The 72,089-nt window shown below is 33.0% G+C and overlaps 4 protein-coding genes and 2 long non-coding RNA genes across 14 annotated transcripts; 5 read left to right on the plus strand and 1 right to left on the minus strand.

The window, feature by feature from the left end:
- Positions 1-4,113: 4,113 nt before the first annotated feature.
- On the plus strand, positions 4,114-4,805 carry LOC108475049 (uncharacterized). Its single transcript, XR_008280180.1, has 2 exons — positions 4,114-4,334; positions 4,510-4,805. It is a non-coding gene; the product is annotated as an uncharacterized LOC108475049 (long non-coding RNA).
- Positions 4,806-8,962: 4,157 nt separating this feature from the next.
- LOC108475516 (probable anion transporter 5) lies at positions 8,963-12,175 on the plus strand. The gene is made up of 2 exons (XM_017777486.2): positions 8,963-9,266; positions 10,322-12,175. Exon 2 carries the CDS (start codon positions 10,477-10,479, stop codon positions 11,803-11,805), a length of 1,329 nt encoding a protein of 442 aa, XP_017632975.1. The 5' UTR covers positions 8,963-9,266; positions 10,322-10,476; the 3' UTR covers positions 11,806-12,175.
- A 489-nt stretch (positions 12,176-12,664) lies between these two features.
- On the plus strand, positions 12,665-14,209 carry LOC108476016 (homoserine kinase). The gene has a single exon (XM_053025443.1). It carries the CDS (start codon positions 12,909-12,911, stop codon positions 13,998-14,000), a length of 1,092 nt encoding a protein of 363 aa, XP_052881403.1. The 5' UTR covers positions 12,665-12,908; the 3' UTR covers positions 14,001-14,209.
- A 535-nt stretch (positions 14,210-14,744) lies between these two features.
- On the minus strand, positions 14,745-22,091 carry LOC108476014 (monosaccharide-sensing protein 2-like). Of its 9 annotated transcripts, none has more exons than XM_017778057.2 (10): positions 21,843-22,091; positions 20,183-20,250; positions 18,765-18,948; positions 18,606-18,635; positions 18,461-18,492; positions 18,219-18,355; positions 17,421-17,987; positions 16,302-17,221; positions 15,963-16,150; positions 14,745-15,341 (listed from the first exon to the last, which is right to left on the minus strand). In XM_017778057.2, the coding sequence occupies exons 6-10, from the start codon at positions 18,295-18,297 to the stop codon at positions 14,882-14,884; spliced, it is 2,214 nt and encodes a 737-aa protein (XP_017633546.1). In that variant the 5' UTR covers positions 18,298-18,355; positions 18,461-18,492; positions 18,606-18,635; positions 18,765-18,948; positions 20,183-20,250; positions 21,843-22,091; the 3' UTR covers positions 14,745-14,881. The 9 variants fall into 9 exon arrangements, with proteins under 9 accessions (XP_017633546.1, XP_052881398.1, XP_017633548.1 ...); XM_053025438.1 differs by having other exon boundaries at positions 18,219-18,376; XM_017778059.2 differs by having other exon boundaries at positions 18,574-18,635.
- Positions 14,911-16,587, plus strand: LOC128290235 (uncharacterized). Its single transcript, XR_008279898.1, has 3 exons — positions 14,911-15,422; positions 15,894-16,269; positions 16,391-16,587. It is a non-coding gene; the product is annotated as an uncharacterized LOC128290235 (long non-coding RNA).
- Positions 22,092-41,625: 19,534 nt separating the features above from the next.
- LOC108476026 (calcium-dependent protein kinase 26) lies at positions 41,626-45,967 on the plus strand. Its single transcript, XM_017778077.2, has 9 exons — positions 41,626-41,959; positions 42,273-43,113; positions 43,433-43,576; positions 43,658-43,810; positions 43,960-44,075; positions 44,331-44,498; positions 44,813-45,037; positions 45,246-45,396; positions 45,709-45,967. The coding sequence occupies exons 2-8, from the start codon at positions 42,336-42,338 to the stop codon at positions 45,366-45,368; spliced, it is 1,707 nt and encodes a 568-aa protein (XP_017633566.1). The 5' UTR covers positions 41,626-41,959; positions 42,273-42,335; the 3' UTR covers positions 45,369-45,396; positions 45,709-45,967.
- Positions 45,968-72,089: the final 26,122 nt, after the last annotated feature.

The following is a 72,089-nucleotide window of genomic DNA, read 5'->3' on the forward strand; positions in this document are numbered from 1 at the left end:
CCTGGGATGAGCTATCACCGAAGTGGCCAAAAGCATATCCTTCATGGTTCCGTAAATTGCCATCTAATTTATGCATTGCACCAATGCAAATTTATGTAGTTTCATCAATGAATTTGCCTTGATAGAATCTCACTTACTGGGACGACTGGTTGAGATTAGAAGAGAATCACAAAGGTAGACAACTTCTCCGTCCTAAAGTGTGCATAACATATAATTTTGGTCAGAATGTATGTTTCACCTTGTCATTGATAAGATTTCTTGTTTAAAATAACTCGGATGACATTTTATGAATGCTTGCTTTGAAGAGATATTGCATAGTGGATCAGCCATTATCCAGCTGTATGCGTGTCTTGTACAGCACAGGAACTAGGTAGAACAGTGAATGAGGCTCACATCACATACTTGCAGTTATTCTGCTACATTGCTTCTGGAAGAATGTAATGGCCTAAATTCTAAGTTATCGGAAAAGTGGTTTCGTAACCACAAAACTGATTTAAAGAGAAATTTATTTCAATATTTTTGCATGAAAATTGATATGATAGGAAAATCGTATGAAAATATTGATAGAAAAATTTTACCGATTTAGTGGTTAGTTAGAAAAAGAAATTATTGAAGAAATTGGGTAAAAACAAGGTATCGGGACTTATATCTCATAAAACCTAGTCGAAAATAATTTTATAAATATTTATGAAATGTTAGTAATGTGGTATTAAAATTTCGTTAGGAAATTTTAATGTTTGGGTAGTCAATTAAATGAAAAGGACTAAATTATAATAGGTGTAAAAGTTACTAGGATGATTAAACAGCTTAAGAGTCTAATGAGAAAGGATGTAAAAGGCAATTAGACCCAAAATTTATTATGGCTGGACGGCAAGGGCATGAAATCAGCAGGAAAATTGATAAATTAAGGGTAAAATTGGAATATTGCAAAATTAACTAAATAAAGCTAGGATTAAATAGGAAATATCTAGATTTTTCTTCATTTCTCTTCAATTCCAGCAGCTAAAAATGCCATAGGAGGGTTCTCTAAGCTGGTATTTCATAATTTTTGCACCAAGTGAGTTAATCCTTGCCTTTTTCTTGTAATTTTTGTGTTTCTAAGACTTTTACAACTAGGTCCTACTATTAAATTCATTAGTTTTTGATTTCATGGATGAAATTGAAAGTCACCATGGTTGAGTGCTGTAAGTTCATGATGAAATAGAATGAAATTAAAGCTTTAATTTGTTTATGAGATGATTTTATTAGGTAATTTCAATAGAAATTGATTTTTAGGACCTAATTGTGAAAATGCTTGGAATTAAAGTCTATTGCTGAAATTCTGATTCCTAAAGGTTGTAAACTAGTTTAAGGTGATAGAATAAAATGTTAATTGAGAAAAATCAGCTCAATTGAGAGGCTAATTGAGTAGGGACGAAATTATCATTTATTAAAAGCTTAGGGGAAAAATGGTAATAAACAGCTTGCACAAAAACAGTTTGGACAGCAGCAGTAGACTAACTTTGAAAAATCACCATAAACTGTAGAAATCGAATTAGAAGATGAACAAAAAATGGAATTAAATCTTATTGAGTCTAGTTTCTCATAGAATAAATAGTGTAAGCAATGGATTTGTAAATTTTGAGATATAATGAATTTTGTGAGACAAGGTCAGAATGAATTCGGGTTCCCCTGTTCTGACTTTTAAAAATCATAAAAAATTGAATAAAAATAATTATGAGCTTAAATTTATATGTATAGAATCCTGAATGAGTCTATTTTTAATAAAAACAAACAAGAACATCATTTGAATCTTGTATGAAGAGATAATTAATTTTTAGTGAAGAAGGGTCTGAACTGTCAGACAGCAGAATAGGGGTGACTTTAAAGAATAAACTGTACTTATTGGCTAAACCAAAAATTCTGAAAATTTTATGGTAAGAAGATATATGAGTATAGTTTTAGGTAAAATTAAAGGATCTTAATTTGGAGTTCCGTAGTTCGAGTTATAAATAATTTAGTGACTATGACTCAAATAGACAGCTTTGAATAAACTATAAATAATAATAGTTGAATTATAGAGAATGTTGCATATGAACATGAAATGTATTAAATTGATAATTAAATTTATTTATTTAGATCCAGAAGATTCAAATACGAAGCTAGATCGAGGAAAGGAAAAAGTTCGGGATTAGTAGATTTTTTTTGTTTACAAACAAGTATCAATGTAAGTTCGTGTAACTTGAATTATATTCTTAAATACTTGAGATTGTATGTTATTGATGTGAATATGATTTGAATGTTCATTGTATGAAAATTAATGAAACATTGATATGTTTGATAAAATGGGAAGAAATCCCGGTTGAATGAAAGAAAAATTCGATGGATCTCTGAAAAGGAATTGACGGTAAAAAGGATCTAGCCCGGACGGGTGATCCTATCTTGATATAGCCCTACCGAAGAATATGTGTAAAATGGATTTAGCCCGGACGGCTAATCCGAATTAGGGTTTGAATTTAGCCTGGACTGGTAATTCAGATCCAAGCTCATTAGAGTAATTGTCGTTTGGGATTTAGCTTTGGTGGTAATCCGTTGCAAGGTTGAGGTTTTTGAGTGTGCTCTCGAAATGGAAATGTCGACATGAATATGAATTGATGGACCTGAATTGTACACTAAAAGTGTACCTCTGAAAATCCATCGAAATTCCGATAAATTCAACGAGATAAATATGGAAAAATAACAAGGAAATGAAAATTATGATATTGATGAGCTCATCAATCATGGTATATATTATTGGTACATGGAAATTATTGTACTAACTTGAATGTTGAGTTTGTGCATATTAGGGTAATAATGCATTGAATGGATATATGAATGTTTATTGTATTGTATTGAAAATATTAGGTAAGTATAATTCTTGTTACATGAGCTTACTAAGCACAAAGTGCTTACCCCGTTTCATTTTTCCCTATTTTGTAGTGTTAAGTGCTCGGAGGTCGGATTTGGTCGGAGACACATTACACTATCAACCTCAGGATTTCGGTATATAAAGAAACTTTATTTTGGAAATCAACGGCGTGTATAAGCTAATAAAGTAAATGATTCTGTGAAATGAATGTAGAGTTAGCCATTGGTATGGTTAACAAACCTGGTTTTAGGTATGTGATGACGTTATTTTATAAATATGAATGAATTTATCTTGAAAATACTATGAATTGGATTGGTTGATGTGGATTGTTTTTGATTTAAAATTTCAGGGAAGATTAGATATCTATAAAGGGGTTATATTGAGGTTAAAAAAAATTTAATTCGTAAACTCTGGTAGTATTTCGTATCCTATTCCGGCAATGAATACGGGTAGAGGTATTACAAAGAATATATAGTAAACTTGGACAAATGAAATCCCTCTTAAGGCTTCAGCTGTTGTTCCTATATATATGTATTATATTAGAGTTTTCATGCTTAAATAAAACTAAAGTTCCCTCAGTTTAAGTAGGTGCTCACTCCTAGGTAGCTTCATAATTCCTCAAGAAAGGGAATAAGATTTTGTTTCTTTCAGCTGGATCTTTACATCTCCTTATACAAAATGAGGGCTTATGTTCTGTTTTCCGGTCTTGCTATATCAATCAGGGTTCAAGTATGGGACAGTTTTTCCAACAATATGTCGAGCCTATAAAGATGAATGACGCTGAGGTTGGCATAATAAATTTCTATAATTCTCTTTAGAATTTAAAATTCTATACATAGTGGTGTTGCATTTTTGTCTGACAGGTGAACTGGAAGTCCCAGGATTTGAGCTACTTAATGGAGGAAAGATCAGTGAGACTGGGAACTTTGCCCTATTTTCCACCTTTTTGCATTGTCATGTATGATCGTGTTTTCTCCTTTCTAGGACAAATATAAGAAATACTTTGCCGACATTTTGAAAAAGGCAAAACCTATCCATGAAACAGATGATGTTCCTAGAATACATTGCGCAACACTTTGGAATTTTTGAAGAATGGAAAGTAACTTATTTCATATATTTTTCATTGTTCTTTATTTGCTGTGAAAATGCTTAAAGAGTTTTTGATGATAATAAGCAGCAAAATGCCTGCATTATATCATATTTGGTTTCCATTACTGCTTCTGTTGTAGCAATACAAATAAAAAACACTACAAATTTTCTCATATCTAAGATTTGAGCAGTCCCATTCTTCTGAAAAACTTTGTATTGCTTCATTACTAGGATGGTGTACCAAGGACAGCATATAAAGGAGTAGTGGTTTTCCGATACCCGCCACCTAGACGTGAATTTCTTGTTGGTCCCGACTCTCTTCAGCAGCTAGGGATCGAAGGTGCTTGAAGACTTAAAGGTTAACAACATTTTCTGGTTTGGTTTTCTCCTTTTAGCACTAAAGTTGGTATATAGCACAACTGTAGGAGGAACTAATTGATGAAATTCAGTTTCAAATTTCAGTGTGTTTTGGTTTTAAAGTTTGAAAATTTTAACAATAATGATATTGTAACCTGTGGTTTTTGTGTGTTCAGTGATCGGGATAACATATTTCCAAATTGACGGCAGAGGGGTTCCGGCGAATGAATTTATTTTTGAAGCATAAGAAGGGATGAAATTAGGGAGGAGATAAATTCTGGTTTAAATAAAAAAGGAGACGGTCAGGTAGGCCGAGGCTTCTTATCGTCCAACATTTCTAGACTAGGGAATTTGACATGAATACATCTTTGAACTTAGGCAGGGATGATCGCATATGGTAGGACACAAAAAAGGCCTTCAATTTTGTAGGTTTAAGGTTACTTTCTTTTTTATATGATAGATAGTTCTTCCATTCCATTTACAAGTACGATGAATATGAAAAATAAAAATAAAAGAGCGAAACAAATATGACATATGACACGAGAAAGAAACATAAACATGACTTATTAGTTTGTTAAAAAGTTGTTTATAAAACTTGAAAATACATGATCATATGTATTTATTTATTTATTCAGGCTTGATCTGAAAGGCATTAAAATCCTATATGGTATTCAAATATTGCAAAATATGTTAATATTTATGTATTTTCAATTTAAATAAAATATTTTATTGTATAAAGTTGGTTAGAGATTGTAAAATTTTATTTTAAATTTAACTCAATTTAGTTAAAGTTTATTAAGTTGGTAATCTAGTCATGGATAGGATCAGAAATTCTTTTCCGACTGAAATTAAATAAAAAATAACAGAAAGAAAAAAAGATAAAAGCTCTTTTCTTCCACTGAAAATGGTTAATTGAGTATTTTTTATTTAAAAATGTGACATCAACAAAATGATAAAACAAAAATTAACAAGGTTAACAATTGGATTTGATTTTAAAATCTAAAAAGTAGAGGGCTAAATTCTTGAAAATAAAAATACAGGGACTAAATTCTAATTTTTTGAAGAGTATATGAACTTATAGCGTATTTTAACCTTTATACTACAAAAATTTATTGTTAATATATTTATAATTGTAATAAAAAGTATTATTAAAATATTAATACTGAATATTTTCAAAGAATATTATTTAAAATTATTATTAAAATAAAATTAAAATATTAAATAATTTATTAAAACAATTAGTTATATTAATAATTTATTATACGGTTAAATATAAATAATTAAATATGTATGTTTAATAATATTAAAATTATAATATTTTATATTAATATTTATTTATTTTAAAAATAAAAATATTTTTAATATTATAATATTATTCTTGATTTAAGTTAATTTTATATAAAAATAAAATTATTATGAGTTTTTTTGAGTAAATCATTTTACAAAAATAATTTATTTTCTGTTGACCTGTAGATATTTTTTATTGATGAAATTATTTTCTCTGAAACAAATATAGATGAAATATTTCCTATAAATGATTTTGAGTGAAACAAAGAGCCTAATACGAAATGGTAATTCCCAAGTGTGAGCTCCTTAATCCTCATTAGAAAAGGAATGGGCAAAGGCCTCAACAGCTGATTGTCATAGTCTCAATCCCTCGGCCCTTATTTCATTGGGCTAAAACCCAACAGCTTACTAAGAAACTGCGTTATTTCTTTTCACACGTTCCCTCCAACTTTTAACTGGCTCGCTGCCTCTCTAATCTTCTTTCAAACTCTCGACAATGGCGGCACGTTGAAATCACTGCTTTAGCTGCAATCATCTCCAGCGAAACGGGGAGTCTCGAAGATTGGGCGAACAAGGATCCTGCTTTTTATTTTAAAAAAATTTTCGTTTTCGATTCAAGTTTTGCTTTCATCGGATACTGAAGAAGCTTCGACAGTAACAATTTCTTTTTTCTTTTCTCAAAAATTGAAAGTAACACTTGAATTGCCTTTTCTTTTTAAGGAATTGTGCTGTAGATTCCTTCATTCAATTCGTGAAGCCAGGGAACCGCTATTTACCAAAAGTCACTAATCAAAGTATTTTAAACAAAAACAAATGTTGCCGGTATGATACCAACTTTATAAACAGTTTCAGGTTCACTAATCAAAGTATTTTAAATGTATTGTTGCCGGTATAACTTGTAATTGTGTTTTTAAGTTCATTTTGCTTTGATTTTAGGTTTTGGATGCCATTTATACCCATATTTTGCTGATCACATAGATATGTTTACAGGTTATTGTTTATTGACGAAGAAGATGGAAAAAACTAAGAGAAATGTTAGATTTGAGCCAGCATATTGTCAACTTGGTAAATACTCTCTTTTATATACTGTTTTATAATGTGATCTGCAAATTATATTTAATTGATAATCTATGTGTACTGAATGATGAACTTCATCGCGAATTCAATTGCAGTGAGTTACTTACTTCTCCTCTTTCTTTGATTGATGCTTTTCACCAGTTACTGTTAATTTCACAAATCACCTTAAGATTTATTCTTCAATCAAATTATAAAATCTTTTCCCCTTATTATTAGGCTGAGAAACGAAAAGGTGACTTTAGCTGTCACTTATTTTCATTGCTATCATTTGCATATAGATTTCGTTGCACGTTAGTAGACAGCTTCCATTTTTTTTGTTTATCTATTTTCAATGTACAATTTGCAACAATATGTCGGTACTTCTGTACTTGGCAATTTTGTGGGGTAGGTGGATATGAAAATGAAGCCTTACTAAAGAGTGAATTTCATTTCTTAGACTACCAATAATACCATATTAAGTGCTTCTCCTAGGCCTTAGTATTGTTGTAAAGAGTAGTAAATGTTTAGATCAAGGACCACTCAAACATTTGAGTTATGGTTGATTATACTTTAGAGAGGAGGTTATATTAAATCATCTTTAGGGTCTTTGAATTTCGATTAAATTTATTGCTGAGTTGAGTTAGATTCTTAAAACTAGAGCAAAACTTTTTTTACATTGTTTTCTCCATTCAAAATACTTAAATTCAAAATTTTATTATTAACCTAGTTTAAGGGATAATGAACCCTTTACCACTCTCCTCAACGAGCATTATTCCCTTCCTTTTATTTGTTATTTAAACATGCTACCTGCACATTCAAAAGTTTTTCAATCTAGGATTCGTTTATATATATATATATTTGGACAGGCTGCCAGATTGTTGACTTTTTCTAATTATTGTTTATATTATATTAAGTAAAATTGTTCTGGTAGGCATCACCATTGATTCTTTTTTTCTCTTTTTTTCTTTTTGATCTTTTATTGCTTATGATTGAATTAAAGAGTGAAGGTTGGGCAAAAGCAGGTGCCTTTGGCGTTTTACTGGAAGTTCAATTGTTCAAATCAATTACTAATTAAGCAAAGGAAAACGACACTGTATTGCCCAATCCATTGCAAAAAAAATACACCTGAAGAAGTACCTTCTATACAGCGACAGCGGATTGAATGCCCATGCTCTTCAATTCCTACGTCACCCTCATTCTTTAATTTTCCTTAAATGCTCTTGCACCGCTCTTTAATAAATCTAAGAAACTCTAGTAACAACCAAAGAATTAAGATCTACATTGAGAAGCTCCCTTAATAAGATTTGGGATTCTTCATATATCTACATCTCATCATAGTTCTTACTCTCCGGTTTAGCTATCCAATTCGCTTTTCTGCTATGTTTCTTAATGATGTATCGAAAATGAACCTTCTAATTTCGGTGTTGACTAATCAAATACAACTCCAATAACATACTAGTACTCGCATAACCAACTAAAATAGTTTCTACAACTAAAGTATTCTCACACTCCAACTCGAATTGCCTAAAACCAAACGTCCATGCTAAATTGAGGCATATAGCTCTTACCTCAGAATTGACAACTAATCTTTCTTAATTCACATAGCAAAACCTCACATTCAATTGGCATCATGGCCTCTAAACACGCCACCAATTGCAACAATATTATTGCTTTTCGACAATGCACCATCTATATTCAACTTAACCCACCTTTTCTTCAGCTGCTTCCAATAATCACCTAACACCTTCTGAATGCGATAGAGCTCACATGACTTTGAGTTTACAAAGCTTGCAACCTAAGTTAAACATTTACCTACAACAACATCAACATTACTATGGCTATTATATATTGAAAATGAAATTATTTCGGCTTTTCCATAATAGCCAACACAATATTGCAAACAAAGTCGGCTAATTTTTCTTTTTCATTGTCAATTCCTTTTGAGATAACGAGTTCTTGATTAACTACATATTCAAATTCGATGAAAAGAATATATTCACGATTGAATTAGGATTCATGTCTTCCAAATCAATTTTAAGAACTCACAATCTCATATGGCATGTGGGCTAGTGTCAATCGGAAATCCACAGCGAACACAATAGCCTTCATTGTATATATGCCGTTGAGCCCGCTCCCCATTATTCAGAATTTCTTGCCACAACCACCATATAAATACACGAACTCTTACACTTTTAACATAAATTTACATGGTTTAGTGGCTATATTATAACAAATCCATAATGTTAGTGTTTATATAGTAATTTTTTTTAAGTTCAGAATTTACCCCTTATTAAATGTTAATGTTGACACAGTAAAGGAGAGAGGACCAGGAAGGGTTTGGCTTTATAGGGAAGAAAGCAGAAGGCTTCTCATCTCATGTGTGACATTGAAGGAAAGAGAGAGAAGATAACCAAAAACCCCACGTTTGACTTCCTCTCTCTCTTTCTTTCTTTCTTTCTATCTTCTTTGTTTTTTGTTCATATGTTTTTCTTTATATCAATGTCCTTACATGTTTGATATTCACATGAAACATTAACCCCTCTCATTCTCGCTCTTTTCTTTCTTGGATGCATTTCCAAATAATCCCAAGGTGTGTTCTCTTCTTCTTGTTTCTTCTTTCTGCTTCTTTTTCTTCTTATTGCTTCAATTGAGTCACTTTTTTTTTTGGTTCAATTTTCCCTATTAATTCCATTTCTTGCTTCGTCTTTTAATGAGAAATGTTGGATTTTAGTTACTGAGATTTTTTGGGTTTTTTTTTTTTCCTAATTTCGTCTAGTTCGTTAAAGTTGACCAGTGGGTGAGTTTCTGGGGGAAAGAAAAACCGAATACGTTTAACTAAAACTCAGTTCTCTTATCCCCTTTTATATATCATGAGATCGGAATTTGATCATTTCTTCTTGTATTTCGATTCTGCTTGAATTTTTTCTTTTTTGCCTTTGTTTACTTTCTTGCCAATGTCTTGTTCTGTTTCTTTGAATTTGTTAGTACGTGGATCAGTTCATTCATCTTGTATATAACTGATAAAAAAAATGGTTTAACGTAATGAAAACCTTTCATTTTCCCAGATCTTGGTTAAAATGCCAATCCCATTTTCATGCTTTGCAAATGCTGTCTGCAATTTTCTTGATCACTTCAATTCCAAATTTGGGAAAATGTCATCTTTACCTCTGGTAATGATTTCTTGGGAAAATATCATGGTTTCATCTTCTGATTTTTCCATTTTTTTTCTACTTATAAACTTCTTTATATTCTTGGGAACAAATATGAGTTACTAAATTTGTATCTCCCAATTTTTAACTCAAGAAGTGTCATGTTCATATTAGTTTTTATTTTTACATTACTTAAGCAGTATTTAGTTTCAAACTTCTGTTAATCAGATTACATGCTACTCTATTAATCCTAGTTATTGGTTATCGTCTGGATGCAGTTCATGCTCAAGTTCACTTCATTTCCTTACCAGCAATCTCCCCTCTATAAATATTTTGTTTTGATGCAGCCAATGTTTTCACTTAAGATTTCACTAATATAGCAAATTAAGCATGAGTTCTTTCTTAATTGATGTCTAGTTAACATTTAGCTTTTGCAAGTTGATTTAATGGTGCTTTACACTGTATTTGTAACATTTGAATAAATTTTTTAATTCAGGCTTGGCTAGTATCTTGAAGGCTTGGAACACTATTGAAGAAACTACTGTCTTGTTGTAAAGTGGTTGCTACCGAGGATTGAAACACAAAGCTGCTGGATGGTCTATTTGTTTGAAGACAGTTAGCAAAACTAAGATTCCTATAGGAAAGTGAATTATGACTTGGATGAATCTCCCAAATCGATACTTAATTGTCATTTTAACCTTTGTTAGCACTTGCGTTTGTTACATAGAACGCGTCGGCTTCTCTATAGCATACACAGTTGCAGCAGATGCTGCTGGGATTAACCAGTCAAGCAAAGGCACGATACTTTCCACATTCTACTATGGTTATGCTTGTTCTCAAGTGCCTGGAGGATGGGCTGCTCAAAAGATTGGGGGAAGGAAGGTTCTTCTTCTCTCGTTTGTATTATGGTCATTGACTTGTTTCTTGGTTCCGCTAGATCCTAATAGAGTCACAATCTTAGTCGTTGCTCGGTTGCTTGTTGGTGTAGCACAAGGTTTCATCTTCCCTTCAATCCACACAGTCTTAGCACAGTGGGTCCCGCCACATGAGAGATCGAGATCTGTTTCACTTACAACTTCTGGGATGTACCTAGGTGCAGCTATGGGGATGCTTTTCCTTCCAAGCCTGGTGAAGTTAAAAGGTCCCGAATCTGTATTTCTTGCAGAAGCAGCATTAGGTGTCCTGTGGTCTGTGCTTTGGTTTAAATATGCAACTGATCCCCCTCGATCCGAGCATCCGAAAGCCGCCGCTGCTGGATTTGGAGAGTCTTTGTTACCTACCGATGCAAGTCCAAGGACAAAAATGGAGAATGGAGGAAGTACTGTCAAAGCAACCAAAATTCCATGGAAGAAGATTTTAATTAGCAGGCCAGTTTGGGCAATTGTGGTAAACAATTTCACATTCCACTATGCTCTTTACGTATTGATGAACTGGCTGCCTACATACTTCGAGCAGGGCCTCCAGCTGAGTCTTCAGGAAATGGGTTCTTCTAAGATGATGCCCTACTTAAACATGTTCTTATTCTCAAATGTAGGTGGGATTGTCGCTGACCACTTGATCACCAAAAGAGTAATGTCAGTGACTAAAACTAGGAAGTTCTTGAACACTGTAGGATTTATAGTTGCTTCGATCGCACTGTTAGCACTTCCGATCTTCAGAACATCTGGTGGAGCTATTTTATGTTCTTCAGTAGCACTCGGGTTCTTGGCACTTGGGAGAGCTGGTTTTGCAGTGAACCATATGGATATTGCACCTAGATATGCAGGAATTGTAATGGGTGTCTCAAACACAGCGGGTACTCTAGCTGGGATTATCGGGGTTGATATGACCGGCCGGCTTCTTGAAGCGGCTAAAATCGAATATTCAGGTCTATCCAGTCCTGAAAGCTGGAGAGCAGTGTTTTTCATTCCTGGATGGCTGTGCATATTCAGTTCTTTCATATTCTTGGTGTTCTCAACAGGGGAAAGGATTTTTGACTGAAACCAAGTCAATGTAAAACTTGTACTTTTTTTAACTGGTGAGGTTCAAGGGTTTCAACTGCAAATATATCATTGTGATATTAATGAATGTAAACCCCTGATGGGAAGGGTATACTGAAATTCAGAAGACTATATAGAAGGTTCAAAGAAATTAACACAGAACAGTGGCTATTAGGAATCATTCTTTTATTGTTGTATGTGTTATTTTGGTTTATACAGTGAGTTTGATTTTTTGCAAATGGAATGATTATACATATTGAGATTGATTTGCAATGTGGCAGTTGTTTTGTAACCCCGAAATTCTTCTTGGTATCATGTAAACCAAACAAGTTTTCCCCCATGAAATTCAATATTTTCTTTTTCACTTTAAATTTCATTATTATTGATGCTGCTGTCTGTCATAGGTTGTGCCTAACTTCAACGCCTGTGAGAATATTTAGATAAAAAATATGAGTTCAATATACGAGTTTGTATAAAAACAAGACTGAATTTATAAATGGGTCAAGCCTTGAGTAAAGGCAAATGGTCGAGTTGGGCTTAGGTAAAAATTTACTTACTCGAAGTCTAGTTTATTTATAAATAGGATCTCTTTTTTTTTTCCAAACTTATATTTTAAATCTATATTTTTGTCTCAACTCTCTCACATTACAGACAGGCCTTTGAGTCGTGCCACCCATATACATGTCTACTTATATTAATATAAAATTAAAGTAATTTTACTCTCTTTTATATATCATTATATAATTAATATTTTAAAGATTTAATTATCATATTTTATATTTATATAATATTTTAAATTGATATAATAAAAATATCGAATTCGTTGTTGTTAATAAATTTAAAATTTAATGGTTGAATGTTGTGAGAAATAGCAAGCAATGTAAGTTTATCCTCAATATCGACTAGTTGCTAAAATAAATTCTAATTAACTCGTGTGGTTAAGCAGATGGTAATTAAGCAAGCCTTGTGGTTAGCTTAGCAGTCGATTGCGGTGAGCATCTCTTTCAATCCAAAAGAATCTCCACAAATCCCATCACTGCCACTTTCCGTTTCTTTTCCTTTTAATTAAAACCCTAATTTCCCCAAAAGTTTCAACTTTCTGTAATGGCGATCTGCTTCCAATTTCAATCCCCACTAAAACCCATTAACTTTCCTTCATCCACCACCAAAAAGGTCCCCATTTTCAAATGCAAAGCCTCGTTTTCCACCACCACTACTACAGAGCTCGAGCCTGTCTTCACCTCCGTTAAGTCCTTCGCTCCCGCCACGGTAGCCAATCTCGGCCCAGGTTTTGACTTCCTCGGCGCTGCCGTTGATGGTCTAGGCGACTTTGTTTCCCTCAGCATCGACCCTTCTGTCAGCCCTGGTCATGTCACCATCTCAGAGATCTCTGGGTCCTCTAAACTCTCTCCCAATCCTCTCTTCAACTGTGCCGGCATCGCTGCCATTGCCACTATGAAAATGTTGAATGTTCGCTCTTTCGGCCTTTCACTCAAACTCGAAAAGGGCTTACCTTTGGGCAGTGGACTCGGTTCCAGCGCCGCATCCGCCGCCGCCGCTGCAGTGGCGGTCAACGAGCTCTTCGGTGCTAAACTCGGAGTTGATCAGCTGGTTCTCGCTGGATTAGAATCCGAAGCTAAAGTTTCCGGCTATCACGCCGATAATATCGCTCCTGCAGTTATGGGTGGTTTCGTCCTAATCAAAAGCTACGATCCTCTAGAGTTAAAGCCCCTTATTTTCCCCCAGAATCAAGAACTGTTTTTCATCTTGGTCAGCCCAGAATTCGAGGCCCCCACCAAGAAAATGCGTGCGGCTTTGCCCGCCGAAATTGGGATGCCGCACCACGTCTGGAATTGCAGCCAAGCGGGTGCACTGGTAGCATCAGTGTTGGAGGGCGACGTCGTGGGGTTAGGGAAAGCATTGTCGTCGGACAAGATCGTGGAGCCTAAACGAGCACCCCTTATTCCGGGGATGGAAGCTGTGAAGAAGGCGGCTATCAAGGCCGGAGCTTTCGGGTGTACTATTAGTGGTGCTGGGCCGACGGCGGTGGCTGTGATAGACAATGAAGAGGAAGGGAAGAAGATTGGGCAAAAAATGGTGGAAGCGTTTTTAGAAGAAGGGCATTTGAGATCGGTGGCAATGGTTAAAAAGCTGGATAGAGTTGGGGCTAGGCTTATTGAAGGTGTCCCCAGATGATAGTGATGATCAATAGCAGAATCACAGGTCTCTCTTTTCCTTTTTTTTTTTTTTTTGTTTTTGTTTTGAACTGAGGAAAGCTTTGAATCATAATTATGGGATCTTAATATTTGCCTTTTGATTTCGAGAATTGTTAATTTAGTTGTTTGCCTATACGTTGAGCTTTGATGAATTAAAAGAAATAAACCCAGAGATCTTTATGGTGTTTACATTATTATCTTTTGCAAACATATATACTATGGTGATCAAACATATACTGGAATTGAAAAGGAATATGAACTATGAACAAAGATCAAAACTTTCAGTTTCTCAACATATGCCTGCTTTGAGCCGATGGAACTTTGATGAAGACAGGCAAAATCCCAAAGGCAAAAAAAAGGAAGAAAGGCTGTTTGTAGCAGCCATCTTCAAGCTCATACTGTGTTATTTAGGTGCAAAAGCATTTCCAATGTGTTAAGGCAGGGGCTTTCGGCTGTACGACTGGCTGTGGCTGACAATGAAGAAAAGGTAAAGGAGATTGGTCAAAGGATGGTGGAAGCTTTTCTTAAAGAAGGGTGGCAATGGTTAAAAGGCTCGACAGAGTTGGCTCTAGAGGCTTATTGACAGTCCCAGATGATCAATAGCAGAATATGGGGTCTTTCTTTTCATATTTTTATTTTTGTTGTGAGGAAAGCTATGAATAATGATTATGGGATCTTAATATTTTTGCCTTTGATTTAAAAAATGGTAGCCTGTACGATGAGCTTTGATGAATAACAAAATAAACTCAGAGATCATTATGGTCTTCACATTATGTCTTAAATGTATACACAATGCTTAAAAAAGAAAAAGAAAAAACACAATAAACTTTCCAACAGATAATTCACCAAACTCGGTTGTTTTTAGCAGTTAGAATAACCCGTGTTTTTAGCAGTTATAGCCTGCTTTGATCCAACGGAAAAGAATTCCGTGATGACTTCAAGAGGCATGCCTTTGGTTTCTGGAACTTTTAAAAACACAAACACAAATGATGCAAGGCACACGGTTCCAAACATCCCAAAGACACCGGCAAGACCTACGGTTTTGAGCAACACCGGTAGTGAATATGCGACAATGATGTTAGAAATCCAGTAAACAAGGGAAACTATGGCAATGCAGGTGCCACGAACTCGTGTTGGGAAGATCTCCGCACAGAGAATGCTGGGAATAGGCCCGAACCCCATGGCGTATACACAGCAGGAGAGCACGACGCTAACAGTTGAGATTGCTGAACGAACAACACTCCCCATTTTCACAATGCTTCCTATGACTAAGATGAAAAGACATAATGCCAGGAGCGGGACTGTGATGAGTAGTAACCTCCTGCAGAAAGAGGGAACAAGGAACCATAGTAAAAATATGAGAAGAGATCAAACAACAGAGGGAAACATTCTGAGCCAGCAGGTCAATGTCAAACTCCTTTGCAACTTTACATTAAAGTAGCTTCTAGAATGTGTGCATGCATGTCCAGGGACCTGACTGGCATCAATATATATATTTCAAATAGAAGCTAAGACCTGCATAGCCTTAGATTTCGTATTATTAACTCTATTCCTGCAGTAAAACCTGAACAATTTTCGGCATTTCTCAGTTCTTTTTCATTAAGTTATGGACTAGATTACTTTGGTAAGTTACTTAGGGAAACCATATTGTCCATGAGCCATCCAGTCAAACCTGACTCAACAGTGATGCTTATGTATGGCATAATCCAATGGAATCACATTAGCAGTCAAACTTCATTTCCTATACCATCAAATAGACACTAATAATCATCAAATCCACCATCATATTATCGGCACATTTGTGACAGTAACTTCAATTTTGCCAGTAGAAAAGTGTGCTGATATCTTGTGTTTTAAATTCCTTATTGCACAGATATCTCGTGTTTTAGGGTAAGGCTTTGTTGTCATTCAAACGGAAGCAAAAAGAAAAATAAAAAACTACCTTCTACCAGCAACATCCACAAACCGCATGGCAACGGTTATACTAGGAAGCATAAAAAAAGTCGTAATGCAGCTGATAAGCAGTGATGCAGAAGATGAACTGAGGCCAGTGTTTGAAAGAAGGCCTCTAACTCCTGCCAGCTCAAGAATTTCGGGAATGTAGTACAAAATGCTGCTCATACCAGAGAACTGCATATTAAAAAGAAAAGAGGAGGAGGATCTTCAATGAGCAAGTGGTTCCAAAGAAGGAAAATATTTTTGCTACAATACGTATACGTTGACAGTAATGCATCAAACTCCACTTCAAGGTATAAGTTTGGAAAAGATTATGCCACATTACCTGCTGGAGCATTTCAATTCCCACACCTACTACCAAAGCATGCTTGACTCCTGGTTCAAGAAGATCATTCCAACTTGGTCCCTTTGCAGCTTCAGCTGGATGAACTATAGCGGGTCCAACCGGATGCTGCTTCATAAGCTCCTTGGAATAAAGAGCTGGATGACTCACCAAAGCAGCAGCTGGGACATAGTCATAGCCTGCAAGGACATCGGCACGAGACGGAGAAACTATTGACCTCTGCCTCAATCCAGGTACACTCTCTTCATGCATATAGATTCTTTGAAATCCCCCTTCTCTTTCAGACCATTTCCATGCTAGCTGCCAACCGCCACCAATCCCCATGCTACCAAGAGATTCTCCAGCATTTGTAAGAAATGGACCCTGAAGTCTCGCGCTTGTGACACTTTCCTGGGCAGTTGGAACCATGTCCTTCTCCGCACTGGCCTGCCAAGAGATCAAAGGAGTACGCAAATTGTCATCAGAGTCATCAGATTGCTCGTCATCGCTCTCTCTGGTAACACTCTCCTCATCTGACTCTTCAGCTCTAACTTGATGACCTCCCAAACCAGAGAAGCTGCTAACGAATGGAAAAAGTGTATTTCGCGGCACACTTCCTGCTTCAGAAAGCTTCTCATGGGCACTTCCCAGGAGTGTGACAAGAGGATCCACAAGCCCAAGAGGACTCTGAGCTACGCTTGGTTGCTGAGACAAAAGCTGCTGAGACAAAAGACCAAAACTTTTCTGTCCAGTGACAGGTTTGGCCGTCCAGGAAAGACCTTCTTCAGGTCCATATAACTTGATTCTATCTTTTCCGGCAGTATCAGGATATTTAGAATCCCGACTGATGGGACTAATGAGGTACTCCTCTATTGATGTTTCACCTCCAACTCCAAGCCCCTCAACTAGCAAAGCCATCTCACCTGTTCATCTAAATAATATCAACAAGATGTATCGTATTCATCATATGCAGAGACTAATAGCCTTTGAGAAGCACCTATTTTGTGTGCACACATGAACTCATAAATGGAAACACGACACAAACTCAGTGGCAAGTACAATGTGCATAAAGGTAGTAAAGGAACAATGGAACATAAAAGGAGTGAATGCAATCCAACTAACCAGAAACATCTTCCCTGCCACGTATCCTTTGCAAAACCTTCCTTGCCTCGCTCATTCGACCTTTACTTACTAGCCATCTTGGTGATTCAGGCAAGAAGAATACAGTTAATGCTAAGTATACGAGGGAAGGAATAGAAAGAACTCCAAGCATCAATCTCCAATTTGGTAATGTCGTTAACGACATTCCAAAAACCATGCAATATGAAAGAAACATCCCAAGGCAACCAGAAAACAGCGGAAGGGTATTCAAGAATCCCCTTATTTCTGGTGGTGCTGTCTCGGATATATAAATCGGGATCAGAGTTACAGCCAATCCAATCCCTAATCCATCCAAAAGTCTTGCCAAAAGTAAGGTGGGAACATTAGGAGCCCATAACATTACAATACCACTAAGACAATAAAGGAGGGATGAAATAATTAGGATGGGACGGCGGCCTAGCCAGTCTGACATGCTTCCTGAGCATGTAGTAATGCAGGTAGCTCCAATGAGAGACATTGCTACAATCAGGCCTTCTATTGCTGGTTCACTCTCCAATTTAAACTCTTTCTTTATGTACATAACAGCACCTACAGCATGAAATTCAAAGAGGATAACTAATTAATGAATCTGAAGTGATAGCCAAATCACACATGCTTCACATTGAAACTGCAAGTCAATTATGTTTACCATAGATCAGTGACATGTGAAACTGATCCTTTTAGTCTGAAAGAGTGAAGTTCACATATATTGCACTATATATATATATATATATATGGTAATTCATGAAACTAATTAAGAACTATAAAGGAGTAAATTACCAGCAATGGTGGCACTATCCCATCCTTGCAATAAGTTACCAATAGTTGCTGTAAGAGCTACAAGCACAGCTCCACTCATTTTCACAGAAAACAAAAATCCCCAATCCTCTCAAAAGTTAGTAGTAAACAATGTAACCCTGAAAGTTAAACAAAACAATCTACATCGTGGATCAAAATAATAAACCCAATGTACCCATATCCAATTTGAAACACAAAAAAAAAAAAAAAAAAAAAAAATTTACCTAGGGAAGCAAAGGCAGTATTACAAACACCCCTGCAAGTTACCATCACAGCATTGAGCGTCAAACAAAATATAAAATGATATACCAAATGAAATTAAAAAACAAAAAAATACCCATCAACAATAAGAGCAAAATTAGTTCTTACAGCCCCCCTTTGACAAGTTTCTTGCTGTGCCTAAAGAGAAAGCAGTTTGCAGATACTATGAAAACATGTGGGGGAACTTTGATTGGCAAGATTTTATTACGAAAACAGTTTATCCTAGGAAAAACATAAAGGGGATTGTCTAATCAATGAAAAAGTGACCTTGACGAATCATGGGTACGATTGCCAGGCTCCAATAAACGCCATTATTGATCTTTTTGCAGATCCGAAGCTTCAGGGTCTTCTTCTTCGCCTTATTATAACGTGTCCACGTAAAGATCTTTTAAGGTATATCATTCAATCCCATGTGTGAATCCATTAAATATAAGTTGTATGTAATTGTTTTCTTGTTGAAGTCGGAAAAGAAAAAATAATAATTAAGTGCTAAAAACTAAAAACTACTTTATTAGAATTGAATTTATTTATTTATAATTTATTATTAATATTTAATAAAATTTGTATTCGTATTAAATTATATTTATTATTTTAAAATAATTAATTTTTCTTAATTTTATGATCGTATTAAATAGACAATAATAATAATAATCAAACAAACTTATATATTGTAGTTTAATTTAAAAAGGAATCTTTTAAATAAAATCATAGTAATATTGAGATTAAATTTTATATTCATATTAAAATATTTTTACTTTTTATAATTAACTTTCAAGTTAGAATTACATACAAACTAAAATTAAGATTTAAAGTTATAAATAAATTCATCTAAGTTATTAACATTGATATTTGATAAATTAAATGTATTTTTATCTTTGCAAAGAAAATAAATATTAGCTGTGGAATGGGCTGAACCCTCGATAATAAAAAGCCTAATATAAATGGGGGCCCATACATCTAGGTTTAAACCTCACCGGCCCAACACTGCTTAGCTGATTTAATAAATCCTACGTTTAATTTTCGAACGTATTTTTAAGACAAACCAATGTTTTCAAAAATCCAATTCTTGGTCCAATTATGCTATCGATTTAATCGATTCAATCAGTTTATCTGATTTAATTGAATAAATTGTCAAAAATCATAAAAATTAATATATATTGAAAGTATAGAAAACAAATTTAATCGATTTTTTAATTCTGTTTGAATTAATTCGTAAGTCAATTAATCCAACCTTTCATTCTAAATCAGTATCTGGTAGTTCTCGATCTAACCAGGCCGATAGTTAAATTGGTTATATCATATATTTTTTCTACGACTTATTAAATAAATTATTAAAAAAAACGATTCAACCAACTTTTAAGCCCAATTCAACATGTTTTGGGTGGTCCATGAATCGACTAATCTAACCATTTTTTTTGGGGGCCGATACTCCAATAAGCTCCCTACCAAATCAGTCGGTCCATGCAACACCTCTTAACCTAAACTCGAGTAAAGAATGTTACGTTTCAAGCCAAACACTTCACTAAGTACCAAATAAGCCATCCAAAATGTCACGATTTCATTTTATAACTAATGACCACAATGTACTTAGTACATTTCACTAATTAACTTTCACATTCATACTAATTGAACTCTTAATTACATGTCACTCTAATGTCCATAATTCGAGTACTTAATTCGCAAACCTTGCTTTGATAAGATGTGATTTGAATTGCCCCGTTCAAACTTTTCACACACGATTACTTCCTGCACACTACACGTTTAAAAACAACGCGTTAAACTTCATGAAATTTTAATAACATTATCTAAGTATTTAACCTTAACATTAATATCATTAAATTACATTAGTTCATTTTTGGAAAGATATATCAATTAATTAATACATGTAAGATGTTTATAAATAATTTTGTCACTCACCAGTTATCTCACTTTTCATTTTCTTTACTCATCACTTCTTTGCTTGTTATTTTCTCCACTTAGCCCTTAGTAAATGATGGAGAATCGAGAAGGATGCACGTAATAAATTGGAGCACAAAAGTGCTAGAAATCCCCAACACGGGCACAGGAGTGCGAATAACACAGGAGCGTTTAAGTATTCCTATTTATCCCACAGGTTCTATCTTGTTTATTAAGGCCATTACACGATTTCATTCACTTATGCACACTTCTTTTTAAATTCATTTTACGATTATCCTTCATTTTTCAAGTATCCTCCAAACATGACACGAATATATCACGCACTATTACATGAATAATTCTTGTCATTTTATACTTAATCCACTTGCAAAATACACATAATATTTTCATTCATAATCATATATATTTAATTAAGTTTTCAAATAACTCGATTTACAATTATTTCATAAATCTTAATGCTTAACTTTCAAAACAAAACAGTCTTTAAGTAATAATCACATTTTATTTATATCTCATTTATTAAAATTGATAATCAAGTTTCATTCGAAACCAAACATCCTGTCACTAATATAATTTTTCTTATAAAAATCCTCTCGTGTTTTACTGCTAGACAACTTTAACTTTCTTCCGTTAAAAATATTTATCTTTTAATACAAAATTCAGTATAATATTTGTATTTATTTCTCCTGAAAATGAACTCGTTAAGTTTTTAAATATATAAATTACATAAATTAATTCTTTTATACAATTTTAATAAATTTTTAAAGTAGAATCAGGAGAGCCTGAAAGCATCCTCAAGCTGTCTCACCAAAACTTATTTTTCTCATTAATTATATTCTAAATGATTACACATTTCTTTTATATAAAACTAGACTCAATGAAATTTTTATTATAAAAGTTGTAAAATTTAATCCAAATCAAGTTAATACCGAATCTTTTTTAAAGTCGGACTCAAGGATGCTGCTTGAGTACAGCTTGAATCTTCTTCACTAAATTCTATTTTCTCTTAGCACAAAATTTGGAATTTGATTCCGTTTGATTCATAAGAAGCTAGACCCACTAATATTTCTAAGCATCTAAAACTCTCTTTCTAATTCACTCTATACAGTTTTTGATAAATTTTTGAAGTCGGACCACTGCTGCAACTTACATATCATGTACACATAAACTTATTCATACTTCCATCTTTTATATCCCTTGACATATCACTTGCTATCTTTAATTCTCATAATTTCTAGATATCAACTCTCATGAAGTCCTTTACACTAATATTATTTTTAATTAAATTCACACACATCGCACTTATTTCATCACATAATTCAATTTAGTCCTTTGAAAATAAGTAGAACTCTAGAAGTACAAAAAATTACTCTTTTATTTCTACTTCAATAAATCACAAAATTCACAAGAGAACTCTTGATCTCTTACCTTGTCACCTTGACTTCTTACACTTTCTTAACTTTCTCCCACCTCCATCCATGAATTCATGAATTCTATATTGAAAACTAAACTTTTGATACTGCTTGACACTTGATTTCACTTGGAAATAAAAGATTTTGGGTGGAAAGTATGAAATTAGATGGAGAGGGACTAATTTGTAAGGAAACCGAAGTTTTCTCTTTTCCGTCACGCTATGGATGTGTGATGCGTGGATGAATGAAGAAAATTCTTCATTCCTCTCTTTTTATAACCATAAAATAATATAAAATAAAATATCTTATTAACAATAATCTCAATCCAATGGCTAATATTTCATCTCACTTTCCACCATAATCCAAGGGCTCATATTGTGCCAACATTTCATTAATTAATAATTATATTTAATAATAAATATATTTATCTTTCATCCATTGACCTGTATCAAATCCTTCCTTATAAGGTAAATTCGTTGGCTCAAATTCAATACACATGTCCAATGGCATTTTGGTGATTTTATCAAAAATGTCTCACTTGCAAAATAATCATTTTGCCCTATCAAATTTTAATATTTACAATTGAGCCATTCTCACTTTTAGTATAATTATAACATTGGTCCCTCTAATTTTCCAATTTTTTATTTAATCCCTAACTTTTTCATTATTTATGATTTGACCCATTCATTTTTCACTTATTTACAATTTAGTCTATATCTCAAATTAATATCTCACAACATACTACTTATTTCAACTTTCTTAGGTATCCAAAGCCCTTCTCTACTATTACTGATATATCGCATATCTTTTAATTGAGAAATTCCATTATGCATATTCCTAATAAAACTCATCACTTATTAGCATAGTAATTTTAGGGGTGTTATAGCCCGACTTAAACAATATTGGCAAACCGTAAAATGCAATCAAAAGAAGTAAAATAATATCTAAAACCGACAAATTAAGTTTGATGATAGATTCAAATATGGTTTCTTAGCAAAGTTGTTTGAACCGGATCGAGAACTGGTTAATGTATTAATCTAGAGAGAAACATTGAAACTATTGACTCAAAGACTAGTACGGACTAGTTGAACCAAATTTTTAATATATATATTTATTTTTTAATGATGTTTTAATGATTTATTTTGTAGAAGCCCAAATTGCCCGGGCCCAATTATATCAAAACCCAACCAAACCTCTAAACCCACCAAAACCCTTAACCCATGACCCATTTACATCTACCCAAACCCATTACAAAACCCAAATATTAAACCCAATTCAAAAGCCCATTAAGTCCCCCCAAAAAAAAACGTAACCCAAAAAAAAAAAAAAGAAAAACCTAACCCCCCCAAAAAAAAACCAAGAAACCCTAGCCACCTAGCCACTTTCCCACTTGCCCCATTTTTTCTCCTATTTTTGATATTCATTGTCTACCACCACCACCTACAAAATAGAAAAAGAAATAATAGAAAATCATGTAAAAGATGGCTATAAAAAGCCATTCAAAAATCATGTAAGGGAGGGGAAATTTTGATCAATACAAAGAATTTATCTTCTAAAAATACCTAAAGGTGATTTTATCTTCTTCATTATTTTACTCTTATTTTTATTTTTTATTTTTTTCCTTTTTTCGAATCTATTAATCTATATATATATACATCATAATAAAAAAAATATAATAAAAATATATATACAAAACAAATATAAAAAAAAATTACATTTTTTAGCCACCGCGTGTGGTGGCCGGCTCGGCGACAGACGGTGGCCGAGTTGTCGACCGTTGATCGCCCCCCTGATTCCCTTTCCCCCTCCTTCTCTCTTCCTCTCTCTTCTTTTTATTTATTTTTCGTATTTACCTTGGATTTCATATTATTTTACTATTTAATTTAGCTTTAAATATTAATCATGTTATATATGTAATATTGTTATCACTATTATTTTTATATATTGTTATTATTATATTATATTTAGCTATATATATATATATTTTCTTTATGTTCCGTTTCTTACTATTATATGCATATATATCTATTATTATATTTATTATTAATATTGTTAGCATTAGTACTTTTACTTAATATGTATGTAGATATACATGTACATATTAATAGTTTTTATCATATGTGTATATTGTATATATTATATTTATATTATATATATATTCTTAATGTTATTAGTTGTATACTTCTTGTATATTTCCATTTATATATTTTATATTGTCTCATGTACATACTCGAAATACTATTATATATATACGTATTTTTAATACCATATTGAGTATATATTATTGTATTTATTTTTATTCGATTATACTTATTATTAATGTTAGTACATATATTTCACCATAAGTGTATATATACCTTTTGTGTATATAATATTATTTTCAGTATATTTAATTATTATTCTAAAAAGGGTTATAATATGTACATATTTATGAAGTATGATTAATAGTATTATTTTAAACATCATTGTTATTTTTAATATATATATTATGTACACTTTTTATTTCTATTTTATTTTTTATTTGTCAATATTAATTATTATTATTCTAATATTTTGATATTTTAATATTTTATATTATTCACATCACTATTCGCATTTTTACAATAATATTCTTAGATTTTTTTACTATCATTTTAGAAGCTTTTTACATTTTAATTTTAAGAATAAGGCAATGTACCGATTTTAACATTAAGTCATTGATTTCATCGCTATGTTGGGTGAAGTTAATCGGCTCGTGTTAAAAGCAGGATATCCTTCTAAAAACCAAAACTTACAACTTCTCATTTCCTTCAATCGGATCACACTTAAATGTCAAATTGAATTCATATTTTGAAAATTAAGACAACACGGGTTTAATAAGATACCAATTTTGGGCGTCGCGAGGTGCTAATACCTTCCTCGCGTAACCGACTCGAACCCAACTTTACTTTGGCTTTTGACGAGACCTAAATTCGCCTTCATTTTGTGCAAGAATAAGTTTTCTTTTCTGAAAAAGATGATTTATTAGGTGCCCGGTCACACCTAGAAAAAAGATCGGTGGCGACTCCTTTTTTTAATAAAATCGAAAGTCGATTTTTAAATTTTCAAATATTCGCCTCAATTAGCGACCGAAAGAGAATTTTTTACGTCGCTACATATTTAATCAAATTAGATGAACTGATTAGACCAACAAATTAGACCAAATATCGATCTGGTTTTAAAAACCTTACTTCTGGAGCTGACTTCATTAATTTCTAAGATTCATATGTTATGGAACTGTAAATCTTGGAAGGATTCCAAGTCAAGGAAATATGAAAAGCTTTTAGTAATGGCAGCTTAATATTGTTTGAGACAGAAGAGTGGGCGACTTCATTTGTTTGGAGATTTTGGTCTGGTTTTGGCAACTTCACTGACTTGGTGTTCAATGTGGCTGACTGCATCTGCATGCATAATTGTTGTTTATGACATAAGCTCGTTGAATACTCGATTTTTACACTGTTGTCGTCTCTTGGCTTCCATCCTCAATTCCGAGTTTGAAGTTTGAACACATCGGACTTTGCAATATTTATAACTCAAACTTTGCGGTTTCAACATGTGGACTTTGACCATTTTATCTTTTTTAAAATAATGTTCACACCCATCTAAATTTGGTTTTTTCATTTTCATCCTTAAACTTTTTTCTTAGTTCATATTAGTTCCAAAATTTTAGTATTTTTTTAATTTAGTTGTTAAACTTGAATTCAGTTGAGACATATTGATGTAGTACTTAAAATTTTCAAAATTTCTTTATCATTTTATATTTTTCTATATATATATATATTTATCATTTTTAGATTATATATTTTAAAATTTTTAGTTGATGACATGGCACAATATTAAAGTTCCATGTCATCACACTTTAACAAAATTCAAGTTCAAATATTAAATTGAGAAAGATTACTAAATTCCAAAACTAATTAAAAAAAAAGTAAACTATAAAAATAGCCACTTTTGTTTACCTCAGATTACATTTTAGTCACTTAGGTTTAAAATGTTATATTTTAGTCACTTACATTATTGTTTTATTATGAAGTGATCACTCTACCATTAAGCTTCGTTACCTCCTTGACGGGGGTCCTACGTTGCAGTCCAAATGGGTTTTAAATGCCAACTTAATTGTCCTACGTAACTGTTGAAATTAAATTTATTTAATTAAAAACTTATTTTTATCCTAACAATTGGACATCCAAGTTGGCATTTAAAACCTACTTAAATTGCCGCATAGGACTGCCATTAGAGAGGTAATGGAGTTTAACGATAGAGTGACCATTTCGTAACAAAACGATAACGTAAGTGACTAAAACATAATATTTCAAACATAAATGATTAAAATGTAATTAGAAGCAAATAAAAGTGACTATTTTTGTAATTTACCTTAAAAAACAAAATATTTGTATGGGAACATGATTTATATTGATAAAGTCTACAACTATCATACTTGGATAACTCATTTTGTAAATAATTATGGAAAATACTTGGAAGGTGGAAAAGAAAAAAACCCATTGGCCAAGTTGGCACCCCACTTGCTTACATGCTTTAAACAAAGTTAAAGATGGAAAATGAAACTAATATATATATGATTTTTGTATTTGAAAATCATAATCGTCTTAATTAAATTCCATTTTTAAAAACAATAAATCCCGAATTTAAATTTTAAAATAGAGAGATAGGTCTGTAAAATATGGTGCTTTCGACGTCCACTTTCGTCTTCATTTCACAAAAAAAAGGTTAGGCCTTTTCATTTATTTATTTAATTGCCCAAAAAAGAAGATGTCTAATGGGAAAAAGGAGAAGAAGAAAAACCAAACCATTCGTGCAAATTTCAGATGCAGTTGCTAGGTTGCCATCAAAGCAGTTTATTGTCTTTTCGATGTTATTTTTCTCTCATTTTTTTGTTGCCACATGTTATGTTGATTTTTGTATAACTAAATATAAAATATAAATATTCAACCAAACTCTATTTTTCTATTTTTTTCTTTAACCAGTTTATTTCTTTTCTTTTGATTCATTTTATGTGCCTTTTTTAATTTTAATTTGTAGATATAATGTGAGTTTTAACATTGTTTCTCAGAAATATTTTTGGATTAAAAAGTATTTTAAAAACTCAAAATATTTTATTTAGTAATATTTTATCTCAAAAGTATTTTCGATAAGTAATGCTAAATTGGCCATTATTTTGCACGTATTATTGTTGTCTTTACAAATTGTGATAAGCAGATGATAATATCTGTGGTCATTGAAATTCTTTCGACTTCCAACAATTTATTTTGAAAAGTAGGTTGCTCTTTATTGGCTTATTAATTTGTTTCTATTTTGAGAGTATTTTAAAATAATAAATAATTTCACGAGTCGGTTTCGATCCGTCTTGCCTTAAGGTTTATATTTATTTTTTCCATTATTTAATAAATCTTAACTTTTATAAGTTTTAGTCTTACTTATACTACATGTAATCTTGTTTCTCTCAAATTTAGTTGATGCTCATGTATGGCCCAAATTTTGCCCGGAGCCTAATAAAACCAAACCCAAATAAACATAACTCAACTACCCAATTAAAACCCAATACCAAACCCAAAACTTAGCCCAAAACACTAACCCAACCCAAAAAAAAATCAAAAAAAAAATCAAAAAAGAAAAAACCTAATCTCACCTACTCCACCACCTTTGTTGGCCACCCACCTTGGCCACCAACTCCACCACCCTTGGCCACCTAAACCACCCCCAACCACTCCACTTGTAAAATTTGGCTATAAAAGCCATTCAAGACTTTGTTTTAGGGGGTGGGTTTTTGGTTTTTTGGAGAAGGATTGTTCTTTGTTTTGGAGGAGGTTTTTTGTTTTTTGGAAAGAATGTTATTTTGTTTCTTGGAAAGGCTAGTTTTTGGAGATTAATCAAAGATCAAAGCAAAAGAGGTTTCTTTTGTCTATTCTTATCTTTAGTTCTTTGTTTGTTTATTGTTTTCCTTTAATTTTATTTTGTTTTTTTATACGAAAGTAAAAATAAAAGTAAGAAGCTTACCCATATTTTCATTACCAAAAAGTTTTTTGAGGTCCGGCATTGTGTACTGTGGCGCCGATGTGCCCGTGGGGTCCATGACTGAAACAAAGCCGGACCAACGGCGGATTTAGAAAAGAGGAGAAAGAGAGTTGAGAGCTTTGTTTTATTATTTTATTATTTTACTATTATTTATATTATTATTATTATTCCTCATGTATATATTATTATTTATATTATTATTATATTATATATGCCCTCTTCATATTTATTTATATTATTACTATCATTATTGTTACTTTTATTATTTTATTTCTAACTACTATTATTATATATATATGTATTATTGTTTGTATCATTATTATTATTATCACCTCTATTGTTATTACTTTACTTTTGTATTCTAATATATTATTAATATTACTCATATTTTATTATTTTTGCTATCACTATTACTATTATATATTAGTGTATATTTTATGTATATATATATATATATATTTATATATAGTATTGTTTTTATTACTTTAATTTAATATTTTTATTATATTTGCTTTTTGTATTTCTATATTTATTATTATTATATAGTAGTGTGTATTTCTATTATATACATATATATATATATATATATATATATATATATATATATATATATTATATATAGTATTATTGTTTACTTTACTTTAATATTATTCTTATTATCATTATATCCAACCCAATAATAATTCTTTCATAAAGTAATATTCCGTATTTGGTAATTCGAGACAATCGTGCCTAACTTATTGGGTTTGATTTTTCTCCTTTAACCTAAATAACGGAATACTCTTTTAAATCGCGACATGAGTTTTGAAAAATATTTATTCTCGAAGATACGAGGTGTTGTGCCTAACTTCTGGGTATGGCATTTTGTTACCTCGAAATAAGATTTTTGCAAGTAAAGGCAATATTCGGTGTTTGGGAATTGAGGAAGCGTGCCTAACTACTGGGTTTCGATTTTCCTCGTTCACCTTAACTAACTGAATAACCTTTTGAAATACACAATTTTTATATAAAAGGCAAGCTCGTTCTCGAAAATTCAAGATGTCGTGTCCTAACTTACGGATGTGACATTTTATATTGTGAGACGAGAAGGTCCTTAACATTTGAGCATTTTCTTTACAAAGAGGGATCGTATTTTAAATTCTTTCAAGTTTTCAAATTTTCGACACTAAGACACTAACTAATCAACTAGGTACCAATTTTGGGCGTATCGAGGGTGCTAATCCTTCCTAAATGCGTAACCGACTCTCGAACTCATTTTCGATTTTCGTAGACCAAAATTATCGTTTTAGTAAATCTTAACTTTTATTAAAATGATTAACTTAAGGTGATCCGATCACACCTAAAAAGATTGGTGGCGACTCTGTTTTCATTTTTTTCTTCTCCAAGTCGATACCGTTTTTTCAAAAATGGTTCTGACGACTTGGCGACTCCTTTGGGGAGTTTTATAAGAGAGTCAAGCCACAAGTTGATTAACTTTTGTCTTTTTCAAAATTGAGAATTTGGTTTTGATATCGATCACTTTATTGCGTTTCACTGTTTTTCGTCTTGTTTTCATCATTTTATTCCTATTTTCTTTAATTGTTTCAAGTTTTTATGCATATATCTTCTCGCATTGCATTGCATGACCGTTATGGTCACACCCTTAAGTGGGAGTGAGAAACTACGCCTTTGTGAGGTTTTCACCTCCGTGCAGGATAGTGGATCACTTTCGGAATACATCCGTACCTATGGTTTCGTGAGATTTTCATCTCCGTGTAGCCATAGGGAAATGTATTCTCCTGAATTGAACTCGATTCAAATGAGCCTATAATGGGTGAGGATCGAGGAATCTGTTGGTTCAGTACCCTTACTCTAGAACCAAACCACATAGAGAGACCTAGAGCCCACCCTAGGTAGAGCCACTCCGAACCCCTAGTGGTCATCCAATTGCTTTATTTGTTATTTATTTATCCTGCACTAACGTGTTTTATTTTTGTTTTGTTTATAATTGCATTACATTACATCATCCTAGGAAGGAGGTGTTGATTCATATTTGATTGCTAAATAGAACAGTTTGTCATAAGAAAGCGAATTTTTGATAAAGTAGATTATAATACGGTTGTCTAAATATGATCCAAGTGAACACATGAAAGAAGGCGATAGCTCGTGAAGAAATACAAGACTTCGCTTCATTGCACGAAGATGTAAACCGACAAAGATTATTCGAGAGCCGTCACATCTTGACCTTCTTAAAGGAGCTGACAAGTATCACAGTAATAAGTGAGCAACGAGTCGCAGCCTGGATCGAGCAAAAAAGGAGTTAATATAGACATCTCTTGGAGAATTCGTCAGACTCGACCACAAGATCCGGATATGAAGAGGAAGATAGGTGTCTTCACTTGGAATACAAGAGAAAAGCCATATATGTAGTCCGTTTTATGTAAAAGAATTTGCTTTCTAGAAAAGTTGTTCTAATGAAATTAAATTTAGAATCAATGCCTTCCTTTTTTTTTGCGTTCATGCATTTGCATTACATTACATCAAAGAAAAGAATGTGTTGATTCGAAATTCAATTCCTAAATAGAATAGTTTGTCATAAGGAAACGAATTTCTTGATAAAGTAGATTATAGTGCGATCGCCTGAATATAGTCCAAGTAAACACGATGAGAGAAAGCTGGTAGTTCACGGAGGAATACATGATGTAATTGCCAGAGATTCAAGCCAACAAAGGCATGACGAGAGAAAGTTGGAAGTCTACGAAGGAATACATGACTTGATTTAATTGCCAACAAAGATTATTCAAGAGCCGGCACTTTTGATGAGTATCATGGAGATAAGTGAGCAAGAGATCGAGGCTCAGATTAAGCAGCAAGGAACTAGTAAAGGCATCTTTTAGAGAATTTATAGGATTCGACCATGAAGAAAAGATCAGCGTTTACTTGGGATATGAAGGGCAATACCGCATACGTAATATATTTTCATGTAAAGAAATATGTTTTCTAGAAAAGTTATTCTAATGGAATTGAATTCAAGATCAACATCTTCCTTTCTTTTGCATTCATTCCATACATTTGCATTACATTGCAACATTTGCATTAAACTTTCACTAAAGAACCCTGATTAAACAAAATTATTTCAGTTAATCTGGAAACCAACGAGAATCAAGCAACTGAACACAGCCACTATACCCGCCGTAAAACCAAAGCAATGGACCAGAGATTAGAAAGGATAGAACAAATGCAAAGGGAGATGTAAGAACAATTATAAGAGCAGATGCAAGAGCAACTGGCTAAGATACAGCAAGATATGAGGGACCATATGTTAGAGTCCCAGAAAAGCATGATGGATCAATTAACTCGTCTATTGGCTGGCGGATTAGAAAAGGGGAAAAGCCCTTTGATCAATGCGGGAGAAGATAATGAAGATCCTACCTACCCTCCGGGTTTTACCCCACCTCATGTGCCCCTGCAAACCGAGGCACATCCTAGAAGGCCATCTGTCACAGTGAGGCCTCAACATGGGCCGATGGATCTGGAATCCCATAAATTTCCCATCCGGGTTGGGAAATAATTTGGGTGATAGCTCGGTCAACCCTATTACTCTGATCTGGATTTAATAGAGAAGGAAAAATGGCCATGAATCCTCGAAACAATTGGAAGATTGTTGCGGTGGTTAGAGGAGAAGTTTAGGGTTTTAGAAAGGCGGCAATCATCGGGGATCGATGCCAAAGACTTAAGTTTGGTTCAGATTTGGTGCTTCCTTATAAATTTAAGATGCCAAAGTTTGAAAAGTACAACGGGACTACTTGCCCGAGGCGCACATAACAATGTTTTGTAGAAGGATGGTGGCTATGTGAACAACGATCAACTATTGATCCATTGTTTCGAGACGACCTAATGGGAGCAATGGCTAGGTGGTACAATCGGTTGAGCCGTGCAAAGATCGGTTCATGGAGAGATCTTGCACGAGCTTTCATGCAACAATATAACCATGTGGTGATATGGCGCGGATAGGATCACACTACAAAACATGGAAAAAAGCCGAGTGAAAGTTTGAGCGGTATGCACAACGGTGGAGGAAATAGCGATGCAAGTCCAACCACCTCTTTTGGAGAAGAAACGACCATGCTCTTCATTAATACTTTGAAGGCCCCATTCATCACCCATATGATTGGGAATACTACCAAAAGTTTTTCGATATGGTAATGGCGGTGAGATGATTGAGAATGCCATAAGAGGTGGCAAAATTGAAGTTGGAGAAACTACCAAGAGGTCGGTTCAAAGAAAAGGAGAATGAAGTGAACAGTATGAGCTCATACAATAGAGATCACTCAAGGTCAATAAGCGTAATCAACCAAAGGTGACTACGAGGGGCAACAAGGTTCGACAAAGCAGAATCAAGTGTAAGGCAAAATTTTGAAAACTCCAATTTCGCCAATCTCAATGTCATATAAGGAGTTATATCAAAGTTTATTTGATTCACACGTGGTGTCCCCATATTATATAAAGCCGTTGCAACCCCATACCCCAAATGGTATGATTCAAGCGCTCAATGTGATTATCATGCGGGAGTATCGGGGCATTCAATAGAAAAGCTATCGCCTTCAAGAAGGCGGTTGAAAGACTCCTCGAGATGGGGATTGTGAAGTTTGATGATACCCCGGTACAAAGAGTCCGTTACCAAATCACGATGATAAGAGCAAATGATTAAAGGACTCTGTCAAAGATAGAAAAATAAGAAGAGGATTAGTAGCATCGGATCCGAGTAAAGAAACTTGTGAGGCATTCGTCGCTACAAACACGGAAATGTTTTGAATGATTAGTCGTAGAGGAACCTCTTGTAGTTTTTAGAGCTAATCTAGAGTAATATTCAAAACACGCTTGTTGCTTTAAGCACGGAAGCAATTAAACCCTTTTGTGAAATAAGCTTGTATCCTAAGTCTTTATTTCAATAAAATGCATCTTTTTGAGCAAATATTCTTTGATTTCATCTCATACGGTACAAATAATTGTTCTTAGATTCTTTTGTTCTTTGGAATTTATTTCAAATATTCATTTATTCTTCATTCATGATCATACCATACAAATAATCATCCTTAGAATCATGTATTTCTTTGGAATCTGCCTTCAGCGGGTCCCCAGATATCAATGATGTGAGTAACGATGTCATTGACTCCGAGTCTCCTTTTGAGCGAAATATGGGCCTAAAGGGATCTCAACACTCTGAAGATGATAGAGATGTAGACTACTCTCTAATTTGTTAAGGATGGTAGAGTAAGATGAAAACAGATCCTCTCTTACAAAAAGACAGTAGACAGTAGGCCTAGGACAAGAGAAAAAGGCAAACATCAGAGTCTGCATTACCACAAAGGCAAAGCGAGACGTCATTGAGTCACTTTCTAGAATTTAAAGATTTTTTGCATGATCATATCAAGATACGCCTGGCTACTAAGACAGGAGGATGTTGCAGGGTTTTGAATGACATATGCTAATGGTTTTACGATGGCCAGGCTAATCATGAGATTTGGGTTCTGCTGGCCCACCATAGAAAGTGATTGCATCGGTATCTTGTAAATGCCAAATTTATAGAGAAAATTCATGTGCCCTTCATGTGGGGCATGGAGGTTATGGGCGATCTCTTTGAAAGCTTCTAACCAATACCGATTCGCCTTTGGGGTCATCGTTTACCCCGAGAAAAGGATAAAAGTTGTTTCATATGCCAATGTCACTAGGTCGACAGTCATCAAATTTCAAAAAAAGGGGTGCCAATAAAGAGTGCCAGAAAATCATGTCTAACACAACTGTACAATGTTAAAAGGTCACAGTCTGTTTAAAGATTAGGAGTTATATGGCAAAGGCAAAGGCAAAGGCAAAAGTAAAGGAAAAAAAAAACACAAAAACACAAAAAAAACAAAAAAATTCTAAAAAAAAAGAAGCGGAAAAAAGAGAGGCCAAGGCGAAACCCCGTAAATGGAGCCTTGAGACTAAAATGGATTCGAGTTGAAAACCCGAAAATGGCAGCTCAAATTTGGATCAAAGAGGGGCATACATTAGTCTTGCTATGCCTGAATTAACAATGAAGAAGTATGCTACGTCTTGGGGCATCGAAAAAGTACTCGGATCCCCTAAACACATATTAAACTCGAAAGGTCCTCGAAGTTGGTACAGAAAAGCTCAGTTGCGATATCTGGGCATCTAGCTTCCATTTTGCCCATTTTGAATTTGTTATCTTTGATTCTTCTCAAGATATGTCCAAATAAATTTTCTTCTTATTGTATTGCTATCTTTGATTAAATCATTCGTTTTGAGTTGATTTCATTCTTATTGCATTTGCAATCTTTGATTAATTTATCCATTTCGAGCTATGCTCATAATCATTTCCTTCTTGTTAATTGTTTTGATCTTTTCAAGCATTTTGCATTGAAATAATGATTAATGGACTAATAACACTTTCACAAAAGAAGTTTTGCATATTACTCGGAAGTTTCTAAATAATACAAGAACACGAAGCAGGACTATTGTTTAGAACTCACCAAGCCTAAAGGTTGGAAATATTATCTCTTTGAACTCTTTATTGGTTGAACTAAAAGACGAGACATTTCATCAGTGATACAACCTCGACAAATGACGAGTAATGTCAACCTAAGTGTAAAAGAGGGTCATTCTCGAGAAAAGAATTGATACTTTGCATTCATGTACATCTGGTTATTACACCTAGGGAATAGTGTAACAGATCAAACTGATTGAAGATGATACAAATACTATGCCTTTGAGTTGTAGCGGAATGGATGGAAGAAACCAAATGTTATTCCTCTGAAATTGCAGTAGGAGGCACAAACTTTATGTCCTAAAAGGTACAGTGGAAGGGACTCTAAAATTACAGTGGGGCAAGCTTTCCGAGCAAAATGTGATTGTTTCTTTGACTTTTACATCAAGAATACCAGTAGAACAAGATGCCGGTATGTCGTCGTGATAATGTCCTAATGAACAACGACGATGATACCTTAGGCCTTTTTAAAAGGGCTCATGACATTTCTACATTCATATAATAACACATCTAGTTAGGAGTATTTGATTCATTTCAATCATAGCATCCTAATTATTTGACACATTCATAACACATTTAGTTAGGAGCATTTGATTCATTTCGATCATAGCATCCTAATCATTTGACATAAGCATAGATATATGGGAACCGATTCTACGGTGATGTCCCTATAATCGGTGAATTCACAAGTCTTAACCCCTAGCGGTAGGGTAACAGTGAAGATTTACAGATCTTAACCCCAAGCGGAGGGAAGCAGATCGAAGACGAAGGTCTTAAACCCTAATCGGTAGGGTAACAGACCGAATTGCAGATCTTATCTCCCTAAGCAGTAGGGAAACAGATCGAAGGTTTCAGCATGGCATTCCTGTGCTTATAGGGAACAAGTTGAAAACAACAGATTTGGCATCCCTGTGCTTATAGGGAACAAATCGAAGATAGCAGATCTGATATTCCTGTGCTTACAGTGAAGCAGATCAAATATTTCAGCATAGCATCCCTGTGCTTATAGGGAACAAGTTGAAAACATCAGATTTGGCATCCCTGTGCTTATAGGGAACAAATCGAAGATAGCGATCGACATTCTGTGCTTACGATGAAGCGGATCAAAGATTTCAACATGGCATCCACGTGCTTATAGGGAACAAGTTGAAAACAGCAGATTTGGCATCCACGTGCTTATAGGGAACAGATCGAAGATAGCAGATCGACATTCTGTGCTTACGATGAAGCGGATCGAAGATTTCAACATGGCATCCTTGTGCTTATAGGAACAAGTTGAAAACATCAGATTTGGCATCCCTGTGCTTATAGGGAATAAATCGAAGATAGCAGATCTGACATTCCTGTGCTTACACTGAAGCAGATCAAAGATTTCATCATGGCATCCCTGTGCTTATAGGGAACAAGTTGAAAACATCAGAATTGACATCCTTATGCTTACAAGGAACAAATCGAATCATAGTTGATTTGGCTTTCGGCGTACGTTAAAGCAAATCTAAGATGATTTGGCATCTCTGTATTGTCGGGATCAAATCGAAGAAATAAATCGACATTCTGCTTACGATGAAGCGGATCGAAGATTTCGACATGGCATCCTGTGTTTATAAGGAGCAAGTTGAAGGCAATGATTTGGCATCCCTGTGTTTATGGGGAACAGATCGAAGAAGCGGATCAAGAACTCAAGACTCGGCGAGCTCGGGCAAAATTGGTCCTTTATAGTCTTTGCTCGTTCTTGTTACACAACAACAAGCAAAGAGGCGATTATATGGCCCAAATTTTGCGGGGCCCAATAAAACCAAACCCAAATAAACATAACTCAACTACCCAATTAAAACCCAATACCAAACCCAAAACTTAGCCCAAAACACTAACCCAACCCAAAAAAAAAAATCAAAAAAAAAATCAAAAAAGAAAAAACCTAATCTCACCTACTCCACCACCTTTGTTGGCCACCCACCTTGGCCACCAACTCCACCACCCTTGGCCACCTAAACCACCCTAACCACTCCACTTGTAAAATTTGGCTATAAAAGCCATTCAAGACTTTGTTTTAGGGGGTGGGTTTTTGGTTTTTTGGAGAAGGATTGTTCTTTGTTTTGGAGGAGGTTTTTTTGTTTTTTTGGAAAGAAGGTTATTTTTGTTTCTTAGAAAGGCTAGTTTTTGGAGATTAATCAAAGATCAAAGCAAAAGAGGTTTCTTTTGTCTATTCTTATCTTTAGTTCTTTGTTTGTTTATTGTTTTCCTTTAATTTTATTTTGTTTTTTTTATACGAAAGTAAAAATAAAAGTAAAAGCTTACCCATATTTTCATTACCAAAAAGTTTTTTTTGAGGTCAGCGCAGTGTCATGGTGGCGCCGATGTGACCGTGGGGTCCATGATCGAAGCAAAGCGGACCAACGGCGGATTTAGAAAAGAGGAGAAAGAGAGTTGAGAGCTTTGTTTTATTATTTTATTATTTTTACTATTATTTATATTATTATTATTATTCCTCATGTATATATTATTATTTATATTATTATTATATTATATATGCCCTCTTCATATTTATTTATATTATTACTATCATTATTGTTACTTTTATTATTTTTATTTCTAACTACTATTATTATATATATATGTATTATTGTTTGTATCATTATTATTATTATCACCCTATTGTTATTACTTTACTTTTGTATTCTAATATATTATTAATATTACTCATATTTTCATTATTTTTGCTATCACTATTACTATTATATATTAGTGTATATTTTTTATATATATATATATATATATATATATATATATTTATATATAGTATTGTTTTTATTACTTTAATTTAATATTTTATTATATTTGCTTTTGTATTTCTATATTTATTATTATTATATAGTAGTGTGTATTTCTATTATATATATATATATATATATATATATATATATTTATATATAGTATTATTGTTTACTTTACTTTAATATTATTCTTATTATCATTATATCCAACCCAATAATAATTCTTTCATAAAAGTAATATTACGTATTTGGTAATTGAGACAATCGTGCCCTAACTTATTGGGTTTGATTTTCTCCTTTAACCTAAATAACGGAATACTCTTTTAAATCGCGACATGAGTTTTAAAAATATTTATTCTCGAAGATACGAGGTGTTGTGCCCTAACTTACTGGGTATGGCATTTTGTTACCTCGAAATAAGATTTTTGCAAGTAAAGGCAATATTCGGTGTTTGGGAATTGAGGAAGCGTGCCTAACTACTGGGTTTCGATTTTCCTCGTTCACCTTAACTAAGCGAATAACCTTTTGAAATACACAATTTTTATATAAAAGGCAAGCTCGTTCTCGAAAATTCAAGATGTCGTGTCCTAACTTACGGATGTGACATTTTATATTGTGAGACGAGAAGGTCCTTAACATTTGAGCATTTTCTTTACAAAGAGGATCGTATTTTAAATTCTTTCAAGTTTTCAAATTTTCGACACTAAGACACTAATTAATCAACTAGGTACCAATTTTGGGCGTATCGAGGTGCTAATCCTTCCTCGTATGCGTAACCGACTCCCGAACTCATTTTCGATTTTCAGTAGACCAAAATTATCGTTTTAGTAAATCTTAACTTTTATTAAAATGATTAACTTAAGGTGATCCGATCACACCTAAAAAGATTGGTGGCGACTCCTGTTTTCATTTTTTTTTTCTTCTCCAAGTCGATACCCGTTTTTTTCAAAAAATGGTTACGACAGCTCAGTTCTTTTGTTGATTTTTGTCTACCTCTTTGAACCATCCATGGTTGATTTCCTTATCATATTAACTGCTTACAGTCATTCCAAATATGTCATGATTGAGTTGTGGTAGAGCCAATTGGTAACATGTCATAATGTTTACTGATGTGGAGGTTGAAACCTTTTTTGTATTAATGAAACTTATATTTCACCACTTACAATGAGTATTTATTTTTTCCCGAATTGAATGATTCTATTCATGAGTTTTTTAGAAAAATATTGATATAAATTCTATAATATAACTTTTAAATACATATTTATATTCAATAATATTTAACAAAATACTACTATATAGATAGCTACGTAAACAAAATATAAAATTTCTAATTAATTGTTATAATTATTGTTGTGCTTTGCTTAGACGTCGTCAACTTCTCAAATAAAATTGAGGGTTATTATATTATATAATATTTAATTTACTTTTCAAATTGATATATAAGCTTGACTTAAAGGTTGACTTTAATACTTGAGTTTTTTTTAAATTTAAGTATTTGAGTTTAATTTTAATGTTTAATTTGATAATTAAACTTTATTACTTTATCTTATTTAATTATGTATATTTTTTATTAGAGTACATATGTCAAACATTTATTAAGTTATTTTATCTGAATATTAAATTAAACATTAAAATTAAACACAAATCAATAACATATTTTTAAGAATATAAAAGAAAAATCTCCAATCTTATTTGGTTTTGCATGAGTTCTTTTTCTGATTTATAGCCTTTTCTTAACCATGAAATGCAACTGTAAAAATAATAAAATACCAATAATTAATAAATGGCAGCAAAATTGTCTAATTAGAACGACAAATAGCAACATGATAGTTAGTCTACTGCTATTTTTCTTTTCTTTTCTGTGAAAAGACAACCGAAAAATGAAAATTAAATAATAAAAAATACAAAATGAAAGCGTCCAAATCAGGTTACAAAAAAAAAAAAAATTGCTTTGTGGTTAGGTTGGATCGAGCCTTCGAGGCACTTGACTTGGTCTCACCCTATCAAAAAGCATATCCTTTTTCATAATTTCTTTTCATCGAAAATTATTTTTTTAAAATCAATATATATTTTAATAGTTTGATTAAATATTTTTTGGGAGTAATATCCGATAATTACTATGAATAAAGTTTATAATTAAAAGGGTGATCAATTCTAAAGTCTTGACATGGCATTAATTTTAATGAGTTGAGTTTTTTTTATTATATTTATTTTATGATTTATATTTGAGATTTGTAACTAATTTTTTAATAAAATTATTTTTAAAATTAGAATCTCGTTTTTTTAAAACTTGATAATTAGCTGAGTTTTTGATGATGTGAATCTATGATCCGTTTAGTGGCAGTAATGATTAATGGTGCAGTGACGCATCTTTGTTGGTTTAACTAAAAGATTTAGAGAATATCAAAACCCTTAATTATTGTCTCTAAAAATTACTTAATAATAATAATAATAATAATCAAACAGATCAATCATGTAATTAGGCTCATGCATCTTGATTTAACTAAATGATTGCCAGTTGCAATGATGCATTAATTCCTTGTAATCAGCCTTTTGCCTCTTTCATTATTATCGGAAAAAGAACAGATCAATCATGTTCAGGTTCAGGTTCATGGGCATCCTCTCACTGATTATTGGTTTTATTATTAATTTGATTCTTAAATTAGACTCTAATTCCAGATTGGTCATTCAAAGTTTTTTTTCAGGAGTAAGTCTTATACTATATATCAATTTCATCCCTTATTCCAAAAACAATATCAACCAATAAAAACGTAACATAGTAACATATTATTGTTAGATACCGTGCACTTTTAGTGTAAAACAAAACGAAATAGCAATAATCCCTAATTATTTCATTCACGATAATTTCTCTTTAAAAAGACATTATTTTTTTTCGATTTTGTAAAATTTAAGTTTGACATTGTTTAAATTAGATTGATTTATTTATCACTCAATCTAGTGATTATCTAATTTCATGTTATAGGATCCCATTTATCCAATATAGCAACTTGGATAAAATTATCTAAATAAAGGCAAAAGTTTTAGGAATTAGGATCTTCTTCGCTGCTAAGGAAAGCTTTAAATTAAAATAATGTAAAGAACGAGTGTTCCCTGTTCAGCCATTGACTTTTAGGGTAGCTTTAGAACATGGGATTGGATACCTTTTTTTTTCCCAATTTTCTTTTTATCTAATTTTAAAAATAATTATATTTTTCAATAAATATGATTATGTCATATATATATATAGATCTACGTATGCTCTGATACAGATACATTATTTTTTTGTTTTGAATTGGAAAAAAAAAGTCAATGAGTAAAACAAAAGAAGGGTAAATTAGTCAAAGTGTGTATGCAAAGGGAAACTTCATGGTTCAAACTTGAAGCCATGATGAGCCCATGACAGTAGGAGGAAAGACAATTCAAAACAGAGCTGCCTGTAAGCTGTATTATAGTTTCAAGTTCAACTTTCAAGACGGCTATAAAAATTGCTTGTTTTGACCAAAACAACCTTAGGAAAGACATTGTAGTAAACTCACTAACATTTTGCTCCACGTGTACAACACGTACCAATCAAATAACTACGAACTCCTACGTTGCCGCGATTCTCCTAGCTTTCGAGAAAAGGTCAACATTGAGAATCGATGGTTTACTGAGTTTAGTTTTCTTACCCTTTTTTATCCTTCAACTCCATTTAGTCCTATACTTAAAAAAGTTAAAAATAAAGTTAGTCCTAATTTATCGATTTAAAAATTCTAATTCAATTATTAAAATTATAAATAATTTTTTATCAAAATCTATCAATATTTTATATCGATTAGACTATCCTCATATGATGTGACATATGAATTAACAAAAAATATATTAGGTTGGCAAATTTTAACTGAAATTACTAATAGTTATAATAATTGGACATTCTTAAATTGAAAAAGTGAAAAGATGGAATTTTTAACTTTTAAAGTACAAGTATTAAATTTCAAAATTTGTCAAAGTATAGGGACTAACAACATGTTTTAACCAATTTAAATCAACCCTTAAACTTCAAGATGATTGTTGTACCAATTGCATTTTTAACTTTTAAAGTACAAGTATTAAATTTCAAAATTTGTCAAAGTATAGGGACTAACAACATGTTTTAACCATTTTAAATCAACCCTTAAACTTCAAGATGATTGTTGTATCAATTGCATTCTTTTGTTAATCTAGTCATCAATTAGGCATTAAACATCCTTCCGAATATGGCGTGAAGCATATTTAAAATAAGTAGATCAAATTGTAAATACATTTGTATCTATCACATTGATAAGTTGGATATAAACAAGTGGCAGGATGAATTTAGGAATTGAACCACAGTTTGAGGATTTTCTACGAAATTAACCCTTTTAAAATAATTAACATTTAGTTTATTATTATTTTTATCAAATTAAAAAAATATAATGTATTTTTTCTTGCACCGCATAATAATAATTTAGCCGGTAAGAAAAATAAAGCCGCGTTTTTTAAAGGGCTTTGAGGCGAAAGAAAGAAAGAAAGAAAGAGGAAAGCGAGGAGAGTTAGCTGGTCAGCACTCAACAAGCACGATGGTTCTTAGAAACAGTACCTAAAAACAACAACAAAATCAGAATCTTAATTCAAACATTAAAAAAAAAGCCTTCACCAGCTGGTTCCTATGGACGTATTTACAATCGTTTATATTCATCCACTTTAGCCATTTCCTTCAATCATCTCTTTTTTCCCCCCTTATCCTTTTTTGTCTTTCTTCATTTTCTTTTCACTCCAAAACTGGTACTTGATCTTTCTCTCCCTTTCATCTTCTTATATTGATTGTTATTTATGTTTAGATCTTTGGGTGTTTGATCTTTTTTCTTTTAGCTCTAGAAAGGTGCTGACTTTGTTTACTTACTTTTTTTGGTTTAGTGGATATTAGTGAAAAAAGAAATCACTTTTTCTTTTCTTTTTTTTTTCCTTTTTAATTCCGATACTCTGATCTGATATGAGATTCTTTTGATGCTTAGATTTGTGGTTTATGCATGAAAAATTTGTGATATTTTTTGAAGTTTCAGTTCTGGGATTATTGAAAGTTCACATTTTTTTTCAGTGTAATTGATGAGATATCATTGGATGAGGAAAATAGAGTTGTGGGGGAAATATTGATTGTTTCATGGGCAATACATGCCGTGGATCTTTAAAGGGGAAACTTCATAAGGGCGACAATCAGCCCAAAGACCATTGTTCTAGCCGCAACAACACTTCTTCCGGCCGTTCAACCACCACCACCGATTATTCCCCTTCTACTTTAAACTCTCAACAACTGATTGCTCAAGAATTCTCCAAAGAAACCAACCAAAAAGAAACCCATTTGCCTGTCATTAACCCTACCAAGAAAGACAACAACAATAACACCATGAGACGTGGTATTGATCACCAGGCTTACTATGTTTTGGGTCATAAAACACCCAACATCCGTGACCTTTACACTTTAGGTCGTAAGTTAGGACAAGGACAGTTTGGGACTACTTACTTGTGTACTGAGATCTCTACAGGCACTGAGTATGCCTGTAAGTCTATATCCAAAAGGAAGTTGATCTCCAAGGAGGATGTGGAGGATGTTCGGAGGGAGATTCAGATAATGCACCATTTGGCTGGTCATAAGAATATTGTGACCATTAAAGGTGCATACGAGGATACTTTGTATGTGCATATTGTGATGGAGCTTTGCTCTGGAGGTGAATTGTTTGATCGGATTATCCAGAGGGGGCATTACTCCGAGAGGAAAGCAGCTGAATTGACTAAGATCATTGTTGGGGTTGTCGAGGCTTGTCATTCGCTCGGGGTTATGCATAGAGATTTAAAGCCTGAGAATTTCTTGTTAGTTAACAAGGATGATGATTTCTCTCTAAAGGCCATTGATTTTGGACTCTCAGTCTTCTTTAAACCCGGTAAGCAATGAAATGTTCTTACTTAATGTTGCAAGTTTATGTTTTTATGGATTTGAAGCAACTTTAAGTAGCTGGAGGCTGGAGCATATACCAAGTCATTAGTGGAGAATCATTTTTCAGGACACATTTAATTCGATGCTTGCTCCTCTTTTATTAGGTCTATTACCTGATCTTGTTTAACATTTGGACTTAATAATTAAAGAGTCAAATTTTCTTATTTTAGCGAGTCATGCAGTAATTTCAACCCCTTTAGTATATAATGAAACCGATGTCGTCTGGAATAAAGTTTATTGATATAATGTGTGGTTTGCAATGTTAGGCCAAGTTTTTACCGACGTGGTTGGCAGTCCATATTACGTTGCTCCCGAAGTACTTCTCAAACATTATGGACCAGAAGCAGATGTATGGACTGCAGGAGTTATACTCTATATATTGCTAAGTGGTGTGCCACCATTTTGGGCAGGTATTGATGATGTTTTTTTGGCTCTATAGAATTTTTAAGTAATTCTTATACTTACGACTATTTGTCTGTCATTTTTTTCAGAAACACAGCAAGGAATATTTGATGCAGTGTTAAAAGGACATATTGACTTTGATTCAGACCCTTGGCCCCTAATATCTGATAGTGCAAAAGACCTAATTCGAAAGATGTTATGCTCTCGACCTTCAGAGCGACTGACTGCTCATCAAGTATTATGTATGTAACATTTACCACCTCTCTATTATTATCCAAGTTAGTGTTAATGAAATGAAAAACCCAACGGATCTCTCCATATTTGCTAGTCGCTTAACTTGGGGTGTTCAAAATGTTTCTGAAACTTAAATTGTGCCTTTTGTATTGTTTAGGTCATCCTTGGATTTGTGAAAATGGGGTTGCTCCTGATAGGGCCCTGGATCCAGCTGTACTTTCTCGCCTCAAACAATTCTCTGCAATGAATAAACTAAAGAAGATGGCTTTACGGGTAAGACTCTTGAGAAATGTATGCGCCTGAGTCTGCGTCTGTGACCTGTCTGTGCATTGCGAGAGAAGAAACAGGATATATATGTAAAACTAGGATCCTGTCTAATGAGTCACACGATGTTTTCTTTGTGTCATTAAGGCCTAATACAAAATCAGTGCAGCAAAAGCAAGCTGTTTCTCATTAAACATGCTCTTTTTTAGAGTTAATGTGGTCAACTTGTTCTGAAAGTAAGCTCCACCATTTTGTTACTATCAGGTAATAGCTGAAAGTCTTTCTGAGGAGGAGATTGCTGGTTTAAGAGAAATGTTTACGTCTATGGATACTGATAACAGTGGTGCAATCACATTTGATGAACTCAAAGCTGGTTTGCGAAGATACGGCTCTACCTTGAAAGATACAGAGATAAGGGACCTTATGGATGCAGTAAGTTTGTTTGGTCTGAATATTTGGTTCTTAATCTTCAGCTTCCTTAATAAGTCTTCATATTGCTTCTTATTCATTTGGTCTAATTGGCTAAATGTCAATTATATGTTTTCATGAATTTATGCGGGATAGCAGATAGCTTGGTATAAAAGGCTAAGTCATATGATTGAGAATGCTTGTTTTTAAAAATACTTTTGTACAAGGGTGGCAATGATTTAATGACATGCGTAGTTACTGTACTTTGTTATGTTATTTCCTGTATTAGTTGCAAGTTTGCAGCCTGATCATCTCTGCTCTCGTTTATTTGTTTTCAGGCTGATGTCGATAATAGTGGGACCATTGATTATGGAGAATTCATAGCTGCAACAGTTCACCTTAATAAACTAGAGCGTGAGGAGCATCTCGTTGCTGCATTCCGATACTTTGATAAGGATGGAAGTGGGTATATTACAGTTGATGAGCTTCAACAAGCTTGTGCTGAGCATAACATGACAGATGTTTTGCTCGAGGATATAATCAGAGAAGTTGATCAAGATAATGTTAGTCATATTCTCGAGCTAGCTGATTTGTTTCATCAATTTTTATAGTTCTTGTCTTATATGGTTGAGTAAATGGTAATAGCAGGGAACAATGTCTAAGTACCTTTGCAGGTCCTTGATCCTCATTGCACCTCTTTTTTCAGTTGGAATAGGTCTTCTTTTTTATCCTTTGACCGATGATTTAAGTTTTGATTTTCTTCTTCTACAGGATGGAAGAATCGATTATGGTGAATTTGTTGCCATGATGCAAAAAGGCAATGCAGGAATCGGTAGACGAACCATGCGAAACAGTGTGAATATAAGCATGAGAGATGCCCCAGGTGCTATGTAATGTCTAGCTGTGCACACATCATGTACAGGTAAGCAACTTGCATCGGAGTCGGCTTAGGTTAAAAATTGGATTAAATGGACATTTCAACTCACTTTGGACCTTGAAATTAGAAATGGTCTGCAACAGTGTAATTCTAAAGACTCAGTGCAATCATAGGCGATGAACTGTTCGAGCCTAGCTTGACCACTTATCTAATCTACTCGTTCAATTAGCTTATAGAAATGTTGTGATACTTGCTATGATTGTGCATTTAATTTGTACGGATTGAGAGACTTCTTCCATTACCGGACTGTTTAACCTTATGCGATTTATATGGTACTAATTTTCAGTTTGTTGGCAGATTGTACAGCAGATCCAGAAGATGATGACTCATGACAAAAGCGATTGGGAAACGGTTTTGGTTTGTGCATGCTCCAGGACGGGTTTCTTGATGTTGTTTGTTTGAGCATTAGAGAGATGCTGTTGGTTTATGGAATGCCATAGGTTTTGTAAAACTTTGAGGAGTGTGGAAGTGTTAAAGTTATTCAAAATTACCAAGCTCATTAGTTATGTCTTTGATTGATGTTTTTTCAGTATGATTTTTCGAAGATTTGCAGAAATTGTGCTTCGATACTGCTGCCCTTTTTTTTCCCTGTATGCTTATTGCCTTTTCAGCTTTATATTCCCAACGTTTTTACCAGGTCATTAGTTTTAAATGCTGGAAAGGTGAAACTAGTAAAAGTATCATAGAGGTCTTTGGCAAAATTTATCCTCAGTTTAAGCATTTAGCCTAAAATATAAAATCCCAGAATTATTAGGAAGGAAGCCAGCCAGCATATATTCCAAGAAAATCACTTTATATGAGCTGATTGATATTGAGTCACCATCAAAACTCAAGAATCAAAACCATGGGTGAGATTCCCCTTTCTGGGATCAACTTTAAAGCAGCAAATTTATATTAGATTAGCAGAATATACTTGTTGCATAAATGCCTTATGTTTTACACAATCTTTGATTTCCATGAATTCATATTTAAAGTTGGAATTTATAAATGTTTCAATAAGTATATGCTGCCACATTTTATAGGATCTTGAGAAATGTAATTTTCACTAACACAAATTACCCTTCTTTGCGGCTTAATTTGACTTTAACACTAAGTAATCTGCCACTAAATTTATTTCTTTTTACAAAATATTTAGAAAAAATATAACACCATCACATTTAAACCTGAAATACTATAGTCTTGAAGTCTTACTTTTATTGTTTTAACTAAAATTTATTTACTTTTTGCATAATTTTTATAAATATGTTTTAACCAACCAATACTATGATTTGGTATATATATAATTGCTAATAATGATTGAAAAAAATTATTTTAAGCATTTGCTCCTATAGCCCCCCAAAACTATAGCTTCAAATAAGAACCAAAAATCTTACCTTGAACTTTCAAGAGATGACTCAAATTTCAACATGTTGGAAGAGTCCAAACTTGTTTGTTATATTGTCATTGCCTCCTTAAGTGACGAATTTCGAAAAATTAATTTTAGTAAATCATAAAACAAACATCAAACATGTCTTAAATAAAATATATTTATATAAATGATTATACGTTTATTTAGTTTGGTTTATATTTAATCTAATAGTTATATTTAAGCATTTTATCAAGTTAGTGTTTAATAGCATTAACATATAAGTTAGCTAAAAATATTTTTTTTTATCCACATCGAATGTAATATTTATTATTTATTACGTGAAAATATTAAGCTTTAAATGTATTTGAGTATATACCTTTAGATAATTAAAATATCGATAATATTAATCAATTAAAACTTAATTTAAGGAAGCTTCAAAAACCAAAATTGAGATTGAGTTAATGTATTTGAGTTTGGCATGAAAGCTCAAAGTGGTACCTCTATATTTTTTTCGATTAAGTAGTTTGTGTTAAAACAAATTAGTACCTACCCTCTCCCTCTTGATCTCCATCTCCATCTCTCCATTAGATTTTTCGCCGTTTCTTTAAGAACAGAGAAGAAACCTTGCTTTTTCTCATTTCTGATCAGATTTTTCACCAAAAAGAGAGCTTATTTCTTTGATTCGGAGATGAAAAATCAGAGGGATTGAGAACAAAAAGTGTTTAGAGAAGTGAAAGAGAATGGTAAAGTTCATTCATGGAGGGCAAAAGACTGAGAAGTGAAAAGCAGAAAGTTATTTATAAATTTACCAGCATACCTACACCTATAGGGAGAATGGTGAGATGGAGAGGGAGGGCAGGGAGACAGGAGTTCTTCATTTTCTGGGTTTCCCTTTTATTATTATTTAAAATTCTTAATAATATATTATATTATGTATAGTAAAATCAATACAAAATAACTCAATTAAAAACATTGAAAAACACTTGTCAAGTGTTGATTGGATAAAATTTTACACTTGATAGTGTTAAACTGAAGTACTAATTTGTTTAATAGAAACAAAAAAATAAGTATCTAATTAAAACAAAACAAAAAAAAAAGTACCACATTAAACTTTCATACCAAACTTGGGAATCATTTGGTACATTAACCCATTGAAATTATGTATTCAATGAACCAGATCTATGTTACCCGAATTTAGATGTATTTGAGATTGGTGGGTATGCATATAACATGAGCGCTTTCAAAATTTTAAGGTGTTTTTCATATATCTAAATTATAGAGAAATTATTTTATGAATACTTCTCATCATATTATTTATGGTTCCTTTTCAATTATTTAATGACATTTTAATAAATTTTTTCATGTTAAACTTTGAATGAACTCAAAGCTCAAACCTTGAACCTTAAAATTTAGGATTTAAGATGTGAGATTTAGGGTTTAAGATTTATGTTTGAGTTTATGGTTAAGTTTGGGGTTTGGGATTTGTGGCTTGAAGTTTAAGATTTATGGTTCGAGTTCAGTGTTTGGAGTTTAGGGTGTTGGGTTTGGGGTAAAATTTACTAAAATTATGTGTTAATAACATAAAAATGACATTAAAAAATTAGAAATGGACAATGGATGATGTAGTGGGAAGGGTCCATAAAATAATTTCTCCTGAACTATGAACTATGAAATATATCATTCTCATTTATTTGACAAGTGTGGAATATGAATATGGAATACAAATACTTCAAGACATTTCAATACCTTAAAAAGTAACAAGTGCAATTATTCAAAATACATTTGAGGGACTAAATTTACATTTTTTATGTAGTATAAAGATTATTAGCAAAATTCGACCTAACATTTGTATGATTTATTACTTATACCCAATATATTAACGAGAAAGTTATATCAGTTGAACCTATGAAGCAGCTCAACCAAACCCATTAAAGTTGCTATGTTGGACTGTTCGTGGGCTGGGGAACCTACGGGCTATCAAACGCCTTCAGAATCTACTGAAGGAATACAATCCCTATGTAGTTTATTTTATAGAGACAAAACTACATGATCGAAAAATGGAAGGAGTTTGTCGTAAACTGGGTTTCATGCAAGCTTTGATGCTAGTTCAGATGGTACGAAAAAACTTTCTCTAGGTTGAAAATTGGGTTGTAATATTCAACTTAGATTTTTTTAAGGCACCATATTGATTTAGATATTTTGGATGACAGGAATACAAATGCATGGAGATTCATTGGATTCTATGGTTCACCAGAGGAAATGTATCGTTCTGAGTTATGGGATCTTGTTCAACAATTAGGTTCACACATGTCTGAGCGATGGCTAGCTGTGGAGGATTTTAACAAAATTGCTTACTTTTTCGAAAAGGTTGGGGGACAGGCAAGGGATGATAGGAACATGATTTCTTTTTAGCAAGTTTAGGATGGTTATGGATTAGTTGATATTGGGTATGTAGGGAATTGGTTCACTTAGGACCGTGGGCGTACTTTTAGGAATAATATTCGAGAGTGGATAGAAAGATGTTTAGCCAACCCAGGTTGGACGAACATATTTTCACATTATATTATACGTCATTTACCCTATAGTATATCTGATCATTGCCCTTACTTGTTTATTCAAACTACTATTCTAAGCAATCTATGTGGTTGTCGTTTAGATTTGAAAATAGTTGGGTGTTGGAGACAAGTTGTAAATATGTTATTGCCTAAAGTTGGAGTTAAAATGAAGAGGATTTTCTAGCTAAAATTACCCAATTAGGGCTTGATTTGGGATATTGGTAGAAAAATTTGAAAGTAAATCGACATAGGAACATTCAGACTCTTAGGCAACAGCTTGTTGAACTTATTTCCTTGGATCCAGATGATGAGGTGTTGAGAGAGATAACTGATGTTTAATTGGCTTTGAATTTAGAGGCAGATAAGGAAGAAATAGAATGAAAACAAAGAGCTAGAGCCAACTGGATAAGATATGGGATAGGAATACAACTTATTTCCATTCATTTGCAATGACCAGAAAGAGACGAAACTGTATTGAAAGCTTATTGAATAAGGCAGATGATGAAGTTCCATTAGAGAAAGGTCCGAATCAGTTGGCGAATCAATATTTTGTTGAGTTATTCACTTCGCAAGATAGGGTTGATATGACCTGCAATCTAGTAGTTGTTAGAAGAAGCATATCTAATGAGATTAATATTGGCTTGTTAGAGTTTTTCAAATCATATGAAATTGTAACTGCTTTGAAGGTTATGAAATCAAAGGCTTTCAATGGTGGTGGTATGTTTGCTCTCTTTTAAAAATATTGACATATTTTAGGGAATGATGTTATTCAATATTACTTATCCATTCTCAAGAGTTCTGCTTTTTTGTTTGATATTAATAAAACTAATATTATTCTTATTCCTAAAGTTGACAACCCTCACTCAGTAGATTCCAACACATGCTCAATCATTGTATAGATGAAGCATAGAGTGCTTTTGTTCTAGAGAGGCTAATTATTGATAATGTGATCCTGGCTTATGAAATTTTGTATTCTTTTAAAATCGAATAAGTGGTTCTGAGTGGGGCATATGACCGTGTGGAGTTGGATTTTGTGCAAGCCATGATGAATCAGATGGGATTTGGTGCAAGGTGGCTTGATTTAATTATGAGGTGCATCACTACGGTTTCTCATGTAGTTAAAGTTAATGGCATCCGGATAGTCCAATTATCTCTAGTAGGGGCCTTAAACAAGGGGACCCATTAAGCCCATTTCTCTTTTTGGTATGTAGTGAGTGTTTTTCCACATTATTAAAAATGTCTAGTTTGGACAAGGGGATAGGTTTAGGGTTAGTAGAGGGGGAACTACATTCACTCATCTATTTTTTGTAAACGATAGTCTCATTTTTGGTGACACTACAAACATAGGAGCTATGACTGTAAAATCTATAATTTAGGAGTATGAGACTTGTTCTAGCCAACATGTTAATTTTAAGAAGTCTTATTTGTTTTAACACCAATGTCTAGGAGGAAAGGTAGGTGGGTGTCACTATATCTTGGGAACGAAGAGAACGTTGAATCCCAAAAGACATCTTGGATTGCCTATTATGGTAGGAAGAAATCACTGAATGGATTTTAAGGGATTGAAAGATAAAATTTGAAGTTGAATTATATGTTGGAACGTGAAGATGTTGTCTCAAGGTGGGAAATTGGTTTTCATTAAGTCTATTATATAAGCACTCCTTACCTACGCTTTGTCATGTTTCCTACTACCTTCAGCACTTTGTAAAGAGTTACAATCCATTATTGAGAATTATTGGTGGCAGAAATCTTCCAAAGAATGGGGTATTCATTAGTGCAACTGGAATCGATTATGCGATAATAAGTAAGAAGGTGGTTTGGGCTTTTTAGATTTAGCTAAATTTAATGTGGCTTTGCAAGCCAAACAAGGCTAGAGATTAGTCACTAGTCTGGATTCGTTAGTGGCTCATACACTCAAAGCTAATGCATATAGTTACAGCCTATTTATATAGCCCACTTGATAATAACATTTACACGAAACTCCCAGAAGGTTTTAAACTTCCAGAAGCTGCTAATTCATGTTATCGAGAACATTACTCGATCAAATTAAATAGATCCCTTTATGGATTGAAACAATCTGGGTGCACGTGGTATAATAGCCTTAGTGAGTACTTACTGGTGGAAGGCTATAAGAATAATCTCATAAAGAGGTTTGGATCAAGATTTGTTATAATTGCTGTGTATGTTGATGATTTAAATATCATTGGGACTCTGAAGAGATTTTAGTGACAACAGAGTGCTTAAAGAAATAATTTGAAAGGAAAGAACTTAGAAAGAAAAGATTTTATCTAGGGTTACAAATTGAGCACCTAAAGAATGGAATCCTTGTGCATCAAACAACATATATAGAAAAAGTGCTAAGAAGATTTTACTTGCATAACGCACATCCGTTGAGCACCCCAATGGTTGTTAGGTCACTTGATGTAAATAAAGACCCTTTTTGTCCTCTGGAAAATGATGAAGATTTTCTTGGTCCTAAAATACTATCTTTAAGTGCTATTGTGCATTGATGTATTTTGCCAGCCATACGCGACTTGATATATCATTTGCTGTCAACTTATTAGTAAGATTTAGCTCTTGTCCAACCTGAATACATTAGAATGGGGTTAAACATATTTTTCGTTATCTTCAAGGTACAAGAGATATGAGTTTATTTTTCCCTAACCTACCCAAAACAGAATTGGTTGGTTTTGCAGATGCAGGGTACTTATTTGATCCTTACAATGCTCTATCACAAATTGGTTATGTTTTCACATATAATGGTATTGCAATTTCTTGGCGCTCTATGAAACAAACAATTGCTACTACTTCTTTTAATCATGTTGAGATTTTGGCAATCCATGAGGCTAGTCATGAATGTGTGTGGCTAAGGTCTGTAATTCATTACATGCAAAAAGATAATGGTTTATGCTTTGAAAAATAAGCTCCAATAGTCTTATATGAAGATAATACAACTTGCATTGCACAACTTAAGGAAAGATATATTAATGGTGATAGAACAAAACATATATCACAAAAATATTTCTTCACTCATGATCTACAAAAGAATGGAGATACAAATGTTCAAAAAATTTGTTCAAGTGAGAATTTGGCAGATCTTTTTACTAAGGCTCCGTTTGTTTATAGTAAAACATTTTCCGGAAAATGATTTCTGGAAAATGATTTACTTTTCTGGTGTTTGGATGAATCTGTGTAAAATATTTTCTGTTGTTTGGCAGATTTCTTGAAAATATTTTCCTGAAAAGCTGTTTTAAATTAAACAAATATATATTTAAGAATTTATTATCTTTTCATAGTTTAATTGAGTTAATTATATATATTAATAAATTTATATTTTAAATTGTTTTTACATATCTTACAATGATTTATTTATATAAATAAATCAAATTAAATATATAATAATACTCAATTATTAAATTAGAATATTAACCGTCATAATTTGAAAACAACCAAATTCAAATAAATTATTTGTAATTATTATTCACAAATGTTATTTACAATTCTTGGATGCGATTACACAACTGTATCATGTTCCAAGAAACCAAATTGACCTGCTTCTCAATGCTTGCTTCACCAGAAATCACAAGCAATTCTTGAAAACTTTACATGAATTTTTTCTACAGGTAATTTCAGACTACATATCATACACTGGCAGTCACTCTTTAATAGAAACACGGTAGATTGGGCACCTTTTACATTTCTCACAGCATGTACTGAGATGCAAATTAGTCAGATAAAAAAGAATGCATGATTCCACATCCTTTGATAATAAATGTAATATTATGCATGGTCATAAGACAAAGGTTACAATTTTGTAAGTAATTACCATAAACATACATACATGAGAAGTTATGATGCCTTAGCCATAGATTTAGGAGATATATCAATGCAATAATCATTACTGATAGAGCACGTGATAGCTAGAATTAACGAACTTTAGCAGTATTTATGGGGATGGATAGCTATGAATACCTGCAGAAGACATGATGCCTACATGGGAGGAGGACTATGTTGATTTGTTCTTCGAGGCAAACTCTACAGAGAATCTTTTCTTGACAGATTCATTAAATTAACAAGTAAGCAATACCATAGATAACGGCTCAACAGTTATAATAACTAGGTTAAAACTTATGTTTTCTCCTGAAATATACATTTTTGAAGTCTTTCAAACTCCTGCTGGCTAAACTCGGTGATTTCAGTCTGCTCACAGATTGCAGCTTGTAATCTCCAAATCTGTATTTAAAGGAAATGAAGATTTTATCAATACAACACCATTAGATGGTAAACATGATTTCACATATTATATAGCCATCAAGTTGGACAAAAACAATTGCAAAAATAAAACAAAATTCAATTAAATTTCATTAAAAAAATAGACTTAAACTAAAGCATAAGCATATACTTTTACAATTTGAAGATAACAAGTACTGGGTGTACCTCTTTAACCAGATCTGATTTAGGCATTTTCTTCATAGAATTAGGTGAGAAAGTGTTATATGTGAACGTTAAGAGGATGAAAGATAAGATCAGCATAGAGACAAGAGGAGGAATGTGACAGCTCTAATTTGACCCTAGTCGGAAAGTGGTTTTGGGACCACAAAACCGAGTCATAAAAATAATTAACCGTTATATTCTATGCTTATTGTATGTGTAAATGCATGTGTGAAAGTTTCATGCTTTAATTTTGTCATTTGTATGTGAAATTTACTAAATAGGACTTATGTGAAACAATTGTGAAATGTGATAGGTTAATTTTAAAGTAGTCTATTAATGCATGTTATAAAAAGGATGGACTTGCATGTCAAATATTCATTTTTTTATGTAGTGGTCGGCCATGATGATGTTTTATATAGAATATATGTATTATTTATTAGTTAAATGGCTTTATATTTTATAATATTAATAAAAAAAAGAGAAAAAGGGATGATGAAAACAAAGTCTCATCTTTGTTCTTCTTGGCCGAATTGAAAGAAAGAAAATGGGGCAAGACTTTCGGTCATTTTAAGCTTGAGGAAGGTTAGTAAATTATGTTAGTTTTTGAAAATTTAAGCTTGTTTTAAGTTAATTAGTTAGTTTCATACTTAGCCCATGTCAAAACTTTGAAATTTGGGTGATGATTTGAGCATTCAGTTTTGGTTGATAAGGGAGCGAATTGGATTATTGTCTTTATGTTTTGATGAAGAATTGTTGAAGAGAAAAGTTTGAGTTAGTTAAGGTTATAAATTGGTAATACTCATATGTATAATAACCGAACATGGATTTGCTTAATGACTTGAACAAATGCCGTTTGAGTGTTTTGAAATGAATAAATTAGATGTTTGATCATCTAAGGGTTCGGCATTGTGCATGATTTTGAAGAGTATGATTTTGAATAATATGAGTATTGGAATGTGAGTAATGTTATGCATAGGTAAAATTATTATGTTCGGCTTTGGTAGTATATATGTATAATTAATCCATTTGGCTAATAATATATAAGGTGATAAATAATAAGATTATTGATGACTTGTTTTATGACATTCGGCCAAAGGTCTTATGTGCTAGCAAATTCGGTATAAATGTTTAAGTATTATGCATTTTATATTTGATGTCTTGATGAATGAGTAGTGGTTTATTGAAGTGAAAAAGTTAAATTTTGAGTTTTAGTTAAGTATGTGCATTCGGCATTTCTTAATTAACATTAGAGATGAGTGCATGAAATCGGCATGTGTATTTGTGAAAATGCTGAATGTGAACTTGAATAATGATTTGAGCATGATGTGTTGTATTGAGATTATGCTTAAGTGAAATTATAGATATATGTGATGAAATTGATTGGTGATATACATGTTTAAATAATATGAATGCAAAGAGTTGTGAAAGAGTAAATTGTAGTAAATCTGCTCGGGATTGCAGCTGTAAAGTGAATTTGGAAAAATCACCATAAATTGTGGGAGTAGAGTTAGAAGCTGAATAAATTATGTAATTAAATCTTAATGAGTCTAGTTTCAAATGAAATCAACGAGAACATATTTTGACTTCCGTGCAATTAGAAATTTGATTCGTAGTAAAGGGTGGTCAGATTAGTCAAACAGTGAAACAGGGGAAACTTTAATAAAAATCTGGTATTTATTGGCCAAACTAAAAATTCTGAAAATTTTAAGGATAAAAGATATATGAGTCTATTTTCAGGGAAATTTTACGGCAATTGATTTGGAGTTTCGTAGCTCCAGTTATAAATAATTTAGTGACTGTTGCTTAGGAAGATAGCTTATTGTGAATTTGGGATTTTGTGGTAAACATTGATAAAAAAATTTGTTAATGAGTTGCTTAATGTTTTCTTATAAACTTACTATGATCTATATGTGTGAAAGTCGAATATATATATTATATTCCTGAAGTAATGCTTGAATAGTCGAATAATGACTAGTTTAAAATTTTTGAATTTAAGCTCAAGAGCAAAGAGGATCAAAGTTGGATAGAGGAAAAGAGAAAGTAATTGAGTAGCCTCTCCGCAACCGTTCAAGTATATCCGAGGTAAGTTTTGAGTAGTCACCTTTAGTATATAATTGATGATGCTTTGATATGTATATATATTAGATGAATTGTGACCTTTTGGTTCTACTTGAATTAAGTTGTGTGATAAATAATTTATGTATATGACTTATAGTCGAATGGTCACAATGGGTTAAGCTTGAATGATGAAATGGATATGTAATATTTATGTATGACTTTTGAACCGAAATGTAAATGATGGTGTTCATATGGAGCTTATATCCGAATGTAGCAAATGACTACTAATATGATATGTTGAATGAGATGTGTTAATATATGATTAAATATGCATGATATTTGATGTGTATCCGAGCTTAAAGACTGCAGCTATATCTTTGGAATTATATCCGGTTAAATCCATAAGCTTCGTCTTTGGTAATATATCGGGTTAAATCCATGAGCTTCGTCTTGGTATTATATCCGGGTTAAAGTCCCGAGCCTAGTCTGGTATTATATTTGAACTTAAAGTCCGTAGGTTTTGTCTTTGGTGACTAGATTCGGGTTTTAAACTGGCGGGCTTAACGCCGATGATTCGAGTAAGATTATGAATTGAAAGTTCGAGGTAAACTACTATTGATTATGTATGATACATTATGATATTCAGTGCGTATTAGGTACTCGTATGTGAATTGATTTTTTTTAAAAGTGAATTATTAGTATCAAAGAATGATATATGTGTGTGAATGATTATTATATCTACGAATAAGAGCATGACCTATTCGGTCGATGTCTGTCATTACATGAAAGTATGTGACTTAAATTAATTGTATGAGCTATAAAGTAAAGTAAAGTATGTGCTGAAATTTCTTTGTGTATTTATATATTTATATACATATATATTCGGCCAATAGGCTTTTTAATTGGTGTACTTGTGTATATTCGGCCAAGTGATTTGTAATTAGAATATTTGTTTTGTAATACTAAATGCTCGTTATAAATGACAAGTTTTAATTGTTTGAATTGCTTAAAACTTACTAAGCCTTGAAAGCTTACTCTGTTCTTTATTTCTCTGTTTCATAGATTGTTGATTTTGGCCACCGACTCGGGGATCGTCAGTAGTTCATCACACTATCGATCATTTTGGTACTATTATATTTTGGAGTTGATGTGGCATGTATAGGTTAGACTGTTGAGAACGACATTTTGTAAATGTAAATATTTAGCCATACGAATATGGCATATGATCTTGAATGTTTGTATAGTTTTCAGCTTGATTTTGGATTGTGTTTAATGTCTATATGAATGTGATAATTAAATGTTTAGTTTGGTAATACCTCTTAACCTTAATCCGTCGATTGGATATAGGTTAGGGGTGTTGCATTTTATTGGTATCAGAGCTACAGTTTAGTCAGTTCTAGGACTAACGTAGCGTATATGAGTCTAGCCATACATGCCATTATGTGATAATACGATAGTGTGAGGATTTCTGACAGTTAAAAATGTGTTTTCGTATAGTAATGGATCCCGATCCTGATCGAGTGGTAGCTGATGATATCGAGAGTGTAGCGCTTGCTCCCGCGCACGGGACAACACCGATGGACTCTCAACCTATTGTGAGCAATCAAAATGACGAGGCTAGATAAGCCTTTTATAATGTGATGAATGATTGGTTCAACCAATACATTCGAACTAATACGGCTGCTCCACAACCCCCACTTCCGAATAATACACCCCCTGCACCTACGATACCTCCGGTAATTTATCAGATGAGGTTGAATAAGCCCCCGGTTGATAGAATTCGAAAGCATGGGGCTATTGAATTTAAAGCTACAGACAGTGATGATGCTGAGCAAACTGAATTTTGGTTGGACAATACTATCCGAGTGTTCGATGAACTGTCTTGCACACCCGATGAATGCCTAAAATGTGCTATATCTTTGCTACGTGATTCTGCCTACTATTGGTGGAATACATTGGTTTCTGTTATGTTCAGAGAGTGAGTGACTTGGGAGTTCTTCCAAACCGAGTTCCGGAAAAAGTATATCAACCAGAGATTCATCGATCAGAAACGGAAGGAATTTCTTAAACTTAAACAGGGTTCCATGTCGATTCTCGATTATGAGCGAAAATTTGTGAGACTTAGCGGTATGCGAGAATGTGTTTCTTCAGAAGCTATTATGTGTAAACGTTTTGAAGATGGATTGAACGAAGATATAAAACTGTTTGTTGGCATTCTTGAAATCAGAGAGTTTGTAGTACTTGTCGAGCGAGCTTGCAAAGCCGAAGATCTCAGTAAAGAGAAAAGAAAAGCTGAAGATGGAGCTAGAGAGTTCAGTAAAAGATCTTCGGAAAAGCCCTTTCAGCAGTCACCAAAAAAATTCCGAGATGATTCGGGCTTCTCCAGACGAGACTGTGATAGACCCTCTGTGAGTACGCGAGCCACTTCAGTTGCCAGTGTTGGAAATGATCATCAGGATAGGACCGAGTGCAGGTTTTGTGAAAAATGGCATTCGGGGAGTTGTAGATTTCATGACCGCTCCTGTTATAAGTGTGGATTAGCTGACCACTTTATTAAGGACTGGCCGGGATTGTCCGAGCAGAATGTGAATCAGAGTGGGAAACCGAGTACTACTACAGAACGAGGTAGACCACCTAAAAATACGGGAAATGCTAGCGGCGGTCAGAGAGGATCTAGAGATGCTACGACCAGATCTGAGGCTCGTACCCCTGCTAGAGCTTACACTATACGCGTACGCGAGGATGCTTCTTCGCCTAATGTTATTACCGGTACTTTCACTCTCTTTGATACTGATGTGATTGCATTGATTGACCCTGGTTCTACTCATTCATATGTATGTGAGACTTTAGCATCCAATAAGACTCTACCTATTGAGTCTACTGAGTTCGTGATTTGAGTGTCGAATCCCTTGGGTCGATATGTGTTAGTCGACAAAGTATGCAGGAAATGCCCCTTGATAATCAGAGGTTCCTGTTTTCTAGCTGATTTGATGCTTTTACCGTTTGATGAATTTGATGTTATTCTCGGTATGGATTGGTTGACTGTACATGATGCAGTTGTGAATTGCAAAAGAAAAACTATTGATTTGAGATGTGCAAATGATGAGATAATCCGAGTTGAGTCTATTGATTTGAACCGGTTACCAGCAGTAATATCCTCGATGTTGGCTCAGAAATATGTAAAAAAGGGGTGTGAAGCATATCTTGCGCACGTACTTGATAGTAAAGAGTCAGAAAAGAAACTTGAATCAGTGCCAGTGGTTTGTGAATATTCGGATGTTTTTCCTGAGGAGTTACCGGGATTACCACCTGTTCGAGAGGTAGAGTTTGGCATTGAACTTGTACCTGGGACTACACCAATTTCGATAGCTCCGTATCGTATGGCACCAACCGACTTGAAGGAATTGAAAGCTCAGTTGCAAGAGTTGACGGATAGAGGTTTCGCTCGATCGAGTTTCTCACCTTGGGGTGCACCAGTATTGTTTGTGAAAAAGAAAGACGGAACTATGAGAATGTGCATCGACTATCGTCAATTAAATAAAGTGACAATAAAGAACAAATATCCGTTACCGCGTATTGATGATTTGTTTGATCAGCTGAAAGGAGCCTCAGTGTTTTCAAAGATAAATTTGAGATCGAGTTATTATCAGTTGCGAATTCGAGACTCATGTGCCTAAAACTGCTTTCAGAACGAGATACGGTCACTACGAGTTCTTAGTGATGCCGTTTGGGCTCACTAATGCCCCTGCGGTATTTATGGACTTGATGAATTGGATCTTCAGACAGTATTTGGACCGGTTTGTAGTTGTGTTTATAGACGACATTTTGATCTATTCGCGAGATGAAACCGAACATGCCGAGCACCTGAGATTAGTGTTGCAGATTTTACGTGACAAGCAGTTATATGCTAAGTTCAGTAAATGTGAGTTCTGGATGAGAGAAGTTAGCTTTTTGGGGCTTATGGGATCCGCATCGGGTATTCGTGTTGATCCGAGTAAAATATCAGCCATACTTGATTGGAAGCCTCCTAGAAATGTTACTAAAGTTCGGATCTTTTTGGGACTTGCTGGTTATTACAGACGGTTTATAAAGGGTTTCTCGATGATAGCCACACCAATGACGAAGCTACTTCAGAAAGATGTTAAGTTCGAATGCTTAGAAAAGTGCCAGAAAAGTTTCGACCAACTGAAAACCTATTTGACTGAAGCTCCAGTGTTAGTGCAGCCTGAATCCGGTAAAGAGTTTGTCATTTACAGTGATGCGTCCTTGTAATACCCCGAAAATTTTTACAGTAATATTATCCGTGATTTAGTAAAATAAGGAAATAAAGTGACAAAAAGGGAATTTTTGAGTGATGTCAATATTGAGAAGTATATTATGATATATTAATTCAAGAAAGGACTAAATTGCAAAGATGAGAAAAGTCTTGTTGCACAAGAGTAAATACTCAAAATTTAAGGGGTTGAAGTGTAAAGATAAAAAAGTTGAAGGACTAATGGTGCAAATATTTTAAGGGTGGAATGATCTAGAAACCAAGAAAAATTGATGAATTAGGACCAAATTGAATAGGTAAAAATATTATGAGGGACTAAATAACAATTTTACCAAATTAAGTGATGACTCAAGGATGGAATTCTAAAAGATCATGAAGGGCAAAATGGTCAATTAGTAAGAGAGAGAATTCTAGAATGTAATGATTATGTTGATGATTTTTAAATTAATTAATTAGATAAATATTATTTTATTAATATTTTATGAGATATTTATTATTATTATATTATTATTTATTTAGTATAAAAGGAAGGAAGATGAAGAATTATCAACACATTTCCTTTCCCATGCAAACTAACGTAAGATAAGAAGAAGAAAAGAAGTTTGCTTTCTTTACAATTTAGTCCTTCCACCAAAAATTCATTATTTTCACCTAAAAATTGAAAGAATTTCCATAGCCATCAAGAGAGAAAGATAGCAAGGAGATGATGGGGAGCAAGAATATCAAGTTGGATTCAAGAAATCGAAGCTGGAGGAGAGAGAAAAATCAAGTTAAAGATTGAAGTCAATAAGAAAAGGTAAGTACATCAAGATTTCAATATGTTTTTAAGTTTGTTATTATTGATAAAGCATGGAAATAATGTTATAGTAGAGTTTTCTTACATAAGGTCCTATGTTCTTGATATGTTAGTGAAGAAAAAAATAAGAGAAAGTGATGAGAAATGGTGTAGAAAAAGAAAATAAGGATGTTATAACATGGTAATTAATATCTTGTACTAAAACAGTTTTAGACAGCAGCAGTAGTCTAACTTTGAAAAATCATCAAAAATTATAGAAATATAATTATAAGATGAATAAAATATGAAATTAAATCTTATTAAGTATAGTTTCTTATAGAAGAAATTATGTAAGCAATGGAATTCTAAATAATGAGATATGATGAATTTTGTGAGACAAGGTCAGATTGATTTCGGGTTCCCCTGTTCTGAATTTGTAAAATCATAAAAAAATTGGATAAAAATAATTAGGGGCTTAAATTTATATGTTTAGAATCCTTAATGAGTATATTTTCAATATAAACAAATATGAACATCATTCGAATTCTGTACAAGGAGATAATTAATTTTTAGTGAAGAAGGGTCACAACTGTCAGACAGCAGAATAGGGGTAACTTTAAAGAATAAACTGTACTTATTGATTAAACAAAAAATTCTTAAAATTTTATGGTAAGAATATATATTAGTCTAGTTTCAGGGAAAATTAGCGGATCTTAATTTGGAGTTCTATAGCTCCAGATATAAATAATTTAGTGACTATGACACAGATGGACAGCTTGAATATTCATAAAAGTAAATAATAAAGATTATAGATAATGTTACTTACAAGTGTGCTACATACATCAAAGATGTGGAATGGAGAGGAGGAGGAGGAAAACATATATGAATATTCATTAAGCATGGCTAATTTGCATATTTTAGGCTTAGGGACTAAATTGAATAAAAGTAAAACTTTATGGTTAATTTTGTAAAGATATCAGAATTACCAAATTGCATGAAATGGATTATTTTATTATTTAAATTACAAAATTGAATGAAATTATTAATTTAGTTCAAGATCGGGGGAAAACATGTTTTAGGGATTAAATTGAAAAGTGTTGAAATTATGGAAAATTCTAATATTTTATAGAATTCATGGACTGTTATCAATATATATGAGAACAATAGCTGGAAATAAGGATTAAATTGCAAGAATTCTATTTTCCTGACCCTAAGGACGAAATCGTCATTAATTAAAAGTTTAAGGGCAAAATGGTAATTTTGCCTAGAGCATTAATTAAATGCATTAGAAGATGAAATGAATGAAAATGATGATCAAATTTATTTCTAAAGATCCGGACGACTCAAATATGAGACTTGATCGTGGAAAAGAAAAAATATCGGATTAATGAAATTATAAACACAAACAAGCAATGAGGTAAGTTTGTGTAACTTGAATTGTATTTTAAATACTTGAAATATGTGGTTATGTGATGAAAATATGATTTGAATGTTCAATTCATGATATTTGATGAAATATTGATAATACTCGATATAAATTGAAAATAAATCCCAGTTGAATGGAAAGAAAAATTCGATGGATCTCGAAAAGGAATTGACGGTAAAAGGATCTAGCAGGACGGGTGATCCTATTCGATATAGCCCTCCGAAGAATACGTGTAAAATGGATTTAGCCGGACGGGTAATTGAATTAGGGTCTGAATTTAGCTTCGACGGTAATTCAGATCCAAGCTCACTAGAGTAATTGTCGTTGAGGATTTAGCACGACCGGTAATCTCGACAATACTCTATGAGTTTATATTATAGGGATTTAGCTTTGGTGGTAATTCCCTTTGTAAGGATGAGGTTCATGGAGTGTGCTCTCGATATGAAATGTGTAAGACCATGGTTGAAAGATACCATGGCGACTGATATGAAATGTGTAAGACCATGGTTGAAAGATACCATGGCAACTGATATGAAATGTGTAAGACCATGGTTGAAAGATACCATGGCAACGTGATATGAAATGAACAAGACCATGGTTGAAAGATACCATGGCAACATGACGAGAAAATGAGTAAGACCATAGTTGAAAGACACTATGGCATCATGTCAAAGATAAATAAGACCGTGGATGGGAGGCGTTCTAACATCATTGAACAATTGATATTTAGGTAATATGTATCGGATGACGAATGGTTATATGAAATAATTAAGAAGATAGATAAACGAAATAAGTATAAGTACATGGAATATAATTTATGTTAAGTTTGATATAAGCTATTACCGGAATAAATATACATAAAATATATGGAAATGATGGAGCATGAAATATTGATATAATGAAATGAATGATATATGCTTATGAAGAAAGCGGTCGAGAGCATGATATGTTTCATGACATGTACATATATGATTATCTTTGATATGTTGATACAAGGAAATTATGTAAGTTGAGACTATTATTAAACTCAAGTGCGATATGTCGAGAAAATAGATATATCAATGTTGAATTTATATGAGATATGTGCAAGTATACTAACAATGTTGCTGTTTGATGCTTATACAACTGTCAAACTGTTGATTGAATGGTAATATATTTATTTATATGATGCATTGAATCGGCAAGTATTTAAATTTTTTTAGTGATCTGTAAATGGTAGTAATGCTTCGAAACCCTATTTTGGCAGCGGATACGGGTTAGGGGTGTTACAGTCCTTACATGGGCTGGGTTGTGTATTGATGCAAGAAGGTCGAGTTGTAGCTTATGCTTTGAGGCAATTGAAGCCACATGAGAAAAACTATCCGACCCATGATCTCGAATTAGCTGCCATCGTATTTGCTTTGAAAATATGGCTACACTACTTATTTGGAGAGAGGTGTCATATATATTCGGATCACAAAAGCCTCAAATATTTGATGTCTCAAAGAGATTTGAATCTGAGACAAAGACGTTGGCTTGAATTGTTGAAAGATTACGAGCTTGTCATTGACTATCACCCGGGAAAGGCTAACGTGGTTGCCGATGCTTTAAGTCGTAAGTCACTGTTTACTTTGCGAGCGATGAATGTACACTTGTCCATTTCATCCGATAATGTGTTAGTAGCAGAATTAAAAGCCAAACCGTTATTGATTCATCAATTATGTGACATCCTTAATTTGACCCTAGTCGAGATGTGGTTTCGGGACCACAAAATCGAGTTATAAAATTTATTAAATATTAAAATTCATATCTACTATGTGTGATAGTGCATGTGTGAAATTTTTTGATGCTTAAATTTTGTTAGTTGAATGTGAATTTTAGTCAAAGGGCTTATGTGAGACATTTGTGAAATAGGTTAGGTAAATATAAAGTGATCTATTAATGCATGTATTCAAAAATGTGGACTTGCATGTCAAAATACCCATTTTGGGATAGTGGCGGTCATGATATTGTTTTATATATAATATGTATTTTGATTTAACATTTTATATTACAAATGAATTAATAAATAAAAGGAGATATTAGATAATAGTTAGTGGGAGGAGAAACCAAAGTTGGTTCATCCTTGTCCTCCATTGCCGTAGCTTAAAGTGAGGGAGAAGAAAGTTTTGTTGTTTGATTTTTGGCTTAGATGATGGCTAGAATGAGGTATGTATTGAATAATTCTTGAAAATTTATGCATAATTGAGATGATTAGTTCAAATTTACTTATCCCATAGATTAAACTTAGGTTTTTGAGGTTGGAAATTCGGTCAATAAGCTTGAAACTCATAGTAGATACTTTTTTTTGTGACATTAAGATGGTTGGTTATATATTGACTTATTAGCTTTGAAAGTTGAATGACATTGGTTAATTTGTTCATGTGGGTATTCGGCCTTGTGAATGTTATGGAATAAGTTTCAATTATGTACATATGTGATTTTTGAATAATCGGTCATTTATCTAGTATATGTATAAATGGTAAATTGTTTTTAACTTGAAAGTTGAGATTAGTGTATTTAAAGAGAGTTGCCGAATGTGGTCCTTGAAGATGTTTTAATGAATAAAATGTGTAGTTGAGTTATAACATTCGGTTAAGGATTAAGAGTTCTAGCAAGTTGGTATAATGTATAGTTGTAAATCGCCTTGTATTTGACGTTTTTTTAAGGATAGGAAACGGCTAATTAAGATGTTGGATAAAATTCTAGTTAGGTTATGTTAAAGCATTCGGCATTTCTTATAGTATTGTATACGAGAGTGGGAAAAGATTAGTAATTATTCTAAGTGAGTTATGATCTTAATAGGAGCAAAATAGAATCGGCTATAATTATGATGGAGTGATTCGGTCATTGTTTGGCATAGGTGAAACCATTATGAAATTGCTACTTTGATCTTGGAATGAAAATTTTAAATGGAGGTTAAATTTGTTTGGTTAGGGCCGAATAGGGTTTATAAGTTAATGGTATGCTATATATATATATATAGTTAAATTTGTGTATATGAAAACGTGGTAAGTAATGTGAATTTTTGTTTGTGCATGCGAATTAGGTATTGGTATAATAAGCATAAAAGTTAGTCATGGCATATTTTATAAACATATTATGCATTGAAGTTATATGATTGTCAAATGTGACTATTAAAAAGTAATGTTGAATAAGTAATTAAACAAATTCATTTGTTTTAATTAAGCTCATGAGCAAAGAGGATCTAAATCAGATAAGGGAAAGGAGAAAGCAATCGAGTAGCCTATCCATGATTGTTCAAATAAATCCGAGGTAAGTCTTTGAGTAATGGAACTTAGCTTAAGATTTGATAAACGATGATATATATTTATATGAACATAATAAATAAAATGTGACCTAATGGTTCTACTTGAATTACATATTGAAATAAATAAGTTTCTAGCATATAGGTTTAGTTATAATGAAGAATGATATGGAATACGGGAAAAGATGGGACTATGAATTGGTGTAATTATCTATAGTAAAATGATAAGGAATAAGTTACTTCTATGAGCCTTAGCCGATTGGTTATTAGAAAAGTGATATTTAAATTATGATTTGTATTTGATAATAAGAAGTACTTATATATGATGATATGTTTTAAACTCAAATGGTAAGTTCTTAAGTGTTTGGACTTGGAAATTTAAGAGCAAATTGTAATAATCTGCTTAGGACAACAGCAGTAGCGTGATTTTTGAAAATCACCATAAATTGTTGGAGTGGAATTAGAGACTGAATAAAATATGTAATCAAAGATCAATGAGTCTAGTTTCTTATAAAATAAACAGTGCAAGCAAAGGAATTTCCTATAGAGAGATATTTAAAGTCATGTGTGACAGTGTCAGAATGAATCTGAAATCCCCTGTTCTGTTTTTAGAAAATCATTTTAAATAGTACAAAAAATTTTATAAGATAAAATTTATATTCTTAGACTCCTTAATGAGTCTAGTTTCAAATGAAATAAACAAGAACATATTTTGAAATCTGTACAATAAGAAATTTGATTCGTAGTGAAGAGTGGTCAGTATAGTCAAACAGTGAAATAGGGGAAACTTTAAGAAAATTCTGGTTTTGATTGGCCAAACCAAAAATCTTGAAAATTTTATGGATAAAATATATATGAGTCTATTTTCAGGGAAAAATTACGGCACTTCATTTGGAGTTTCGTAGCTCCAGTTACAAATAATTTAATGATTGTTGCTCAAGAAAACAGCTTGTAGTGAATCTGTGATTTTGTTGTAAACATTGATGAAACTAATTGAGTTGCTTATAAGCTATTGCTGAATTGATATACAAGATAAATATATAGGTGGTGAGGCCAAAATGGCTAAAATATAAATGTGTGCAAGTTATTCGAATGGCTATTTTATAAACGTAAGCAATATATATGTAATATGTGTTGATAGTTTTATAAATTGAAGGTGTGGTGACTTATATGTTGTTTAGCTGAATGGTTGTCATGAGAAGAATGTAAGTCATATGTGTATTTTCTTATTTAGTTGAAATTTTATTGAAAGGGATATATATATATATATATATATATATATATATATATATATATGTATATATAAATATGTGTTAAAGTCGAATGCTATTATGACATGAAGTTAAGGTACATGCTATACGCTTATATTGAATGAGGTTAATGAATTACAATGGTGATAGTTTGTGTGAAATGTGGTAACATGTGATTAAATATACATGGAATTTGGAAAGTATCCGGGTTAAGACTCGCTGACTGCGTGATGTGGCCTAATGGCTCTTGTGAAATGAGACTAGCTATATTGAGATACTGAATAAGTTCGAATGAAGTGATACCTTATTAATGTTTTTCCGTGTTGGAAAAATCGAAGGTATGTGAATTGATGTGTATACAACTTTGTGAATTAACTATGATGATATATCCGGCTTAAACTCCATGAGGCTTGGTGCTCGGTAAGCTGGATTCGGATTTTTTAAAACCTAGCAGGCTATGGCTAAGTGCCTTGAATTATTTCAAACCGAAGACCATTTGTATATCTTTAAGATAATGATTTAATTAGTTTCATAAAAATTTACTAATTTGAGTTGTATTCGGCAGGATGTGCAAATACAAGGTATGGATTGCGTTTGGTCATTTATGTATATGTGATAAGGAATATGTTTGGTCCTTTATATACGTATATGAAACTTTAATACTTGTCATGATTTGATTATTTGAAATATTAATGTGAATATGAACTAAAGAATTAAGCTCCTAAATACATATATACAATTATGTATGTGCACGAAATGAGTGCATATGATTAAGTGGTTAGAGGTATTGAAAGATTGAATTGGTAATTGGTAACTATGGAAACGGTAAGTGTACAAAGGTTAAGTATATGGTAAGTGATACTTACTTGCTATGTGAACTCGATTTCGTTTGTATTACAAATGTACTTGGGGAATCACTTATGAGATGGTTATAAGTTATATTCAACGAGTATTGACTCTATCAAATTGTTTATGTAAGATGAAAAAATGTATATGTGCTTCCAAATATGGAAACCGAATGTGATTATAGTGTTATGTTTTAGTTCGACTGATTAAACTAAAAGTAGCATTGATGTTTTTAAATGCGAAGGGGTATATACTCTTAAATTTGGATGAAATAGATGAATTACATGTGCATACATAGGGTTTAATCTATTTGACGAATGGTGATATATCTTGACATTTCAAAAGCGTGATTTGTGTAAGGCCTAATCTTAAGCGACTTAGTAATAAATCAACAATTACGGATGATCAGCACATTAAGTTGGCCAGGTATGTATTATGTACTTGTGTAGGCTTATTAAGCCCATCGAGACTTTACTTGGATTTTGTGTAAGTTATAAATGTATTTAATCCAGCAAAGTTAATTGTTTTACTTAAGACTTACTAAGCCTTGAAAGCTTACTCTGTTGTTACGTTTCTCTGTTTTATAGATTATCAAATTTGGCCTTTGCTCGGGGATCGTCAACAACTCGTCACACTATCACTATCCACTGTTTGGTACTGCTATGTTTTGGATTATTTTATGGTATGTATAGAATAAACTAGTAGCGGAATAATATTCTGGTTAATGTATATAATCCATGCGAAAATGGCATCTTTTGAATGTGTACTTATAGAAGTTTAATTTTATCCCTGGCTGTATTTAGCATTTATCTAAATGAATGATCTTTATTTCAAGAAAAAAAAGTAAAAAAAAAAAATTACTGTTCTGACATGAGTTACAAGTTTGGTAATACCCCTTTCCTATTCTGACAACGGTTATGGGATATGGGTGTTACAAATTATGTGAAACTCAGAAAGTCGATGATGAATTGGTTGCTAAACGAGCTGAATGTGTTTCAAATGTGGATTCAGAGTTTCAAATTGACGATAATGATTGTTTGAGGTTTAGAAGTCGATTGTGTGTTCCAAGAAATTCGGAACTTATTTCGATGATTTTGAGCGAGGCTCATACAAGCTGAATGTTAGTTCACCCGAGTAGTATGAAAATGTACAACGATCTAAAACGTCAGTATTGGTGGCATGGTATGAAACGAGACATTTCTGACTTTGTCTCGAAATGTTTGATATGGCAACAAGTGAAAGTGGAACATCAAGTGCCTTCGGGTTTACTTCAGCCGATCATGATACTCAAGTGGAAGTGGGATCGAGTCACGATGGATTTTGTGTCTGGGTTACCTTTGTCACCGAGCAAGAAAGATGCGATATGGGTTGTTGTAGATAGATTGACTAAATCAGCTCATTTCATTCCTGTACATATGGATTTCTCACTTGATAAGCTAGCTGAGTTGTATGTTTCTCAGATTGTCAGATTACACGGGGTACCCGTTTCAATTGTGTCAGATAGAGACCCAAGATTCACATCGCGATTTTGGAAGAAATTGCAAGAAGCATTAGGTACTAAGTTGCATTTTAGCACCGCTTTTCATCCCCAGACCGATGGTCAATCCGAGCAGATAATTCAGACACTCGAGGATATGTTGAGATGTTGCATCCTTGAGTTTAGTGGTTCATGGGAACGATATTTGCCTTTGATTGAATTCGCTTACAACAATAGTTTTCAATCAAGCATTAAGATGGCACCTTACGAGGCTTTGTACGGTCGTAAATGCCGTACATCGTTGTTTTGGACCAAGCTTAGCGAAAGTAAAATCTTCGGGGTTGATTTGATTAAAGATGCTGAGCAGAAAGTAAAAGTGATCCGTGAAAGTCTAAAAGCAGCTTCAGATCGTCAGAAGTCGTAAAAGTGATCCGTGAAAGTCTAAAAGCAGCTTCAGATCATCAGAAGTCGTATGCGGATTTAAAACGAAAAGACATTGAATATCAGGTCGGAGACAAAGTGTTTCTTAAAGTTTTACCTTGGAAAAAGGTGCTAACATTTGGCCGTAAGGGCAAATTGAGTCCGAGGTTCATCGGGCTGGTTGAAATATTCGAACGAGTTGGGCCGGTCGCATACAGATTGATTTTACCCCCTGAGCTTGAAAAGATTCACAACATTTTTCATGTTTCGATGCTTCGACGTTATAGATCCGATCCATCGCATATAATTAATCCATCTGAAGTTGAGATTCGATCTAATTTGAGTTACGAAGAAGAACCGGTTCGTATTTTGGCTCGTGAAGTAAAAGAACTACGAAATAAGAAAATCTCATTAGTGAAGGTACTGTGGCTTAAGCATGGGGTTGAAGAAGCTACTTGGAAACTTGAAGACTCTATGAAAGATCGATATCCTAACTTATTCACTGGTAAGATTTTCGGGGACGAAAATTCCTTATGTGGGGAAGAGTTGTGACAGCCCTAATTTGACCCTAGTCGGAAAGTGGTTTCGGGACCACAAAACCGAGTCATAAAAATAATTAACCGTTATATTCTATGCTTATTGTATGTGTAAATGCATGTGTGAAAGTTTCATGCTTTAATTTTGTCATTTGTATGTGAAATTTACTAAATAGGACTTATGTGAGACAATTGTGAAATGTGATAGGTTAATTTTAAAGTAGTCTATTAATGCATGTTATAAAAAGGATGGACTTGCATGTCAAATATTCATTTTTTTATGTAGTGGCCGGCCATGATGATGTTTTATATAGAATATATGTATTATTTATTAGTTAAATGGCTTTATATTTTATAATATTAATAAAAAAAATAAGAGAAAAAGGGGTGATGAAAACAAAGTTTCATCTTATATTTTAAGCTTGAGGAAGGTTAGTAAATTATGTTAGTTTTTGAAATTTTAAGCTTGTTTTAAGTTAATTAGTTAGGTTCATACTTAGCCCATGTCAAAACTTTGAAATTTGGGTGATGATTTGAGCATTCAGTTTTGGTTGATAAGGGAGGGGATTGGATTATTGTCTTTATGTTTTGATGAAGAATTGTTGAAGAGAAAAGTTTGAGTTAGTTAAGGTTATAAATTGCTAATACTCATATGTATAATAGCCGAACATGGATTTGCTTAATGACTTGAACAAATGCCGTTTGGGTGTTTTGAAATGAATAAATTAGATGTTTGATCATCTAAGGGTTCGGCATTGTGCATGATTTTTAAGAGTATGATTTTGAATAATATGAGTATTGGAATGTGAGTAATGTTATGCATAGGTAAAATTATTATGTTCGGCTTTGGTAGTATATATGTATCATTAATCCATTTTGCTAATAATATATAAGGTGATAAATAATAAGATTATTGATGACTTGTGTTTTATGACATTCGGCCAAAGGTCTTATGTGCTAGCAAATTCGGTATAAATGTTTAAGTATTATGCATTTTATATTTGATGTCTTGATGAATAATTAGTGGTTTATTGAAGTGAAAAAGTTAAATTTTGAGTTTTAGTTAAGCATGTGCATTCGGCATTTCTTAATTAACATTAGAGATGAGTGCATGAAATCGGCATGTGTATTTGTGAAAATGCTGAATGTGAACTTGAATAATGATTTGAGCATGATGTGTTGTATTGAGATTATGCTTAAGTGAAATTATAGATATATGTAATGAAATTGATTGGTGATATACATGTTTAAATAATATGAATGCAAAGAGTTGTGAAAGAGTAAATTGTAGTAAATCTGCTCGGGACTGCAGCTGTAACCTGAATTTGGAAAAGTCACCATAAATTGGGGGAGTGGAGTTAGAAGCTGAATAAATTATGTAATTAAATCTTAATGAGTCTAGTTTCAAATGAAATCAACGAGAACATATTTTGACTTCTGTACAATTAGAAATTTGATTCGTAGTAAAGGGTGGTCAGATTAGTCAAACAGTGAAACAGGGGAAACTTTAAGAAAAATCTGGTATTGATTGGCCAAACTAAAAATTCTAAAAATTTTAAGGATAAAAGATATATGAGTCTATTTTCAGGGAAATTTTACGGAAATTGATTTGGAGTTTCGTAGCTCCAGTTATAAATAATTTAGTGACTGTTGCTTAGGAAGACAGCTTATTGTGAATTTGGGATTTTGTGGTAAACATTGATAAAAAAATTTGTTAATGAGTTGCTTAATGTTTTCTTACAAACTTACTATGATCTATATGTGTGAAATTCGAATATATATATTATATTCCTGAAGTAATGCTTGAATAGTCGAATAATGACTAGTTTAAAATTTTTGAATTTAAGCTTAAGAGCAAAGAGGATCAAAGTTGGATAGGGGAAAAGAGAAAGTAATTGAGTAGCCTTTCCGTAACCGTTCAAGTATATCCGAGGTAAGTTTTGAGTAGTCACCTTTAGTATATAATTGATGATGCTTTGATATGTATATATATT

The sequence above is a fragment of the Gossypium arboreum genome, chromosome 3 (genome assembly GCF_025698485.1).
Source record: "Gossypium arboreum isolate Shixiya-1 chromosome 3, ASM2569848v2, whole genome shotgun sequence".
In the NCBI taxonomy this organism is placed as follows: Eukaryota; Viridiplantae; Streptophyta; class Magnoliopsida; order Malvales; family Malvaceae; genus Gossypium; species Gossypium arboreum.

What these genes read in the sequence shown, in the direction of transcription:
- LOC108475516 (XM_017777486.2), top strand. Translation starts at nt 10,477, where the DNA reads ATGACTTGGATGAATCTCCCAAATCGATACTTAATTGTCATTTTAACC.
- LOC108476016 (XM_053025443.1), top strand. Translation starts at nt 12,909, where the DNA reads ATGGCGATCTGCTTCCAATTTCAATCCCCACTAAAACCCATTAACTTT.
- LOC108476014 (XM_053025437.1), bottom strand. Translation starts at nt 18,297, where the DNA reads ATGAGTGGAGCTGTGCTTGTAGCTCTTACAGCAACTATTGGTAACTTA. An exon ending in GGATAGTGCCACCATTGCTG is followed by an intron (nt 17,988 to 18,218) that starts GTAATTTACTCC and finishes TTCATGCTGTAG; the next exon opens with GTGCTGTTATGTACATAAAG. An exon ending in GAATTGAAATGCTCCAGCAG is followed by an intron (nt 16,151 to 16,301) that starts GTAATGTGGCAT and finishes TTTAATATGCAG; the next exon opens with TTCTCTGGTATGAGCAGCAT.
- LOC108476026 (XM_017778077.2), top strand. Translation starts at nt 42,336, where the DNA reads ATGGGCAATACATGCCGTGGATCTTTAAAGGGGAAACTTCATAAGGGC. An exon ending in GACTGCTCATCAAGTATTAT is followed by an intron (nt 43,811 to 43,959) that starts GTATGTAACATT and finishes TGTATTGTTTAG; the next exon opens with GTCATCCTTGGATTTGTGAA. An exon ending in TAAAGAAGATGGCTTTACGG is followed by an intron (nt 44,076 to 44,330) that starts GTAAGACTCTTG and finishes TGTTACTATCAG; the next exon opens with GTAATAGCTGAAAGTCTTTC.